The sequence below is a fragment of the Canis lupus genome, chromosome 24, assembly GCF_011100685.1.
Source record: "Canis lupus familiaris isolate Mischka breed German Shepherd chromosome 24, alternate assembly UU_Cfam_GSD_1.0, whole genome shotgun sequence".
In the NCBI taxonomy this organism is placed as follows: Eukaryota; Metazoa; Chordata; class Mammalia; order Carnivora; family Canidae; genus Canis; species Canis lupus.
This window is the reverse complement of record NC_049245.1, coordinates 24,923,516-24,981,651: the sequence shown is the minus strand read 5'-3', so window position 1 is coordinate 24,981,651 and position 58,136 is coordinate 24,923,516. Positions and strand designations below refer to the sequence as shown.

General features: G+C 48.1%; 1 protein-coding gene and 1 pseudogene across 12 annotated transcripts; one reads left to right on the top strand and one right to left on the bottom strand.

Annotated features, from left to right (window-relative positions):
* Positions 1-6,227: 6,227 nt before the first annotated feature.
* On the bottom strand, positions 6,228-56,258 carry CEP250 (centrosomal protein 250). Of its 12 annotated transcripts, none has more exons than XM_038572112.1 (33): positions 56,139-56,258; positions 45,970-46,259; positions 45,475-45,531; positions 44,458-44,540; positions 44,064-44,229; positions 43,049-43,155; positions 42,553-42,804; positions 40,041-40,137; positions 38,136-38,243; positions 37,257-37,418; positions 36,518-36,696; positions 36,024-36,206; positions 33,996-34,140; positions 33,007-33,153; positions 32,080-32,310; positions 30,576-30,784; positions 30,226-30,353; positions 29,768-29,937; positions 25,282-25,449; positions 24,752-24,886; positions 23,144-23,287; positions 22,410-22,543; positions 20,878-21,016; positions 19,636-19,975; positions 18,812-18,933; positions 17,786-17,906; positions 16,663-16,784; positions 13,601-16,207; positions 10,574-10,666; positions 10,215-10,370; positions 9,644-9,745; positions 8,574-8,636; positions 6,228-6,770 (listed from the first exon to the last, which is right to left on the bottom strand). In XM_038572112.1, the coding sequence occupies exons 2-33, from the start codon at positions 46,153-46,155 to the stop codon at positions 6,507-6,509; spliced, it is 7,320 nt and encodes a 2,439-aa protein (XP_038428040.1). In that variant the 5' UTR covers positions 46,156-46,259; positions 56,139-56,258; the 3' UTR covers positions 6,228-6,506. The 12 variants fall into 12 exon arrangements, with proteins under 12 accessions (XP_038428040.1, XP_038428038.1, XP_038428042.1 ...); XM_038572110.1 differs by lacking the exon at positions 56,139-56,258 and adding an exon at positions 55,894-55,993; XM_038572114.1 differs by lacking the exon at positions 56,139-56,258 and adding an exon at positions 55,894-55,993 and having other exon boundaries at positions 30,576-30,769.
* LOC102156233 lies at positions 51,946-52,287 on the top strand (annotated as a pseudogene).
* Positions 56,259-58,136: the final 1,878 nt, after the last annotated feature.

Below are 58,136 nucleotides of genomic sequence, written 5' to 3'. Positions count from 1 at the left end.
TCAGTACACTCTGTATCCTTTGCAGGATATATTCTGTAGGCAAAAAGAACTACAAAGAAATTTTAAACTTCACTCAGTAGATTTATTATAATATCGGTATTATTTTTGAACCTAGACAATCATTATCATGGAATAAAGTAAAATAAGTAATTATATTAACATTATTAGGAACCAAATACAAAGTCAGACATGCATAGTCAAAACTCTGTGACATTTGGACGCCTGGTGGCTCAATGATTGAGCATCTGCCTTCGGCTCAGGGTGTGATCTTGGGATCCAGAATCGAGTCCCACATCGGGCTCCCTGCATGGAGCCTGCTTCTCCCTCTGCCTGTGTCTCTGCCTCTCTCTCACTCTCTCTGTCTCTCATTAATAAATAAATTAAAAATCTTAAAAAAAAAACTCTGTGACATTAAGTTCAAACTGGAAATATCATTATAAACTCCATTTTTATTTTTTTGTTGTCCCAAAATATACATCACATTTACCATTTTAACCACTTTAAGTGTGCAGTTCAGTGGCATTAAGTACACACACTGTTGTGCAAGCAACACCACCGTGAACTCACAATTTTCCAAATACATTTTCTGCTCTGTCATCTGAACAATCTAAAAAACCCCTAACATACTGGTAGCAATGATCAGTCCTGGAACTCAGATTTGGTTTTCAATACCTCTTTCCCATGAAAAGATTCCAGGTCTGACAGGAAAAGTACACAGGAAATCTAGGCCTCAAAGTTGGGAAGATTTGAACATCAAAAAAAGCAATTGTCATGATGGAATCACAGGGAATATATAAAAAGTCCTGAGTCCATCATGATATTCAGAAATAAAAACAATTCATTGGAGAAGACTATTACATCAACTGGGGAGGGGGAGGCTTTTTTTTTTTTTTATAAACAATTTCAAGGTATCCAAATAGCCTCAGTTAATGAGGGTGCTTGGTTGCTGGGTGCACAAAACAAATATCCACTACATTCTACCTCCCTGGCTGCCCAAAAAGTACACACAAACTAACAAAATGCAAATATCCCTCATATGGCCAAGAGCACATGTACCTGACTCCCCAAGAGCAATGGGGTCTACAGAGTGTCTAGCTTGGAGCCAGAGTCCAAAAACCCCAAAGGTGTGAACAGTACAGCTGCCTACCGTCATGTTTTCCAAATCCTGAACCCACTAGGACATCCTATCAACATATTATTTAGAGAAATAAAAGTTACCTGCTACAAAAATAGAGTCTTAAAAAATTGGTTGCTCCTGGAGAGAGGTTAGAAAAGAACTGGAGGGCAAACTGCTCCTTCTTTTTTACTTAATTTTGTAATCATGTGCAGGCACTACTTTCATTTTATATAAATGAAACAAAAATCTACAAAACAAAACAAAAAGTTTGGTTGGGTAGAAATTTACTTTTAACCACATCCCAAAGTTTTCCTGTAGACTCTTTTCTCAAGAGGGGCCAGAAGGCTCTTTCTTTCCCCTTTCTGCCTCATGCCTACCAACCCTGTGCTGGCAATAGATGGCTCCCATCTCAGAGAGATGCTCCACACCAGCCTTGGCACATATTCTTCCCATTTTATTCCTATCCCCATTATACTTGATTTCCAAGCCCTTCCTTGTCTGTTGGACCCTGGGCTGAATGCCAAGGCGAAGGCAGTTATCCACAAAGCCTCCATGCAGGAACTCACAATGTGACTTGTGGTGGGGTCCCTGATTCTGGGCTGGCATGAAGAAACCCACTGGGTATCAACCCCTTCTCCTCCAGGGAGGCCACAGGATACACCAAGTATTGCCTCTCCCCTCCCTCCTCTCAGCTTCCAGCGGTGCACCCTGTAGAGCTTAGCAGGCGACTATGGAGTCGTGAAGGAGGCTGCCAGGCTGGCGTGGTGCTGGTGAAGTCTGTGACCACAACTTCCTACTTTTCCCAGTGTTTGGTGTCTGAGTCAGCCTGCCATTTGCCCTCTGCATGGGACAGTGAAGCCTTATGGTGGATTTTAGGCTTGTGGGCCGCCTTGATGCTCACCTGTGGCTGATGCTTGTTCTCTTGTCAGGAAGGTCTAACTTGAACGGGCTAGCTCCAAGGACCTGCAATTGTTCTTGGGACCACAGGCACACCCCCTGGAGCCTAGAAATCTGTGCATACACCCAATCAGCTTGAAAACACTTTGAAAGGGCTCTCCAGCCCTCTCTTCTACCAAGATGTTCTGTGACACTTTCTCATCCAGTGGCCAGTGAGCCTCTTCTGGACATTGCAAGTGTTTGTCTATGTCCAGGCTCTATCTTCCCTGGAGAAGAGGTCTTCTTTTCAGTGTTCGTTGTAAAGCTTCATGACACACAGGTTTAGTATTTGCCAAGTGAATGAAAAGCTGGATTAGGGGCAGGGACAGCAATCAACTCATTTTCTCCACAAGGTTACTATATTTGGAGTTGGGCAGACAAGAGGTGGGCCCCATATAGGGAAAGGAGTTACATCCACCCCAGCACGATTTGTTGAGCCACAACGCTATGGCAGAAGGCAAGGTAATCATATAGCTAGAATGTGGGACTAATTTTGGACAGCAACAAGCCTTAGACTTTTGGATCTGCCAGGTGGGGCTGGAATACTCAGATCTAGGAGAGATTATGACAGGATACCAAGATATGAGGTACAAGAGTGATGTATGGATTATCAGGCACTGGATAAAAGCCTTCCCCGATTCCATCACCTCAACAACTGGCAATAATTAAGGAAGAATCAAAATCGAATATGAATTCTCATCCCCTCCCTGCCTCCACACAGAAGCCCCTGTGCTGAGAACAGAGCAGCCACTCTGTTGGGGACACAATGCACAGCCTCTAGTGGAGAACTGTAACTCTCCTCTGACCCCTGACCCATTCCTCTTTTTACCTGCAAGCCCTCCCACCAGTGTCATGCTTCAGGCCTCAAGAAGGCATATAAAGAGCCAGTGGGATTGGTTAACAAAGGACCAAGAAAGAGGTCACAATGTCCACACTGTGACAGGCTACTGATATAAACCAATTAGTTGGGACCCATGGCACCAGGGAGCACAGCCCTACCTTGTCTGGAAGAGTCTCCCTTCTCAGCCTCACCTCCACTGGGGTCTAGGCAAACCCTGGTCCCAGCAGGTGTAGGCGGAAGAAATTCCAGGGCCCCAAGTTGAGACCCCATGTTCTTCTTGCTCCCTTGGCTACTTCCTAAGTGTAGCAAGCAGAGCTGAGCTTGTACTCCTTCCCCATGGTGCTGGAGGATCACACAGGGGATGTTACTGCTTGTAGCATGCTGATAGACCCTCCTTCTTCATGCTCCCTGACTTTGCCTCCTGCCCCTGCTTCTTCCTGTCCCCCACCTCTGCACCCTGACTCCACTTTTCAGGATCTAGTGTTAGCACAGGGCTCAGCTGCTCCCTTCCCCTGCCCTGAGGAGCGAACAGGTGGTTAGCAGGTCAGGAGATAGGAGGTGAGGTATTGCGGGGTGGGGGTGGGGGTACATAACACAGGAATGTGTCATGTGTCCTAAGACCAAACAATTAAACAACCAGCTGGCTGAAAAGGGACCTGTTTTATGTGCTGAGAGGAGGCCTGCATGCAGTCTTTGGCTGGGGGTTGCCTTGTTGCTTTTGTGGGTGACGTATCCCCACTTCCACAGGAACATCTGGAAGTTCTGCTGCTGGCCCAGAGCCCCAGAGGCTCTGAGGTTGCTCACCATGGTGCCACATCTGCATAGCCTGCTTTCACCAGCAGGCTGTCTGCCTGATTTGACCAGTGCTTCCAGATGGGCCCCGAAGCTCCTTATGAAGTTGGAGACCATCTCCAGAGTTCCTGGGCTCTGAGCTACACCACCTCCCTGACTCCTTTCTCTGCTCCAATAGCCTCCTTTGTGTTAGAACATGGGGGTCAAGCAGTAAGTGGTCTGTGCTCTTCTCTGTAGGCCCTGATGCTAGGAGACCAAATCCAGTGCCAGCCAGCCAAGGAGGAACTATTTCAGCTGACCCCAGGCCACAGCAAAACCCTGAGACCATGCCGGTCCTGTGCTATATACAGTGAGGAACTTAGGTAATGTGAAATCGTGTTGTGGCATGGGACATCCACTGAGGAGCACCACACCGTGCTCTGGTGGGGGCAGGAGGGTGAGGGTGGTGAGCAGTGCCAGCCTATGAGCCCCAGTGCCTTCCTGACTTCCTTTCCTATCTCTGCAGAATAAATCAGGTCTCATTTTCAGGGAACAAGGGCAACAAACAGAACTTACTTGTACATAGTGCACCTGAGAATACCCATGACCTGGTAAGAATATCCACGTGCTGCTGGCGTTGCTGAAGCCTCCATATGCAGTATGGACTGTGGTGGTCTTGAGCCAAGGTGGAAAAGGGCATCTTTTATCAGGTGGTGTGGCTGGTGGAGGCCCCAGGCCTGGAGCAGACAGCCCTTAGCTTTTTGGTGTTGTTACCTTGCCGTCACTCTGCTGCGATTGCACGCTCCCCAAACCCCTCACTAATGTACAACCAGTTTTTCCTTCTCGACCTCATGCTAGGCAGCTTTTCTGCCTTCAAGCTGCTGCTAATTCCAAGCAGGGAAGCAGATGAATCAAGGTGATTCGGTTGTGCTCTGATGATTGTTGCTCTAACACACAAAGTAGGGAGACTGGTTGAGAGAATGGGGTGCCGCACCCACCAGACCCAGGCACTCCCTAGGAACAAGAACATTGCCCAGACCCTGGCTAAGCTCTACTACTCTCACGACTTTCTGGCCTGCACCAGCCTCTAGCAAACAGACAAGGAGAAGGTTGAAGAGAAGGGAAAGATTTTGTGAAAGGAACCCTCTGCGCTCAGCTCTAACCTTTCCCCTCAGGGTTCTGGTGATTAACTTTACTGTCCTCAAGTACATCCACGAGACCTAGCTGGTCAGGGACATTTCCTAACCACTGATTTGCTGTGGCATGAGATGAGGAAAAGGAAAGGAAACTCTGGCCTGATGCTCTTAGGCAAGGCTCAGTCCTGCCTGGAAGATCCACACTCTCCTCTAAGCTAGAGAATCAGAGGATGGGACAGAATATAATGAGCCAAGTCCTGTTTGTCTTTGAGAACTCCCAGCACAGAAAAGGCCAGGTGAGGCTTCTGAGTCACAGGGAACCTCACTAGGGTCTAGCATCTCTCGGGCCCCAGGCCTAGTTCTGGGGGCTTCTAAACTGTGATGTTTTACTAAGCATCTGTTGCTGAGTCCCAAGCCATGAGTTTTTGGAATAAAGCTTCCGCAGTGGTGAACAGCCCCCTGTCTGCTCTGTGTGATGTGATGAAATACAAGGGGCCTGGGCCCTGAGTAAGTAGGTTTGCGGGAGTCGGGTGCTATTCTTAAACCCCTACATTCTTAACTAGGCCTTAGCTCCATCCTCAGGCTTAGGAAAAGGAATTCCAGGTTACACCTGAAGGGCCAGAGGAAGGCCAAGCCCAGCTTCTTTAAAGAAAATTGTTCTTCTAGGCTTCGAGAAAGTTGCCAACAATAAGTTTTAAGGTGGCGAATGGGGTTCAGTCCAGGGTGCCTCCACCAGGGTCAGTCCCTAAGTGACAAATTCTGCCATTGGCCATCCTCTCTACTGGCTTGACACACAGTTGGACTACAGGGGACCAGAGCTGGTCGCAGCTGGTATGCCCAGGAAGGGACGCCAAGGGCATTCACCCAGAGCAGAAGGGGACTGAGGCCAGATGGAGTGTTTGAACTCCAGAAACTGACTAGCCTAAGGTCAACTCAATGTTTTCGAAGCCCCAGAAGTTATTTTAAGTCAAGAACATATGATGGTTCCTCATTATCCATGAGTTCAAATCTATATTCCAGGGCCCTCTATAAATTTCCCTCCCTACGCATCCAACCTGAGCCCCAGCATGCTTTGCCACAGGCTGACTGATCTTCCCAGCATGCTTAGCAACCCCGCCCAACTCCTCCATCCTTCAAGGGCCAGCTCATGCCTTCCTTCCTCAGTCTCCAGAATTTCTACACACTTCTAGTCAGCACACAGAGCTGTCTGTGTGACTCATTGATAAGTGTTCTTGTCAACTGGACTCCAGCTCCCCGTGGATAGCGGCTTTGTCTTGTTGCATCGGTCATAAGCCTTCTCTGTCAGAATGCAGGCAGATGACAAATTCATGCTACCTGACAGGAATCTTTAGCAAATTCTTCCTTCACAGATGCCCTGATGTGCTACTGTTGCCCAGTGACACGAGTGAAGCCAGCAGCAGAGAACAAATGTGGAGACATGGGGTTTATTGTTGGAGGGGAGGAGAAAGATTAGGTGAGGTGCTGGGGTAATACATTCTAGACAAGAGGCAGTAGATGCCCCTGGGCCAGAGCAAAACTCCTGCCAGTGACTCTCGGTAACAGGTGGGTGTGGCTTGCCTCATTCCTACGTGAGTCAGGGCCTTCCCCAGCCTTGTGGGTTTCCTTTCCTCTCTCTGGGCCATGACAGCCATTCATCTGTTCATGTATCCCCAGGTTGGCCCGGATCCTGCCCTGGCTGTGGCTGCTACCTGGAGATGGCCTGGATAGTGCTGGGGCTGGGGCACAGCAAAGCTGGCCCTGGGGATGTCAGACTTTGAGTCAGGGACTCGTCCAGCTTGCGGGTCTCGGCCTCCAGGACAGTGGCTTCAGGGGCCTGGGCCACGGCCAGCAGTGAGTGGGAGAGGCTGTGGTGCAGGCCCGCTAGCTCACGGCTAGTCTGCACCGAGCGAGCAATGTAGTCCTGCCTCTGCTTCCGCTCCAAGGCCAGCTGGCCCCGCAGCATGGCCACCTGGGGGGCAGAAAACCAAGAGGGAAAGGGTAAGTGCCCCAAAGCTGCCCCATGCCCTCCTGCTCTGCTCCCCGGGCTCTTGTGAGGGAGTACCTGAATCAACTACCACACACAAATCTCATGATCAGCACTATGGTATTTGGGGCAAGGGTCCTTGGGAATCATGGGAATTCCAGTGATTCTCAACCTTGGCTGCATAGGAGACTCGAATAGGGACCTTAAGAACAAGAGCAACGGGATCTCTGGGTGGCGCAGCGGTTTGGCGCCTGCCTTTGGCCCAGGGCGCGATCCTGGAGACCTGGGATCGAGTCCCACATCGGGCTCCCGGTGCATGGAGCCTGCTTCTCCCTCTGCCTGTGTCTCTGCCTGTCTCTCTCTCTCTCTCTCTCTCTCTCTGTGACTATCATAAATAAATAAATTTAAAAAATTTTTTTTAAAAAAAGAACAAGAGCAACAACAAAATACTCATGTACATCATTGATGGATCATTTATGTAATAAAATGCGAGGATTTTAACTGTATATTTTGGTGAGTTTGATAATGTTCATACCCATGTATAACCACTATCCCAATCAAGATACAGAATATTTTAAGCCCTGCAGAAAGCTCTACAGTGCCCCTTTGGAAGCTTTTGATAAATACTCTGACTTAATTAGATTGTGGTGAGGCCTGGGCATCAGTATTTTTTCAAAGCTCCTCAGGTGATTCTAATGTGTAGCCGAGGTTGAGAATCACTGATTAATTCTTGTTTCTCTGGGCAGCCTGGGTGGGTCAACAGCTTGGTGCCGCCTACGGCCCAGGGCGTGGTACCGGAGACCTGGGATCAAGTCCCGTGTCAGGCTCCCTGCGTGGAGCCTGCTTCTCCTGCCTGTGTCTCTGCCTCTCCTTCTCTGTGTCTCTCATGAATAAATAAATAAAATCTTTAAAAATAATAACAATCCTTCTCTGATGAGTACATGGAGACTACCAGGAGGTGGTTACTGGGAGCTCAGGGGAGATCTAGGACTAGGGTGAGGCAAGAGACTCCTGGAGTGTACAATTTAGGGAGGGACTCCAGGTCGATAATGAGCATCCCCTTAAATTCTCCACCCTACATGCTTCCCTTGCCTCCCCCTAGTCTGGGCCCCAACTTGGGACTGCTTCCTATGAATTCAAATTAATGGCTAAGTGTAGCTGTACAGTCAGGCTCTGCCAGTAGTGCTATTAATTTCTGAAACAGACTCAGAAATAAAAATTCCATAGTTCTTATTACTCCTGGGCTTTGGAAGACAGGGCAAACCTTATAATAAAATGCCAGGATTTTAAGTGAGGCCTAAGGGGCAAGAAGGCACTTGATCCTAGCTTCCTTGTATGCGGTGGCTTCAACTGAGCTATGAGGTATGGATCTTGGTGCTGGTGCCAGGCTACTGTGCCTGGTATGCTGGTGACAGCCCTGCTTGCATGGGTGTATTTGAGGGCGGAGGAGACCAGGATGCTCATGTTTGCTTTTGTTTGTCCTCCTAGAATCTTCTGTCTGCCCCCCAGCCCTCTTCCTTCTCCTTTCCCTTCCTAAGTAGGAAGCTGGTGGTCTGGGGTCTGGAGCACGCTTTCTTCCCCACTCCTACCCTAAACAGCTGGGATGCTGAGTTGGGACTGGGTTCTTCTTGCCTCCCATACAGACTGAAGTTCTCTGAGGAACTATCTCCCATCTCTCTGCTGGAAGGGCCACAAGGGGTCAAGCACACAGCAATTAACCAAAGCCTTGTCCCCGGATTTCAAGGGAGGGGAAAGGGGGCTTAGAAAGCTGATCCTTCCAGAACATACCTCTTTCTGCAGTTCAGCCATCTGCTTGTCATCTGAGGAGCCCTTCTGTCCTCCCCTTCCATCCTATGGAGGACAAATGTCATTCCCTATCGGAATAGGCCCTCCCGCCCTGGGGGTTCTGTAGGCATTTTCAGGCAGCTCATCCCAATCTCGGGGGCCAAGGCAGGTGCTGTGGGCCAGATGTGCCTGGATCCACACTGGACTCCATGGGGCACCATGGCCCTTGGGCAAGGAAGTCCACAAGGGGCCAAGCCAGTCTAATGGATGATGCCCATGGAGACATGATGCTGAATATCCAACAGGCTCAGATGGCATTGGCTTGAGTCACCTTTTCATTTACAGAAGTATACCTCGCCTCTGCTTTGTGCCAGCCCTGGGTTGTGAGCTAGGGATGCAGAAATGAAGTAAGGCGAGGTGCCTGCCCTTGGGAAGCTTTCATAAAGGAATGGGAACAAACAGCTGGGAGATGCTCAGCCACCAGAAGAAGTCTCTCCCAATCAGGCTGCAGCACTGTTTATTGATGGGCATAACTCTGCTAAAAGAGTGCTGGTCTGGGGAGTCTTCCCCCAATTCCTTACCCCAAAAAGCGAGTCTAGTCCCAGGAAATACCATGGACTCTAATCATAAATTCAGTACTACCAGGGAGGAGAGCCAAGAGGCCCACAAAGCTGCTATCAAGCTCCTGGGCACATCAGGGTCTGGCAAGCACCACTTGAAACCCATATACAGGGATTCTGACCAGAAGCCCGAGGAGCCCCACTCCTGGGTGAGCCTGAGGCCCTGGTCTGGCAGCAGGTAGGTTACACGCCAGGGAAGCCTTCCTGAGTTCCTGAGAAGGTAGGGCTGCAAGCTGTGACTCCATCCCTACTGAGGATAGACTGCTTTCCTGGGTCAGGAACAGACTGAGCTGCCTTGGGTGGGTAGAAGTCAGCCAGGAGGGGCTCTCCAGGTCAGCTAGCATCATGGCTGTCTCCCCCCAGAGGGTAGCCTGGGCTATGTACTGCAGGGGACTGTTTCTGGGGGCCAGGTTTGGGCTTTCTGGAGGCCGCAGTCAATAAGAAGAGGCACACCTGCTGTGTGGGGGACGAAGCCGCAGCTTCCTTAACCTCCAGGCCGCCTGTCCGTGACACGCGCATGGACTCCCTCTTCAGCTTCCTGCGCTCTCGTTCCACCTGCAAGATTCAGCTGAGAAGTCAGGGCTTGGCTTGGCTCTGGGGCTGGAGCAGGACTGCCTGTTTGAGAGGAGGCTGGTGTGGCTGTGGGTGTAGGTGTGAGCAGGCGACAGCAATCATGAGAAGCTAAACTCCCAGCATGAGGAGAACATGGGCCAGGGCAGCCTGAGAGCAGAAATGTGCTGCTGGGCCAGAAGAGGTAGGGCCAGCCACTCAGGCCTTCAGAGCAGGCTTAGTGAAGGCTTTCTGTAGTATTCTAGACTCTGCAGGCCATTAAATCTCTGTCACAACTATTCAATTCCTCTATTGTAGTGTTCCCATGAAAATTTCTTTTCAGTAACAGGCAGCAGGGCTGAATGTGGCCCTGGGGCTACAGCTTACAGCTCTGCTCTGCGGGCTACACAGGAGGTAGAGACGCCTGCCCACTGGACTCCAGTTGAGGGAGCTAAGGACAAGAGAAATGGATTACCTGCTCCAAGGTGGCCCGCAGCTGGACATTGTGGTGCTGCAGCCTGCTCCGGTCAATCTCCAGCTGTGCCACTGCTTGCTGGAGGTACTCCAGCCTTTGTCCCCAGAGCTGCCTCTCCTCCAGCCCAAGACTAGGCTCAGCTTCGACTTCTGACACCTGCAGGACAGACCTGTTACTCTCACCTGGGCAGCCCCTTAGGCAGATGGGGATCAGATAGAGGGCAAAGGGATCAATCTGGCAGAGCTGAGCTTCAGGGACCCAATTCCCAAAGGAGGGGAAGAAGCCCCTGGAAAGGAGCTTCCCCCTGGCCATCTGTTCCCACCAGGCCCCCAGCTCACCTCTTCCAGCTGTCCACCTACCTCTTCTCTGGGCCTCTGTTCTGCTCTGCTGGTTGAACTAGAGCTCAGGAGCTGCTCCTTCTCCAGAGCCTGTCTGGTGAGCTCCAACTCATCCTGGGACATCAAGGTGTGGAGCAAATCACCCCCTGACAACGTCATATCGAGACCTTCTCTGCCTTCCATCCTCATAAAAACCGATTACTTTTCTCATAGATTATAGTCTTATTGTTCCTGGAGCCTCTTCTGAACTATTCTAGTGAAGAATCTTTATTTTACAGGTGGATAAAGCAAAGAAGCAGAGAGGGGTCTATTCAAAGATGCACAGTTGGCTAGGGCTAAAACCTGGCTCGTCTGAGATCTCCCATAAGCTAAGCAATAGCTTGGAGCACTGAGACATGGACTCTGGGATCACACACAGTTGGGCATTATGGCACCACTTATGGGCTCTGTGACTTGGTATGAGTGCTCTCCAAAACCCAACTTGCTCATTTGTGTGAAAAAAAAAGAAAGAAAAGAAAAAGAAAAAGAAAAAGAAAAAGAAAAAGAAAAGCTCTATGAAGCGTAGATCAAGACCCTGAGGTTAAATCCCTATTGATAAGTGGGGACCCCAGCACTAGATATTTTCTAGGTGCCGTATGTCTCCTAAGTATTAATGGTCAAGAAGACAGATAGGAAGTGCGTGTGCACAGGTGGAAGTTGTCTGAGAGACGGGAAGATCTCAGCAATAAACGGGCTGCATTCTAGAGTCAGACTCCCTAGATCTAATTCTGTCATCAACTGGCCATATGACCTTGGACAAGTTACCTGGCCTCTCTGAACTACAAACTGAAGATAATAATTCCTACTTCTCAGGGCTGTTGTGGAAGGAAGCAAGAATAAAAACGCATGGCATGGAAAATGCTTAAGATAAAAAATGACAGCATTGCGATGGAGGGCTGCATCTGAAAGATGTTCTTGAGTGTTTGAGGGGTGAGGAGTGCAGGGGGACTCTGACCCGGCCTACAGTACTGCTCAGTAATCCTCCTGCCCAGTGATATACCTTACTTTCTCTGTGCCTTTAAGAATGAGCCTAGAAATAGGAAAGGAATTTACTTATTGAATGCTTCCTTCCTATGCATTTTATATGTATTATCTCATTTTATACTCAAGATGACCCTTGGGGCTAGTACTGTCATTCCCTATTTTATTGAAGAGAAAAACAAGAGTCAGAGAAGTAAAGGCACTTATCTAGGGTCACACAGCCCATAAGCTGTAGGACTGTGTTACAAACTCAGGAACTTGACTCCAAAGTTCACAATGGATCCCCTTCTCTGCATATCGCTCCCAGAAGGTAAGTCCCTGCATGACTGTGTCTGAGATGACGAAGGGGGGACACCTGGGTTGAGCGTTTGCCTGAGGCTCAGGGCATGATCCCGGAGTCCCAGGATCGAGTCCCACATCGGGCTTCCTGCATGGAGCCTGCTTCTCCCTCTGCCTCTCTGTGGCTTCATGAATAAATAAAATCTTAAAAAAAAAAAAAAATGAGATAACAAAGGGGGTTCTCTGGGGCTCAGCCCTGGTCAAGGCCCCACAATGTAGAGTCAATTTCCTGGGAAAACTGGACTGGGTTCCTCTTGGCAAAAGAGACAATGGCTCTCTATGACCAATAGCCAACTTCACTTTCCTGACTGCCTACTCCGTGCAGGCCTTATGCTCAGTGCTGGGGTGCCCAGGGGACTAAGACATGGCCCCTGACCTTGAGGTTGAATGCTACACCTTAAGGCCCACTTCCCTTCTCACTCAATATTCCACCTAGAGGAGTACACTTATCCCTAACTGGTGTGGACCCCAAGTCTCTATCCCTAGCATCATCCTTCAACTTCAGGTCACTTTACAGTCCTGCCCACTGGACGTCATCCCCTGTACATCCCACAGGCACCTCACCTTGCTGCCTTCCATAGCATTTCTGAAACCTGCCTTTGAGCAGAAACCTGAGGGTTTGGTTTTCTTCTGCCCTTTTTTTACTTCCCCATCTCTTAGCCAGTCAACTGCCAGAAGTCCTGTGAGCTTCTATACCCACCCTGTGTCACCATCCACCCCTACTGTCTTAGGTGACCATCTGTCCCGGGACTTCAATGACTGCCTCCTTGTTGTTCTCCAGATCTACTGTTGCTTCACACAGTAGCCTGAGTGACTTTCTGGACTAAACATTGGATTGTGTCACCCTCCTCCACTGTCCCAAATGCTTCATCCAGGTCCCACTGGTCAGCCAGGTCCTTGACACAACTTAGAAGCCCTCAACGAGGGATCCCTGGGTGGCGCAGCGGTTTGGCGCCTGCCTTTGGCCCAGGGAGCGATCCTGGAGATCCGGGATCGAATCCCACATCGGGCTCCTGGTGCATGGAGCCTGCTTCTCCCTCTGCCTGTGTCTCTGCCTCTCTCTCTCTCTCTCTCTCTCTCTCTCTCTGTGACTATCATAAATAAATAAAAATTAAAAAAAAAATTTAAAAAAAAAAAAAAAAAAAAAAAAAAAGAAGCCCTCAACGATGATGGCACCCTGCTGCCTTGTCTTCTGTTGCTAACTGCCCCTCTGTGTCCCAGGCAGCCCGAAGTCCCTATGCAGACATTACACATTCTCCTTCCTTTTTCCTCTTCCCCAGTAAGCTCCTCCCACACCTGTGCTTGGCTAATTCCTTACTGTTCCCTTCTCATCTAATTTTAAAGCCTGCTTTTATTGGGAAGCCTTTCAGGATTTTCCACTAGGAACGGCTGGCTGAGTGCCCTCTGCATGCTCAAGAGCACACTGATCTTCCCTAATGAGGATCTAATTAGAACCTGACAGTGCATTCTAATTGTTTATCTGCTTGATTAGAAGCTCTACGAGGGCAGGAACCGTGGCTGTCTTACTTTCTCCATATCCCCCCAGACTAGCACACTACCCTGGATTCCACTTATCTCCGCTCTCTCACACCCTGAGGTGCCATAAGCCCAGGGTGGTGGGCAGCGCCTGAGCTCAGCCAAACTGGGCTCTGCACCCTCCCTGCTGTTATGATTCATGGGGTGACTCACCTGCAGCCTCTGCTGTTCCAAGTCCCGCTCCAGAACAGAGGCCTGTAGGAACATGGCTGCCTCCTGCAAACTGCTGACGCTAGCCTTGCTCTGGGCCAGGGACAGTGCCAAGTCCTGGGCCTTCTCCCTCCACTCAATCTCCCTGGCCTCAGTTAGCCTCAGTGCTGTCTGCAGTCGCTCCAGCTCCTGCTGCAGCCTGGGCCCTAAGGTGGCAAAGTCTGTAGAGGGCTCTGGGGGCGCTGTGTGGCTGTGCAGTGAGTCCTCCAGATTCTTCCTTTGCTGGGCCTCCCTCAGCCCCAGGATCTCCTCTTCCTTTTGGGCTAGAGTCAGCTGCAACTCCCTTAGGCTTTCTCGAAGGCCTCTCATCTCTTCCTCTTTCTCCTGCTCCGGACCTGGCTTCCCTTGGATGGCATCTTCTCGGGCCCTCCGGGCCAGAGACTGCTCTAGCAGCTGCCCCTGTCTCTTCTGATGGCTCAATTCTTCATCTCTCTGGGCAAGTGCCCGCTGGAGCTGCTGCACGGCCTCCTGGTGCCGGAGGTCCCGGTCCTGGATCTCGTCCTCTCGCCTCCTCAGAGCCTCCTCCAGCTGCCGGGCTTGTGCCTGGCAAGAGTCCAGGGCAGCCTGCAAAGTGGCGGTGCTGGTCTCCAGGCTGCGGCTCAACTCTGCTTGACCCAGCAGCCGCTGCTCTTTCTCCTGCACAGCAGCCTGGGCCTTGCTCAGGGCCTCCTGCAGAGCTTGGGCCCAGTCCCGGGCTGTCTCCTCCCGAAGCTGGGAGGCCCGGCCATCGGCTCGCAGGGCCTCCAGCGCCAGGTCCCGTTCCTTGAGTGCAGTCTCTGCCTGCAGGAGGCTGGCCCGCAGGCCCCCGACCTCCGCCTCATGCTCCTGTGCCCGCTCGGCACCCTGTTGCTGGAGGGCCAGCAAAGCCTCCTCCTGCTCCCGAGACTCAGCCCTTAGGTCACCCACCACCTCCTCCAGGGCCTGCACACGCCGTCCCTCCACGGCCAGCTCCTCCTGGAGCCTTCGCACATGCTCCTTGTGGTCCTCAAGCTCTCCCTGGCGCTCTTTCAGCGCCGTGTGGGCCTGCTCCAGAGCCCTCTGCAGGGTGCTTGCCTCTTCCTTCCTAGTCTCCTCCTGCCCCAGGGCCTGCTGCTGTTGGTGCTGCAGGGCCTCGAGCTCCTGGTCCCTCTGGGCCAGGGCTCTCTGGGCCTCTTCCAGGTGACCCTGAAGTGACCGCTCTTTCAGCTCCCCCTGTTCTGCGGCTTCCTGCAGATGCCGCTGCAGGACCACTATCTCCTGCTCTCGCTGAGTCAGGAGGAGGCCAGTCTCCCCTGCCTTCCTGTGTAGGCCCTGGAGCTGCTGCTCCAGCTGATCCTTATACTCCTTCAGTTCCTGGATGCGTTCCTGCTGGCATTCTACCTCCCTCTCCTTGTCACGCAGGATCAGCTTCAGGTGCTCCAGGCTCCCGCGCTGGGCTTTACTCTGGCCCTTCCCTTCCTCTGCCCGCTCCTGCATCGGTGGCCTCTGGGAAGCCAGCTCCCGGCCTCGCTCTCTCAAGGACAGCTTGATCTGTCCCAGGTCCTCCTGCAGGATCTTGGTCTGCAGCGTCCTCTGGTCTTCTAGGACCCGAATCCTTTCCCTCTGGAGCACCACGTCCTGGTCCCTCCTCTCTAGGTCCTGAGCCAGACGCTCCTTCTGCCTCTGCAGCTCCTCGATCTGTTCTTGCTGGGACTTCAGCTCCTGGTCCTTGTCCTGGAGCTCTTTCGCCAGAAGGGTGCTATGGCTCTCCAGCTTGTCGATCTGACTGCTCTGGGCCTGCAGCTCCTGGCTCTTTTCTTCCAGGTCCAGTGTGAGGTGGGTCAGAGCTACTCTCTGCATTTCCCTCTGGCCCTCCAGCTCCTCGATTGCCTTCTGTTGGCACTCCATCTTGTGATGGTTTTCCTCTCGTTCCAGAGCCAGGCATTCCAGAGTAACCAGCTGCTTCTTCAGGTCCTGAATCTCTCCTTTCTGGGACTCTATCATTTGGGCCTTCTTCTCAAGTTCGAGAAGCTGATGCTCCAAGATGTTCCTCTGGGTCTCTCGATCCTTCTCGAGCTCTTGGATTTGCTCCCTCTGTGCAACCAGCCTCTGCTCTTGTTCCTGCATGGCCAGAGGCAGATCTTCTAAAAGGGACCTGCACTTCTCCAGCTCCTGGATCTGTTCTTGTTGCACATCTACCTCTTCACTCTTCTTCTTCAGGTCCAGAGACAGAGCTTCCAAAGTAGCCTTTTGCATCTCCCGTTGTTTCTCCAGTTCCTGAATACTTCCCCGCAAAGCCTCCACCTCCCCTTCTCTTTCGGATAGAGTCTGAGCCAGGATAGCTAAATTCTCCTGCAGAGCCTTCCCTTGGGCCACCTTCAGCTCGCCCTGCTCCTGCAGAGCCTGGGCCCGCTCACGCTCGGTCTCTGCTTCCTCACTCTTGAGTTTCAGGGCTGAGCGAGCAGTTCTCAAGTCCTCCTCCAGAGCCCTGGTGGCACCAGCCTGAGCCCTGGCTTCTGCCACAGATACCTGCAAACGTTCCACCTGGGCTGTCAGGCTCTCCTTGGCTGCCTGCAGTAGCTTTCGCTCATTCTGGGAAACAAGATGCAAAAATCGCCTTAGGCTACGCTTCCTTGATACTGTCACCCCAGCTCAGGCCCTCCGTTTCCTTACTCTGTGGCACAGCCCCGTCAAGGAGTAACAAAAAGAACTGGTGCATTCCAGGTAAGCTGATACCATAAGAAATCATCCCCACAACATTCCAGGGCTCTGTTAGGCCCAGAGAAGAAAGCCTGATACAAACGAGCCATCCCAGATTCTGGTCTTTCGGGACAAGGGACAAAAATTTCTACCTCAGTTCAGAAAAACTCACCGGGGCCTTCCTAACGGGCCTCAGGGACAGGGAGACAGCCAGGGAAATAGACCTTTGCTGAAGGACGTTGGACATGACATATGGATGGGTTATGACCATAAGCCGAGGTGGTCTGGAGCCTGGCCCGAGGGTTCCTCCTGAAGAAATCCCCTCCCCCAGATCAGGGCCACCTCACCTGGGCCTCTAGTCCCTGCAGCTCTGCTTGCTGTAGACGACTCTGTAATGATGCCACAGTTCCATGCAGTTCAGTCAGCTCAGATTCCAGGGAGATCTGTTTTCCTTCCCACTTGGATTTCTCTTTGGGAAGAGAGAAGGTGGAAGAGCAGGGCCCAGAGTTAAGAGTAGAGGAAAAGAGGGATATAGAGGCAGAAGGATGGTGAGGAACAGAATCAAAGGGGAAGAAGGCTAAGAAGGAGAGAATTACATCATTTCGCAGACCTGTCACCCATCTGCCAGCTGTTCCTAGTTGTCTAGGCTCCTTGCAGCATCCGCGCTCGCATCTGTGTCTGCTGCCCAGTGCCAGCACTTGCCTGACTATCCTCCCAACACTGCCTCACCCTGATCACGTAGAGATCGCCAACCCTGAGTTCCAGGCAGGGGTGAACTAGAGGACATTGGAGGTCCTTTCTAGTTTCCAGTTCTATGATTTGCAGAGGTTCCTAGGGACTGGTGTTACTCTATTGGCTGCCCCCTCATTTCTGAAAAATGCACCAGAACCCAGCTCTCAGGGAGCCCTCTGGGATATTTTCAAGGCCCAGACTCCCTCCCCAAGCTGTCCTCTTCTCTTCTACAATGGAGCCTTGGCCCCCAAGACCCTCCCTCTCTTTTTTTTTCCAAGTAGTCACCACCCATACACTTGGCTGCGGTAGGGGGACATTCTCCTTAGATCCTCACACTTTGCTATCTCCCAAACAAGCCCATAATCCTTGGGCTGTCAAAGGTTAATAATTTTGACGACATAGTTGGAAATGACAAAAGTTACCGTGGATAAATGACAAAAGACAGAATTTTATAACCTTCTCACATTCCTGGCCCTAGGTAGCTAGTTTTTAAATCTGTGGACAGAGAAAGTAGGAGCCTAGCCAGGAACTTCCCTCACTTCAGCTACTCTGTCCTCCTCTGTCTCCCTCCTTCCAGAATGGCCCTCGAAACAGAAAAATAGTCATCACCCCTTTGGAAAGGTCTCTAAGTAGCTTCTCACAGTTGTGAGCGAGCAGTAAAGAGCAGCTGCCCCTTCTGGACTTCGGCATCTCCTCTGTCTTCCCTCCAAACCTCCCTGCCTGCCTTGAGCTTCTCACCTTCCTGGTTCTGGGAGAGTTGTCTCTGCAAATCCTGCAATTCTGTGCAGACCTGACTCTTCTCGGCCTCTGTATCAGTGAGACGCTGTTCCAGCTTCAGGGCCTGTTCCCGCAGATCATCCTGGGAAAGGTAGGGTGAGGTTAAGCTCCTCATCTTCCACAAAACTACCCCAGCTCCGGACCCAAGCACCCCGCTCCTCCCCTTCAGCTTCTGTGGGGTCTGCCCTGTGGATCTATTCCTAGGTGGCTCTCTGGAGTGATGACAGGCTCTGCTCCAACTGACTGGAGCCTAGAATCCCTGTCTGACCCTGCTGAGCTCAGGGTCAGTTCTCCCCCCAAATTCCAACTTCAAAGCTCAGCTCAAAGGTCACTTCTTCCTTCCCTGTGACCCTCCCCAAGTAAGAATGAATTGTCCCTTCCTCCTATTATCACTATTTACATCTGTTATTGATCCGATTAATTCTATCAGTTCTGCTTATTTTAGAATTCAGTTTCCTTCCTCAGCCTTCTCGAGGGTGGAAACCTGGTCTTTCTCCTTCCCATACCATCAGCTCATAAGGCTGGCATATAGGTGGCATTCAATTTTTATTGAATGATTGGTTCACTGAGAGGTGGAATTTACGGGACATTTAGTTCAATCTATAAATGGCAACCTCAAATCTTAGTGGTCCCCAGTTTTGTCGGGTTTTTCTTGGAGGTACTGGCACCAAGCATAAATAAATCAGAGCTAAAGGGAAAATGATACATAACAATATCCCTCATTTCTCCAGGCTTTTCTAGTTCAGAGCCCACTCAGATCCCTCCCTCCCTACCCTCCTCACAACCCCAAGGCAGGCATGGTTTGCCTCAGTTGGCTAGTGAAACCCAGGCCCAGGAAACCAAATGCCATGCTCATCCTTGCCCAGGTAGAGAGTGTTGGGGTGGAACTCATCCCAACTTCATTTTGGGAATAAAACAGCTCAAACTGCTTCATGAGTCCTCTGCCAGGGAGTGAAGAGTTCAAGGAAGGAGAGCATAGCATCATACCCGGGCCTGCTGAGTCTTCCATAGGTCTTGGTGAAGTTTCTGGAGGGCAGATGCCACTGCCTCAGCTGACAGAGCTGTCAGGAGGGGCCCTCTCTTAAGGAGGATCCCAGTTCCATTCTGGTCTGAAAAAAATGAGAAAACACATCCTCACTTGGCTTCACTATGAAAGAAACAGCCAAACCTCCCCAGATCTGGCCATGGCCTTCCTACGGATCCCTCCTGTCCCCAAAGAACGCCTTCGAGCAGTTCATTCGTCGTGAACTTTCTGTGTTCCTATGTGCCAGGAGCTATGGTGGGCACTAGATAATGCTAGTTATCATTTGTTAGGCATTTAGTAAATGCCAGGAACTGTGTGACCTATTTTACTTATGTAATCGTATTAACCCCTTAGAAAAATCCTGAGATGGGGGTGCCTGGGTGGTGTAGTTGGTTAAGCTCAGGTCATGGTCTCAGGGTTGTGAGATCGAGCCCCATGTCAGGCTCTGAGCTCTGTGGGGAGTCTGTTTAAGACTCTCTCTCCCTCTTCCTCTGCCCCTCCCCTGCTTGCACACGAGTGAGCTCACATTTGTGTGCACAAGCTCTCTTTCTCTCTCTCTCAAAAAAAAAAAAAAAAAAAAATCAAGCTTAGAGAGGATAGGTGACTTGCCCAAGTACACATCTAGCAAATGGCAGAGCAGGGGTTTAGACTCTGATTGAATTCCAGAGTCTGTGGCCTTAGCCTTGATGCAATACTGCCTAAGGAACCAGAGGCCCCTTCTTTCTCCCCCCAAGGGAAACAGGCCTGGCTTTGGCCAAAGGACTGAGTCCTTGGGTTGCCGGCTTACCTGGCTCGGGGCCCCAGAGGGAAGCAGAGTCTCCCCCGCCACGCAGCTCAGGCCTGCTCTCACAAGCAAACCCCAAGGCCTGCTGCAGGACAGAACAGAGGCTGGCCAGCTGGGCCTGGGCCTGGTGCCCCGGCTGCTGCTCTGCCACCAGAGCTGCCAACTGGTTCTCTGTGCTGCGCAGTCGCAGCTGGACTTGGGCTGCCTTGGCTTCCAGGGCCCGCAAAGAAGCTCGCAGCCGCTGCTCTGTTACTTGAGATGTCTCCAGCTCCTCCAGCAGTTGTGCTTCCTGAGCCAGAAAGTCAGCCTCCTTTTCCTTCACCTCCTGCTTCAGTAATTCCACCTGCCAGGAAGGAAGTGTCATCACTCTAAGCAGGAGTGGACACCTTCTCATCAGACCCTCCCCAGCCTATGCTCACCTTGATCAGGGCCTTGATCAGCTCTCCAGCAGAAAGGAAGGCTCTGGAATGAGTGTTACTCTCAATCTGACCTGTTTGTCCACCAACTGACTCCTGACACATGGGCCTAGGTGATGCAAATGGGCTGTGGCCCTAGTTCCCCTGGTAGCAATGCCAACTCCCTGCTACAATCAGAACTCTGCCTGAAACCCTGACACTCAGCCCAAAGAAGACTAGTCACAATAATGATGACTACTATTTATAAAATGCCTACTGTGTTCTGACACCACACATTTCTATAGTGGCTAAGAGTTATTCTTGTCTGATGGATGAAGAAACGAATGTCCATGTAACCTAGAAGCAGGATTGCTGGGAGCAAATCCAGCACTGTCTAATGACTGGACCTGGTCTTTCATTGCTCTGGTCTACTTTCTATCTCTGACCGGCTTAGTTTTTCCCTCTGTGTCCAAGGTCTGGGGTTATGAGCAGACTGAATCCTGAAATTTTCTTGCTGCTGCCTCCCAGATCTGTTTAATGACCTGTTCCACTGCTGTGTCTTGCCAAGCTGACCAAGCACACTTAGATGTACCCATGCTTGGACTAGGCCTATGTGAGCTCCACCCCTTTGGGCACCAGGTTCTGTTCTCAACTCTGGGTCAGGTTCTCAAGCCCCCAGCCTGCCCAGTTCTGACTTGCACCTCCTGCCAGGGCTGCTGAGGTCCCAGCACACCTTGTACAATGGAACAAGAGAACCGTCCTCTTATGAGATGATCCTGAACAACAGCCTTCCGCACTCTAGGAGGAGGCCTCCACCAAGGAATGGCGCCCCGGGCAGCATGGGAAGTACCTGGGTGCTGAGCTCTTTCTGCCCTTCCTGGGACTCCTGCATGTCCTGGCGCAGGGAGCTCAGCTCCTGTTGTCGAACAGAGTCAGCTTCTTGTAAAACAAGGAGTCTCTGTTCCTTTTCCATCAGCGACTGAATCAGGCTACAGAGAGGCCAGAGGGTTAAGGTCATTTTCTTAGGGAATGAATAACTCCTTTCACATCTGACTATGCTAAATGCAGCATTAATACTTAAAAGAGTAATCGTGAGAGAACAATTACAGCATAACAATAAAAGCTTGAATCTGTTGAGCACTGAGTGCTCCTAGGTACTTCATGGACCTGATATCACCTTTTAGCTTCAGTTTCTTCTTCTCTGGCAAATTCCAGAAATACCTGTGTAATACCACAAATTCAACATATCCATTTCTTCCCATCCCCTCTGCACCCCCCTCTCCCCAGCCACCCTCTACCCTGCTCCCTAGCTCAGCGAATGGCACCTTTATCCACCTAATGCTCTAATTTGGTGGCCCTGACCACATCAGAGAGTTCTCCCTTCATCCCACTTATGTCCAATCGGTGATGACATATAATGAACTCCAACACCCTCAATGTCCCTTGAGCTCCTTCCCTCCTCCCCTTCCCCACTACCCCTACCCTTGTGCATCCTTAGTATTTCTCCAGCAAACAACAGCATCCACCTCCTAACCCTGTCTAGCTCCCTGTGATTGTTTCAACAAGAGGATCTGTCCCTCTTCAAACTTCTACGTCACTGAGGAGACACGCCGCACTTCACCTGGATGGCCGTATCTCACTCCTGAGGTTTCCTGCCATCACTCTCTTCTGATACATCATAAACGGGACCATGTCAATTTCTCTGCTTAAAACCCTCCTTTGGTTTCCTACTAAACCCAAAATAAATGACACACTCCTGGTCGTGGCCCACAAATCCCAAACGATGCAGACTTGCCCAGGTCATGTATCCTGTCCTCGTTCACCAGGCTCTGGTCATATAGTGCTTCTGGTATCCCCAAAGATCTTCAGTATAGATCTGCCTCCAGGCCGCTGAGATTTCTAACCTACCACAGAACTTTCCCTCACCCCTTTGCATGGCTGTTTTCAGCTTATCTTCAGTGATCGGTTTAAAGGCAACCTCCCCTCCCCTTTAAGGGGAGGAAGGCTTTCCCTAAAACCTTAATCTAAAGTACATCCTCACCTTTACCTCTACTTCAGCATCCTGTTTCTTCCCTTCACACCATGTAAGTAACCAGCAATGACTTATCTGGGTGATTACTTAATCACGTCTTCCCCACAAAACCATATATTCTATTGAGGCAGGAGCCATGCTGTCTTGTTTATCACTAATGTGTCTTCTCAAAGTATACTACCTGAAGTAAAAGCTTTGAAGACAGGGACCATATCCTCTCTACATGGCTACCTGTACAGTCCAGGGCTAGAGACATGAGATGCCAGGTTGCCTGAGCAAAGGCCTGTCCATCTCACAGTGACCATAGTGGCTGGACAGGCAAAAGCTACTCCGTGGACTATCAAGCCTACCTGGCTTTCTCTCTCTCCAGCTCCTTCTGAATTCGGCTATACTCCTGGGCCTCCCTCAGCTTCTCCTGAACCTCCTGCTCCACCAGCCTCCGGGAGTCATCTCTGGAAACCAGCTGAGACTTCAACTCTTCTACCTGGAAAGATAATGGCATGAGGATCAAGGGCACGGGGCCAGCAAGAAGACGCTTCTCACATAGGGCTCCAGGGTCCTTCGAGGCCACAGTCACTGGCCCATTTCCAATGCTCGGGGGGCTTCTGCCAATGCTTACATACTATTCTGACCACCCCTCCCCCAGTACCATTCAGCCTCACCGCTGTCTCCCAGCCTCACATCTGCTGTGTAAAGGCAGGCACAAATCAAAATCTTGGCTGAATAGAATCACCCAAAGGCCAAGTGATAAGTGGTAGGCAAGTGTGTAGTGATTATATTTTTTTAAAATAAACAATGAGAACACCAACTGATAAACGATTCTGAAAAGGAAAAGCAATCAGAGTAGGAAAAGCAACATGATATTTTAAAATATCTGATCTCTGGGGGAGGGTGGGAAGAACAACCGCCTGAGAAAATCTAAGTTCTGTGGTTGCCACAGGGAGAGAGGACTATCTCAGGGCTCCAAGGGCACAGGTTCAGTTGTAAGCACCCTTCTGTTTTCCATTCCTTCCCAAGCAGAAGGAGGGGAAGAGCCAGGCTATGCTGGGGAAGGGCTACAGGACCGGGAGAGAGAAGGAGGCACCCGCTTCTGCAGGTCCATCTTCGCCTGCAGCAGGGCCCCGCACTCTTCTTGGACAGCAACAAGGTCATCTCTGTTCTGCTGGGCTGCCTGCTCCAGCTCCCCCCGAGCCTCCCGGAGCTGGGTCTGCAGGATCTGAGTGGTCTCCTGCAAAAGGAGAAGACCACAATGAACAGAAGAAAGCTCCCACTGGGGCCCATGTCTTACAATCTATGTCATATAGATACTGGTTTTTCAATTGGGTTGGCAAAAGCGGAGGCAGGACCCAGCAATCCACGCTCTTTTTACCATGCCACCTCAACCCTTACCTCCTGCTCCCTTTCCTCCCTCACAAAGCGTGCTGGCTCACCCTGGCTTTCTCTGTCAGCACCCCTGAGTTGGTAGCAGTCCCTCACCCGGACCGCTGCTGCAGGCTCCTATTGCGTATCCCTACAACCACTTCATGTCACCACCACTTGTGCACATGCATGTGCACGAGCGCGCGCACACACACACATACCCCTCCACAAAGCAGCTAAAGTATTTTTTAAAGTACCATCCAACAGTTTCCCACTGCCCTTAGAACAAATTCCAAGCTCCTAGCATGGCTGACCAAGAGCTCCTGGGCTCCTGTCTATCTCTCCACTTGCCCCTGACCCTATCATGCTGGAGTCACATGGCTTCCTTTCTGTCCTGGCACTCCTCAAGCCCCTGTCTCTCACTGCCTTTATGATGGCTATTTCCCTTGCTGAAACTATTCTTCAAATAGCTGGCTTTTTTTTTAAAAGGCTTTACCGAGGGGTGCCTGGACAGCTCAGGTCATGATCTCAGGGTCCTGGGATCTAGCAGGGTCCCAGCTGAGCAGGGAGCCTGCTTCTCCCTCTCTCTCTGCACCCCCTGCTCGAGCTCTCTCCCTAAAATACATAAATTCTTAAAAAAATAAATAAATAAAACGGCTTTATTGAGATATAGTTCACATATATAATTCACCCATTTAGGCATATAATGGTTGAACCATATCGATGGTTTTTAGAATATTCAGAGTTGGACAAAGGGCACCACATTTTAGAATACTGTTATCACCCAAGAAAACAAGCCTGTACCCTCCCTATTCCCATCTTCTCTCCCAACTACTCATCTGCTGCCTCTGTAGATTTGCCTATTTGGGACATTTCCTACATATGGAACCATGTGCTATGTGGCCTCTTGTGACTGGCTTCTTACACTCAGCATAATGCTTTCAGGGTCTGTCCCTACTGTTGCCTAGGGCTGGCCTCTTTTCAACCTTCATGCTTCAGCTCAAATGCCACTTTCTCGGTGAGCCCTACCCCTTTTGAACCACCTTTTTCAAAGTGGCTTCTGGTGAATCCCTCTCAATTACTTCACCCTAACCATTTCCCTTACAGCATTTATTAGGACCCACGATTATCTCATTTATCTCTATCTGCTCATTTTCCTCTGCTCTGCCACTAGAACTCGAGCTCTTTGAGGACAGGGACTATGTATGTCATGCCACCTGCTGTGACAGCACCATGCCCAGGACCTGGTACAAAGAAGCACCACAGAACTGGTCCATGCCAAAGGAGCATGTCGATGCCACCTTTCTTCCCCACCCAGATCCACTCTCCATACCTGCTCCTTTAACTTCTGGACCTTCATGTCCTGCCTCAGCCGCTCTAGTTGTTGGCTGGCATCTGCCAGCTCCTTCTGGGTCTGCAGCAGGGTCTCCAGGAGGGACACTCTCTCCTTCTCTGTTTCGAGCTGCATCTGCAGAGGGGCAGGAGGCCAAGGGCTTGCTACATCAGGGGTCACCATGCTCATCTGCTGGGCCAGAAACACATCCCGGCTGCTCTGGGTCTCATCCAGCAAATGGGGTGGGGGCTGAGGGCCAAAGAAGGTCTGGACCTGCTTGTCAGGAACCAGGAAGTACAAAGATTGTCACTGGTTTGCAAGCTGACAGGATGTGGTGAACATCGGCCCTCCCTCAGGAAGTGTGATACACTGTTGGTCCTGCAGCTAACAGCACTGGTCACCCTGCTCACGAGCAGCAAAGTGAACAGGTACTTCTCGTCTGGAAACCCCCTGCGGCAGCACTCTTGGGAGTGGAAAAGGAAGTAGTCAGAAGGAGGGGGATCACAGCTCCAATCTCCCCAGCTTCCCACCTGGCAGAGGGCACTCTCTGCCTCCGCCCGTTCTTCCTCCCTCTGTGTCCGGATGGCCTCGGCTTCTGCCTGCTGTTCCCTCAGCCTCGTTTCCAGCTCCATTTTCTCCTTCTCTAGGCTCTCCAGGGCCTTATCCAGTTCCTGCTGGTGCCAAGAGCGCTCCTTCTCCTGGTCATGTGAGGGAAGCAGGGTTAGAACCCAGTGGGTGAGGAGAAGAGGCAGGGGGAGGGCTGGAGTGGAGGTCCGCCCTCCCCAGCTGAGCGTCTTTGGTATCTCTCCCTCTGCTGGTTTCCCCCTCGATAAAGTGAGGTTGCTAACTCCTGCCTTATCTATCTTATTAAATTTTAGGAGAATCAAATGAGATTTAAAAAACCCAAGTGATACAATACATGAAAACGTGTTTTCTAAAGTGCAACTGTCCCTAATATAACTTATAAATATCTATTATTTTAAACCAACCACACCATAGTTGATGGTTATAACCATGAACTGAGGAGACAGATTAGTTCTCTGTTGCCCACTCTCCCCTGTTCAGGGTGGTGGATAAGCCTCCTGAAAAGTCAGGTTGAGCCTTGTTAGGATGTCTCCTGCTATACAAGAGCTTTAGAACAGGGCATCCTGGTCCTTCCAGAGGTCCACCAGTGACCAAAGTCTTACCTGATCCCCTAGACTAACCCAGGATCCTCTCCTAGTTCCCAAGATAGTAGTGAAGGGCTCTCGAACCCAGCTGCCTGGGTTATGGTTTACGTATTTTAAGATTTTATGTATTTATTTGATAGACAGAGAACACAAGTAGGCAGAGAGATAGGAAGAGGGAGAGGGAGAAGCAGACTCCCCAGTGAGCAGGAAGCCTTAATGTGGGGCTTGATCCCAGGACTCAGGGATCATGACTTGAGCCTAGGGTAGATGCTCAACTGTGTGAGACCTCCAGGTGCCTCCGGATTATGGTCACTACTGTTGAGTGACTTTAGTTAATGTCAATCACATTTCTGTGCTTCAGTTTCCTCATCTATAAATACAGGGAGAGCAATTCAGGTTGCTCTGAGGATTGAGATAAGTCAGTAGAGCACCTTAAGTACATGGAAAGCACTCCATATTTAACACCTGTTGACATGATTCATCACGTTAGCAGTTCCTGGAACCTTTCCTTTAAAATGTGTCCAAGCTCAAGTTATACATTCATTTCATGGGAATGCTCCTTGGGTTTCACCCCTTCCCAACATCATCTCGTGCAGTACCCCCCCCCCCCCCCCCCCCCCCCCCGGCCACACTGGCCTCCTTTCAGGACCTCGGGCACACTACACACCCTCATACCTTAAGGCCTTTGCTCCTGCTCTCCATCTCCCTGGAATGCCCTTGCCTGCCCCCGACACCACTGTTTATCACAGCCTAAATAATGTTTGCTCAGAGAGGCCTTCCCAGACCACACACTCGCAACAGGTCTCCTTGTTGTTCCTCTTGTAACACCCAGTTCTTTGTCTACTTAGATCTTACATCATCACTTACTTATTTGCATATTAACTTGTTTAATACTTGTCTTCCCTTTGAGGCCTTAAGCTCCATAAGGAGAACCACATCTACTTTGCTTCCACTGTATCCTCAGGTCCCACCACTGTGCCAGCACATAACGAATACTCCACAATGCATGAATGAATCACGTTTCAGCTACTGCACTGTTAAGATGCCTAAGAACAGCAATTTACAATGCCACAATTATAGAACAACTATGAATATCAAATCTTACCCTCTGATTCAAAAAGCCAGCTGTAAAAATATGGGAAAGATGGATTTTAATAGTAGTAAGTGTTAAAAAAAACAAACACAAAACTGACCTATTTGCTCAATTTGAGTTAGAAGTGTGTATGGCTACTGGAAGAGCCAATTCTGTGATGTCCAGGAAGTAATAGTCTAGGGTTGCCAGCTAGGCTGTGGATCAGAATATTCTGCACACTGGGTCATGAGTAATGGGTAACATGTCTAGAGGAGAGCAACCGTGTTGGTAAGGGATTTCAAGCAAACCTAACACTGATTTGTTTCACATGAATAGATTTTGGCTCAACATAAGGAATAATTTTCCAATAACTAGATCTATAAAAATAAATGAGCAGCCACTGGCAGAATACAACTGAAGCTAAGCAACCATTGACCACAACACGAATGGTTAAAAGATGCTTAATCCCTGCTCTACTGTTTATTAGCAATGTGACCCTGAGTGACTTCTTGAAGTTTCAATTTCCTTACCAGTCATAGGTAGGCTATTTGAAATAATATAAGTAGCATTTAGCATGGCACTTGGCATGGGCAAGTGGTTAATAAGTGCCCACTATCACTAGAATTAAAGTGGGTCCAGCACCAGGTGGAAGAATGTGAAGACTATAGCCTCTAAAAGTTTTTCCAACTGCTAGGATTCCAGGAGAAGCAAGTCACAGTTAAAATTAACAGATTCCTGGGGTGGCCTGGCTGGCTCAGTCAATATAGCGTTTGACTCTTGACTTCAGGGTCGTGAGTTCAAGCTCGACATTGGGCATAGAGCTTACTTAAAAAACAATAAATAAATAAAACAAATAGACTCTCAAAAGTCAAGAGAGTAGTCAACCTTTTTTAATTAGTAGGGAGATCATAAGTCAGACAATCAGAATTCAGGGGGATTATCTGAATGAGGAAAAGAAAAGATGGAAGAGGCCCTCCCGTGACTCAGGTATGGCCATGAGATAGTCAATCCTTTCAGAGAAGCCTAGGTTTTGTCAAGTGGTAACTCATCATTCAGAAATTTTATTGCATCTTTCACTTGTAGGGTTTTCCTTAGGGGGTACACCTGATTCTTGCTGGGCAAAGTGCCTTCTGGACACAATTCGACAAATAATTCAGTTACCTACTTTAGGCACATAATTCCCAAAACCAGCAAACGTCTGTCATCTTGCCAGCAAGTCTGCCTTGTAATAAGAGTCAAATCACAAATACACACAAAGCACAAGTCAACTTCCATTTCCAGAAACCTGACAAATACGATCTCTAACCCCCTCCACCCACGATATGGCAAAACATCTTGGATAAAATATTAAATCTATGGGTTTTTTTTTCCTAGATTTTATTTATTTATTCATGAGAGACACAGAGAGGGAGAGAGGCAGAGGGAGAAGCAGGCTCCATGCAGGGAGCCCAATGTGGGACTCAATCCCAAGATCATGGGATCACAACCCCAGCCAAAGGCAGATGCTCAACCGCTGAGCCACCCAGGCATCCCTTAAATCTAATGTTTTAATGTGTAAGTGAGCCAGCTGTAATTTCATAGGAGTCAAAAATCAAAGCAAGACTTGGGATCCAAAGAGGTAAATGAGCACAGAACTGGCTTTCCACTGGAGGCATTTGCTATACCTAATAACCTTGAAATTCATTTTAATGTTATGCGGAGAAAAGAAAACAGAAGACAAGGGTAGGGAGTCAATAGAAGATTCCCATATAAAGCTGGACCTCCAAAGTGCTAACCGGGAGTCAACAAAATATGGCATGTGGGCCAAATCTGTCCATCCTCCTGCTGCTATATGGCCTGTGACCTAATAATGGTTTTTACATTTTTATTATTTATTTATTTATTTATTTATAAAGATTTTATTTATTTATTCATGAGAGACACACAGAGAGAGAGGCAGAGACATAGGCAGAGGGAGAAGCAGGCCCTATGCAGGGAACCTGATGCAGGCCTCGATCCCAGGACCCCAGGATCATGCCCTGGGCCGAAGGCAGGTGCTAAACCACTGAGCTACCCAGGCATCCTGGTTTTTACATTTTTAATGGTTGAAAAGAAATTAAAAAAAAAATTTGTAACATGTGAAAATTAGATGAAGTTCAAATTTCAGTGCTACACTTATGAACACAGAATGTTCATTTGTTTACATATTATCTATGGCCGCTTTTGTACTACAACAACAGAGGTGAGTAATTATGACAGAAACCATAAGGTCCACAAAGCTTAGTATGTGGTGGCCCTTTACCAAAAGCCCTGGGCTAGAGTGCCCTCAATAGAAAGATAAACCTGGGGCGGGGGGAGAAAAGAGGAGAGAAATGGGGAAGAAAAAAGGAGAGAAAGGAAGAGAGAAAACAAAACAAAAAAATCCCACAGAAGGAAACAGCAAGAATATCTAGCCAAGAAGGGGTCCAAGGCATTCCTCTGCTCCCTTTACAGCCTGGGGCCAGTTTAACAACCCTATGTCCCAGAACCCATGCTTAATTCTCTGTACATACCAAAACAACACTAACAGCTAACACAAATAGAGTTTACTATATGTCCGGAATTGTTCTCGGTGTTCTCCATATATTACTCACTTAACAGCTAGAAACTGGATTTTGCACCTTGGTGGCCAGGTTAGTTCTGTTCAGATTTCACCTTTATAAGCAGCAATATTTGGCCCAAGAGCCAGCAGGTGGAAAACTCACTGAAGGGAGGCCATGTGTGCCTCTCCTGTCCCCAGCCACATCCATGACGTACCCATTTCTCTTGGAGCCGGTTCACCTCCTCCTCGTGGGCTGACTTCTGCTGCTGCAGGGCAGTCTGCCCCTCTTGCTCGGCCTGGGCCAGCCGTCTGGCTGCTGTCTCCCGCTCTTGTTCTGCCCGGTTCCGCTCACTGTCCAGTTCCAGCTTCAGGCACCTCACTTCCCCTAAGGTGCCAGTGACAGGTGATCTCTCACCAAGCATCTGCCCTCTTTCTTTCACCCCTCTCCCCAGACCTCATGAGCAACTTCCATCACGGAGGCCCTGGGCCTGGCTGGAGAAGGACGTCTGATAACTTCCCACTGCCTTCCTAGTTTTCAAAATCTCCAAGGAATGAAGTGACCCCCACCCCAGTTGGGGGTCTCACCTTGAAATGCTTCCTTGGCTCGAATGACAGTTTGAATCTGGACCATCCCCAAAGAATGAAGTGCCCCCCACCCCAGTTGGGGTCTCACCTTGAATTACTTCCTTGGCTCGAATGACAGTTTGAATCTGGACCTCTAGCTGTCCCTTCGTGACCTCTACCAGAGAATTTTGTTGTTGGGCCTCAAACAGAGTGCTCTCCAGTTGCTCCTTGGCTGAGCTGTCAGGTTCAGGAATCAGGAAGAGTTCTTATCCATCAAGTCCCTTAACCTTCCTTAAGAGGACTTGGGTTTGACATACTGACTACCCGAAGAAATTAGGGGGCAATTATAAATTCCTAATTCATTTGGGACCCATATACTTTGGGCAGGGAACTTAGTTTGGCTACCCCTTGCTTTGCAAAGCTCTCTCTGCCCTTGGCTGAACTGGGTCTGAGCCCTACCTGAGGCCCAGTAGTTGTTCAGCGAGGTCCTGCCGGTCTCGCTCCACGGCCTGCAGCCGCACCTCTAGGGCTGCTCTCTCCCGTACTAGGGTCTCCTTCTCCTGGACTTCTCGAGCAAGCACTTCTTCCTGTCGCTTTGTCTCCTGACGCAGCTGATCCAGCTGAGCTAAGGCTGTCTCCTGCTGATGACGTGCCTGAGAGGAAGAAATCTATAACAGACAGAGGCTGCTATCGCCAGGTTGGGGCCACAGGCCCTTCAGAGATTCTGGGCCCAGCTCTGTGAGTCCTGAGCGTTGCCCACTCATACAAATACTACTTCCTGCATCAACCCATAGAACTCCCAACCCAGGAAGGATGGCTCTCCTTTGTGCAAGACCCTGTGTTAGGGCTGCAAGAAACTATCTCTAAGGAGCTTTTAGTTTTAAGCAGTAAGATAGACATAACATCAGGAAGAAAGCGATCAGCCTCTGAGAAAGGGACTCTGGGAAGGAAGATTATGTATCATTTTTAGGGCAGTGGGAAGTTTGGTAGAGGAGAAAGAGGCCCGTTGAGCTGAGTCTTTGGTTCAGAAAAATTTACTAAGTCGCTCTATGTGTTAAACATTGTACTAACAGATAAAGGAATAGGGGGCCCAGGGGGCGCACAGTTGGTTAAGCATCTGACTCTTGGTTTCGCCTCAGGTCCTGATCTCAGGGTTGTAAGATCAAGCCTTACGTTGGCTCCATATTCAGCGTGGAGTCTGTTTAAGTGTCTCTCTCCCTCTCCCTATCCCCCTTCTCAACGCGCTTGTGTGTTCTCTCTCTCTCTCAAATAAATACATAAATCTAAAAAAAAAAGAAAGAAAGAAAGAAAGAAAGAAAGAAAGAAAGAAAGAAAGAAAGAAAGAAAGAAAGAATAAAAACAAGTAAGACACAGCCCTGCCTTCAAGACCTTTTGGTCTAGTGGTGGAGACTATAAATGGATAATCACAATACAGTGTGAGTTGTGTGTGGTGTGGCAGTTGGAATATGCAGGAGGTGCTGTCAGAGCAACCAGAAGAGGCATCTAATTCAAAGTGGAGGGTGTGAAGTAGTAGGGAACCTGAAGGATTCTTACAGAAATTCTCTTGAAAAACTGGAAGATGTACCCCAAACTAGTAACACTGGTCATTTTTAGGAAGTTAAGACCTCTTCACCTTCTGAATCATTTCTGTAGAATTTTCATTTTTTTTTTTTTTTTTTTAATTTTTATTTATTTATGATAGTCACAGAGAGAGAGAGAGAGAGAGAGAGGCAGAGACACAGGCAGAGGGAGAAGCAGGCTCCATGCACCAGGAGCCCGATGTGGGATTCGATCCCGGATCTCCAGGATCGCGCCCTGGGCCAAAGGCAGGCGCCAAACCGCTGCGCCACCCAGGGATCCCTTTTTTTTTTTTTTTAATTTTTATTTATTTATGAGAATTTTCATTTTTTATGATGAATACACATGATACCTTAATGTGATGGTATTAGTTTTATCTTCTTACCTCGCTTAGTTTCTCTTGAATTTCTTCCTTCTCATCTTGGATGGCCCTGAGATCTGCCTGCAGCTCAGCCCCCCTCTCCTCTGCCTTCTGCAGCTGTGCCTCCAGGTGAGTGTTCTTTTCCTGTAGGGCTTCCCTGCTCCTCTCGGCCTCTGCCAGGCCCAACTGCAAAGCGTTTCTTGCCTGCTCTGTTGCTTCCATTCTGTGGCACACAGATTGGTTCTCTTGTTCTAACTACTGGACAAAATGGGAAAGGCATCAAAGGCAAATGGTTACAGTTTTTAGATCAAGTGCTAAGACAGAAATCCCAGTGAGATGTGAATCTATTCTCCAATGAGGAACACAGGAGGGCTTTTATGAGAGGGGGCTACACATTCATTTGCTCTGGTGCTGTATTTCAGGTACTAGATGGGTTGATGCTGGGGATGGCAATTAAAAAGGCAAAACTCTACTCTCACAGAATTCAGAATAAAGGAAATCCAGGACATTTCTAGGGCTTAAGGTAATGGGTGGTGAAGAAACATGTTAAATTTGCAACCTATAGAGAAGATTCTTTGAGATGTAGGCTCTTTGGCAGATTCTTTTCTGGTGATTACTGCTATCCCATGCAATGGAATTAAACACCTAGTCTTCCTTCCAGAGGACATGGGTCTCCTTCCTGGCCCTGGTGATTTTACCCTACAGCCCAAAGGTGGTTCTGCTATAGGAGTGAAAGGGGACTATTTTCAATGGCTAAACCCAGGCCTTATAGTCTTAGCTGTCCTCTGCACCACCAATGTTCCTTTGGCTCATTTCAGGACAGGAGCTGATCCGTCTTGCACTGATCCATTACAAACTCTCCCCTGTCAAGGGCATCAGCTTTATCAGTCACTGGCTTGCCTTCTATCAGGGCCCAGAACTACCCTGTGGGTCAGAGAAATCTTTGCTCACCTGGAGAAGCTGCTGGTTCAGTCCAACCTTATCCAAGGCCAAAGCCTCATTTAAGGTGCTGAGCTTGATGGTTGCAGCCCGAAGATCAGCAACCTCGGCCTTCAGGCTGTTTTCAGAACTTGACAGCTCTGCAACTGACTGTTCTGCCTAAAAACAAAGAGAGTTAAAGGGCTTCCTTGTACCAGCTTTCCTGCCACAGTGAGAAGCTCACATCCCTGCCACCTGCTGCTGTCCTGGTACAGAGATCAGGTAACGCTCCGTTCCTTCCCTTATATTCTAAACAAGTTTTCCCTTCATTCATTCATTCAATCAATCATTCAAACATCAAGAAGAAAGGAGCTCACAGTATAGAGGGCCAGACAGACACCGAGATGTACAAACAACCATAATTACGATAGCTTCATAAACAATGTAGGCACAAAGTGCTCTGGAAACTCATTCAGTTTTGGGGAGTCAGAAGTGCTTGGGAGAAGAACTGGTAATGAAGGTAGGTATTGAGAGGTGAAGAATAGTACGTGGTTAGAGGGAGAGGAAAGAAGCAATCTAGGCAAAGGGAAGAGTACACGAAAAGCAGTGGAGTCATGAAAAAGCAGGTGAAGATGAGGCTATAATTAGTGCTGTGTGGCAGGAGTCAAGGTGGATAGGGAGTTAGGACAGGATATGGAGACAGGAGGAGCTAGAAATAGTTTGGGGCACATGCAGAGGGGCTTTGAATGTGTCACCAAGCAGTTGCAAAGTAACTGAATGGGTTACAGGAGGGAGACCAACGTAACTGGATTTATACCTTTGAAAACCATTCTAAGGTCAACATAGAGAATACATTGGAAGGGACAGAACCCAAAAGCAGAGGCTAGTAAGGGACGCAGGGAATATGGAAGGTCATGGCTTAAAGGATGAAGAACGAGGCAGGCTGCATGTCCTTTGCCTACAAACACAACTTTCTAAGCCATACACCCCACTTAGCAAACAAGGAATGGAGGCCCACGCACCCTGGCCAGCGCCGCAGTCACTTCTGTTTGCTCTTGCCTCAGCAGCTCCCCTTCCAGGTGACAAGACTCCAGGGCTTCCCGAAGAATGATCAATTCACTGAGTGATTCTGACTGTTTGGCTTCCAGACTTGCTAGTGTCTCCTGACTAAGATGGAAAGGAGAGGAGGCTGGGGTCAATCTCAGGGAGTGGCCACACCCCAAAAGGTAATAGGAGTCAAATTACCTTTGCTATGCAAAAGAAGGAAGAAGGTCTCTAAATTGTTAAGACCTCCATGACATGTAAAGCGAAAAAAGCAAAATATTTGGGAGAAATAAGAATATGCATAGGGGTGCCTGGCCAGCTCAGGCAGTAGAGCATGCAACTCTTAATCTCAGGGTCATGAGTTCAAACCCAATGTTGGGTGTGGAGCGTACTTAAAAAAATAAAATAAAACTTAGTTAAAAAAAGATTACATGTATATATTTGCATAAAGCAGCTGGAAAGATAAACAAGAAAGCAATTTAAGTGGTTGGCTACAGAAGGAAGGGAAATAAGGTGGATGAAGCAGAGAGGAGGATCTCTGTTTGTCTATTTTTTTTTTTAAGAGAAAAAGGGAGAAGAAGGGCAGAGGGGGAGGAAGAGAGAGTCTTAAGCAGGCTCCACGCCCAGCAAGGAGCTTAACACAGGGGTCGATCTCACGACCTTGAGATCATGACCTGAGCCAAAATCAAGAATCAGGAGCTTTAACCAAATGAGCCACCCAGGTGCCCCTGTGTTTGTCTTTTTAAATAGTTTTGACTTTCAGATCATAATAAATATTGATAAATGTATTACTGAATCACACTAATTAAATTTAAAAACATAACTATCGGGATGCCTGGGTGGCTCAGTGGTTGAACGCCTGCCTTTGGTCCAGGGTGTGATCCTGGAGTCCTGGGATCGAGTCCCACTTCGGGCTCCCTGCATGGAGCCTGCTTCTCCCTCTGTCTAAGTCTCTGTCTCTCTCTCTGCCTCTCTGTGCCTCTCATGAATAAATAAATAAAATCTTTACAAAAAAAAAAAACACAACGTTACAATCTTTGTGGATTGTTTATTCTTCTAAAGGTATAGGAGAGACCATTCTTTGTAGGAGTCATGATTCTTATAGCAGTCCTTCAAGATTCTATTATTTGTGCCTACTGGCTGCAAGGAACTAGAGCACAGGAGAGGAGGGGGATATATGGAGGTGAAGAATACAGTCCCTGATACCAGTTACTGAAGACCCACCATCTGCCAGGCTCTGTGCACAAAATGGTGCTCTATTCTTCCCAGTGATCCTTCAAGGTAAATACTATCATCCCTATTTTACAAATAAAGTAATCTGCTCAAATGGTGGAGCCATAATTTTAACCAAACTTTTGCCAGCTTGAAAGTCCTTGCTTTTTCTATGATATTACATAGAAGAATTTACAAATTTGCTACGTCTCTTGATTCTAGAATTCCCTTTCTTAGCCAGTTCATTTCCCATTATTACCTGGGGTAAATCCTACCCTTCAGCCAGCCTGGCCTACTCCGAACATGCCATGAACCTGCATCCTTTTCTTTGCTAATCTGTCCCTTTTGCCCCTCTCCCACTCTCTACCAATCAAAATATGTCAAGGCCCAGCTCAAAGGCCTCTCCTCTGTGAGGCTTTCAATTATTAACTGTCACTCCCAGGCTTCCAAAGGACCCAGCCTGAAGCTCTGTTTCATTCATACTTCATTTGGCCTCATGCCACAGTTCATTGTTTATTTGAACATTAGACTGCAAACTGCTGGCGATCAGGGCCTGTGTCTTATTTGTTTCTGTGCCCCTACAGTGTCTCAGCCCCTAGGGGTACTCAGAAAAGCCTGGGTGAACTTTCTGTATTTATCCTTCTGCAAAAGAAGGAGCAGTAAGCTAATGTGAACCCACCACAGGCCAAGCTTCAATTTTGACTCTACTTTCTAAGAGATGGGAGTGGATGAAAGAGGGTGTAGAAATGATGGGAAAATCAAGCCCCAGGCAGGAGGGGACCAGTCACACTTACAGGCGCTCCCTTTCACGGACAGCCAGGTGCAGCTCCTCCTGCTGCTCCTCCTTCTCACCCTGAACAGAATCCCCCTGCAACTGAAGCTCCATGTTTGTCCTTCGCAGCCGCCATGCCTCCTGCTCCAGCACCTCCAACTGCTGCTGCAGCTCCTCCCTGGTCTTCTGCAGGAGCTCTCGCTCCCTGAAACGAGACGAGAAATGAGCAAAAACCTTGGAACCTCAAATCCTTCCTGGTAGCAGATATAGGATCAAAGGAAAGAGATGTCCGTTTCTTTTTAAAGATCTCATCTCCCCTTTTGAGCGGGAACCTGTTTGTTTGTTTTATCATCACAAAGATCCAAAACTGAGTAAGCAGGAATAAGCAGAACACAAGACGGCCCTGAACAGCCCTGGGTGGCAGGGAGGGCAGGGTTAGGCAACCAGAAATGTCCAGGAGTGAGTAAATGGCTGGATGAGGACTGAGCCGGGAGGGATGAACAGCCCCCTGCTCACTTGCTGAGAGACTCCACCTCTCCCTGTAGGTCCGAGGTCTGCCCTGCCAGAGTGTCGCGTTCCCCGGTGAGCTTCTGCAGACGCTGTCTTAAGGCCTCACCCTCCTCCTCCCACTGATTATGCTGCTGCCGCAAAGAGCTCATAGCTTCCTGACAGGCCGAAAGCTGCTGCCTTAGGTCCTGGGGAGGGAGGGTGACAAAAGGGAGATGGTGAGCAAGAGGGCAGAGCAAAGGCAGGGTGGCAGAAGCCTGAGAGTGAGGTTAGGCCAGGGGCCGAGGCCTGGTACAAGGGTAAGCTGAGAATAGAGATGCGGCCAGTCGAGGAGACAGAGGATCAGAGATTACTGGGCTTCTGTGGTTCCTAGAGTCTCAGAGTCCATCATCTTTAGACGTGCATTGGGGGGCCGTCACGGAAATGGCTAAGTCTGGCTGGGACCCTTAGAGTCAGGCAACGCTTACTCACGGTCTCCCAGGGCTCCAGTTGCCTATCTTTGCATAGTGCTATATGAAGATAGCATGCAAAGTGAGGTGTACTATTGGGCACAGAGAATGTACCCATTAGCCACAAGTATGACTTGGCAGACACCGAGAGATTCTAATGGGCACCTTGGGAGTACTGACCAAACACCTCATGACTGGTTGACATAGTGGAAGGGACAGTCCAGGCAAGGAGGTTACCTGGGGCACACATCAGTTCAGACACCCACACCTGTGTCTGAGGAGGAATGGTGGTTTCTCACCTGCACAGCCTGGCGTCTTTGAGTCACCACTGAACGCACCAGAGTAAGGGCCTTGTCTGGGTCCTGGGAATCAAACTGGGATGAGAGGCCACTAGGGTCCAATTCTAAGGAGCTGTCTCGACCACAGCCTTGGGTCATACTGTCCCCTTCTTCCACCATGACCTGAAACCCAACACAGCAGAGTCACCACCCTATTGACGAAGGCCTAGAATCCACATAGAAGACTGACACTACATCCTGGACAAACCTGACGTCTTCTTTCTCAGGTCCTCTCCCTTGCACATAAGAGGAGGGTATCTAAGAGCAAAAAGGATTGGTTCCTGGGGCACCAGGGTGGCTCAATGGTTGAGTGTCTGCCTTCGGCTCAGATCATGATCCTAGAGTCCTGGGATGGAGTCCTGCATCAGTCTCCCCATGGGGGAGCCTGCTTCTCCCCCTGCCTATGTCTCTGCCTCTCTCTGTGTGTCTCTCATGAGTAAATAAAATCTTAAAAAAAAAAAAAAAGTATTGGTTCCTCCAACTCCTCACCTTCTGTCACCCAAACCTAGGACTAGCAACAAGGCTAGAGCATTCTGAGGTAATAATAAACGAAGAAATGAAGAAAGAAGAAGATATTGATGTAACAAAGACCAGAGCCCCTGTCCTGAGAAGTACAGCTGGCGATAAGAAGGAGGGCCTGCCTGTTCCAGCAGGCAGTGCTAGCATGTGAATGCTTAGCTACCCCTTAAGGTACCAGTCTTCAGATACACTCAGAGAACTCATTCCTCAAAGACCCTAAGCCCAAACATCTCAGAGAGTGGAAATCTAGGCATGACTAAGAAACACGGAGGCCTAGGGAGGAGTGAGCCATAACCCGGTTCCCACAAACAGAAGGCTTACCAGTACCTGGGTTATATCCCTGATCACCTGCTGTAAAGACAGCTTCTCCTCTTGGGCATTCTTACTGAGAGATGCCTCATGTTCCATTAATTCTGCATGATTTGTCTCCTGAACAGGGAACAAGACAGAGCTGTGAGCAAAACTCTCAGAAGTATCTACCATTTAAGCCCCCAAATCAACCAGAACCTCATTCTGGCTCTGTGGTCAACCCTACTTTTTTCCTTGACCACATATGACTGCTACTGTTGTCCCAGGACTCTGAGAACAGTGTGATGTGGTGATTAAGAGTTCAGAATAAGTGAATCAGAGCTCTAAATTAGACTGCCTCAATTAGAGTTCTCACTCAATCACTTCCTAGTTTGGTAGCCATAGGCAACTGTTTCTTTGAGCTTCTTTTCTCTTTAAAATAGGAATAATTGGGATCCCTGGGTGGTGCAGCGGTTTAGTGCCTGTCTTTGGCCCAGGGCACGATCCTGGAGACCCGGGATCGAGTCCCACGTTGGGCTCCCCGTGCATGGAGCCTGCTTCTCCCTCTGCCTGTGTCTCTGCCTCTCTCTCTCTCTCTATCATAAATTTAAAAACAAAACAAAACAAAACAAAACACTGTTTAAAAAAATAAATAAATAAAATAAAATAGGAATAATTAACAGCAACTACTTCACAGGTTTGTGTTGAGGCTTAAGTGAAAAGGATGCATGTAAATCACTCAACATAGTGCCTGGCACAAAGAAAATGCTCAATACATGTCAGCTATCACAAAAGAAAGAATGGGAGCTGTCTCTGAACAGCAAATTAATGCTTGAGACCTAAGGCTAGTCCAGAGAAACCCCTAGCCCCAGAGCTAGCAATGAATCTGAAGAAGACTCAAGATTTCCTCAGTTCCTTCTGATCCTATTGTTAGTGAAGGCCTGAAGACACAGACCTGCAACTATGTTTTCTTGGGCCTCTACAAAACTTGAGCCAACATTTATAAATTAATTGAGAGATTCTGAGAGGTTTTATGAATTGAGAAATTCTGACCTTCTGGCTTTTCTCAAAAAGTTAACAGATGGGCCATATCAGGCCCCATTGCTACATGGCAGTAATATCCTGAAGCTGAACACCTCCTCCATGTGAGACACATACTCTTCACCCTCCTGCAGTCCCTACTATACCTCATCGTTTCCTTAATATTGAGATCAAGTGTCCCCTTCTGTCCTCAAAACTAACTATGATAATGCTGGACAACCAGAATCCTTACAACTGAACCCACTTCACTCTTTGGCATTATCTGGGCACTGTGGACATCTGAATTTGCACATTTCTGACCAAAAGGAACCAAAAAAGGCATAAATGACTCTGAATCCCTGCCGATCCCAGCTCAGATAAGACTAGAGGTTTGTACACAGATCATCATTCAGGATCTGCCTAAAAACAGAGATTCTTAGCAATGAAAAGAAATGTAGAATCAAGCCAGAGGTTCTATCTAGTATAACCTTAGAGAGTCCCTTTGATAGTATCTCTGGCAGATGAGAAGCCGAGAAGCCCGTGACACAAACCTCAATCTTCCATAGAACAGACTGGTCAACTACTGAGCAGCTCTTGGTTTTTAATCTCTCACATGTCCCCATCTTTTGCCACTGTGCCTTGTAGTGTATGTTCCACTCTCTCTGATGAGGACCCACTGCATGCATACATCATTGTAATTTCCCCAGGAATATAGTAGGCATGGTACACAGTACTACCAATGAGTGAATAAATTGAATGAGTTAATTACTTTTTCAGATTCAGCCAAAATTTATTTATTTTTTGTTTGTTTGTTATTATTAAGGAATATTTAACTGGTCTCCTGCATCATCTGTCTATAGAGGACAAGGAACATATAGGCCCACTCCTAAGTCCTTTCCAGAACAAAAGGTCATGTACCAGGATCTCCACTGTCTCTCTCAGGGCCCCTAACATCTTCTCATACTCTTCATTTTGCTTCCGAGCCTGGATCAGCAGAGCAGAGAGCTCCGTCACCCTGAAGAGAAGAGCACAGCACTGTTACCCAGGAGACTCACCATGGTGGACAGAGCTAATACGCAGCATACCCCAGCCCCAATGGACACTCCCTCTAAAGCCCCCCGAAGCCACCTGGGCACCCCCAGCCCCTGCATTCCCTGGATGCCACACGATGCTATAGCCTTGAACGGGGGGAGAGGGAGGGGAGAGTCAAAAACCACTCAGACACATGCAGGGATTTACCACATCTCAAGACTGGAACACGTGTTTGGGGGCGCGAGAGCTGAGGGAAAGCCCTGGCCCAGGCCCTTCCAGGCCTCGCTTGATCTTGAAGTCAAGCACCCTGAAGCCAATAAGAACATCAGAATTGCCACATGGGACAGTCCCAAGGTCCCTCCAGCCCAAGGGTCTTTCATAAGGAAATCGGAGGGGCAGTTTGGGGGAGATTTTAGTCAACCTCTGTGATACTAACCTCAAGGTTGAGGGAAATCATACAACTCTGTCACTTAATGCTATATCTTGGAGTTTATTACCTGGGATTATATGTGTAGTTAAACAAATATTTCTTTTTCTAAGATTTTCTTTTTTTAGGTAATCTCTACCCCTGGCACGGGGCTCAAACACATGGACCCCGAGATCCAGAGCTGCATGCTCTACCAACTGAGCCAGCCAAGTGCCCCTAAATAAATATTTCTTAAGGGATCCCTGGGTGGCGCAGCGGTTTAGCGCCTGCCTTTGGCCCAGGGCGCGATCCTGGAGACCCGGGATCGAATCCCACGAAGGGCTCCCGGTGCATGGAGCCTGCTTCTCCCTCTGCCTGTGTCTCTGCCTCTCTCTCTCTCTCTCTGTGACTATCATAAATAAATAAAAATTTAAAAAAAATATTTCTTAAATGAATGTTATCCAGGAGTAAATATTCTTTTTTTTTCAAAGTCTTTTTTTTTTTATTTTTTCTTAATTTTTATTTATTTATGATAGTCACACACAGAGAGAGAGAGAGAGAGAGGCAGAGACACAGGCAGAGGGAGAAGCAGGCTCCATGCACCGGGAGCCCGATGTGGGATTCGATCCCGGGTCTCCAGGATCGCGCCCTGGGCCAAAGACAGGCGCTAAACCGCTGCGCCACCCAGGGATCCCTTTTTTTTCAAAGTCTTAATAATTTTATTCTGTACCACCTCTAGGAGCCTTCATTAATTGGATGGCCATTCACTTAATGATTGTGTCTTTTGGGATCCCTGGGTGGCGCAGCGGTTTAGCGCCTGTCTTTGGCCCAGGGCACGATCCTGGAGACCCGGGATCGAATCCCACGTTGGGCTCCCGGTGCATGGAGCCTGCTTCTTCCTCTGCCTGTGTCTCCGCCTCTCTCTCTCTCTCTCTCTCTGTGACTATCATAAATAAATAAAAATTTAAAAAAAATGATTGTGTCTTTCAACAAACATTCACTGAATGTTACTCTACTGCAAATGAAGTACAAAGCACTGGAGACATAGACTCACTAAGACATAGTCTCTGTCCTTGCCTTTCCAGGACCCAGGCAACCAAAACCAAAACAAACTGCTATTTACATACACCGTCAATAGGTGGTGACACAAACCTAGCCATGGGGTATAAGCCCAAACCTGTCCAGAAATTCAATGGGGCTCTTAGCTTCTGTCCCTGCCCTTTTTACTATTATTTTTTTAAAAATTAATTTAAAAAATAAATAAATAAATAAATTTTAGGGACGCCTGGGTGGTTCAGCGGTTTGGCGCCTGCCTTTGGCCCAGGGCGTGATCCTGGAGTCCCAGGATCCAGTCCCATGTCGGGTTCCCTGAGTGGGGCCTGTTTCTCCCTCTGCCTGTGTCTCTGCTTCTCTCTCTCTCTCTGTCTCTCAAGAATAAATAAATAAAATATTTAAAAAATAAAAATAAAAAATAAATTTTATCATAATCTAAAAAAATAGGAGAACCTAACAACAACAACAAAAGCTAAATAATCAGAAACAGTGAGAGCAATGCTGTAACAAGCAGGTCAAAAGACTACACCTGGGCATAGAAATTTAACAGGCTATTGAGGTCAGAGAAGGCTTCTCAGAACCATGCCTTAATGGATAAGGTGGAGGCAGAAGGGAGGCAAGCATTCCAGGCTAAGGTCAGTATGTACCAAGGCAGAGAGGCATAGAATAGCTTGGCTGTTCTGGGAATGGGAGTAGTTTGGTGTTGAGAGACAACAGTCACAGCTAGCTCTATAAATCAACAGGAGAGAAACTGAACTGCAGAGGGCGGTGACACAGCCCCCCCTGTGGCACTGGGTTCCAGACTGGACTCCCTCTGGCACCTCTCCTTCCTCTCTGGTGGGAGAACGCTCTTCATGCCCCCTACCCCCTGCCAGCTCTATTTCCCTAAGGGAGTCAACACCCTCAGCAACCCCTTCCCAGGACCCCAACCCATCTCACTGATCCTGCAGCTCAGCCTTCTCCAGATCGCCCCGACTCTTCAGCTGTATTAGCTCCTGGCTCCTTTCATGCGCTTCCTTCTCCAGCTCCTGGGTCTTGGTCAGTAGTAGCAGCAGCTGGGTTGGCTCACTCCCATCCCGTCTCCCAGATCCATCCGACTCTCGAGACTGGGTGCCCACAGTCAAGCGCAGACAACATGTCAACAGGGACCCTGAAAGCTTCACATGTTCAGCCTTGAGCTCCGTCAGATCTCTGAGTACAAGCAAGGAAAGAGCAGACTCCAGTAGGGATGGGTGAAGGGAGCTTGGAGATCAGGCCCAGTGAACTCTGAGGAGCAGGTCTGGGGAAAATCCTTTGAATCCAATAATATCATCGCTCCCCACTCACTCTTCCATCCTCTCTACTCCCCACCCCCATTCCCAGCTTCTACAGCAGCCCATGGTCATTAAATCTAGAATCGGTAGGGGCAAACCTCCCTTCCTATCCCCACACTTACCTGTCAGTAGCTGACTTCATCTCCAGGAAGTGGCGTCGGAAGGTCACCACCTCCCGCCACAGACCAAGAAGGCGACCGTGCTCCCCTTTCAGGTAGCCCTTGAAGAACTGTGTATTCAGAAACCCTGGTCATATCAAAGGGCAGAGGACCACCTTTTGCCAGCATAGGAGTCTTGGATTCCTCCTGACAACCCGGGGGAGGGAAGAAGGGGCTTATGATGGCATATGACCTTCCTCTGAGCTGATCAGAAAAAGATAAACAGTAGCTGCCACTGCCATTATCACCAAAGACTCACAATGAGGACTAAGTGACATACCATGTAAATCACCAAGCATGGCACCTGGCACACAGCAAAGGCTCAGGAAATATTAGTTTCCTTTATTTTTTTTTTTTAATTTTTATTTATTTATGATAGTCACAGAGAGAGAGAGAGAGAGAGAGAGAGGCAGAGACACAGGCCGAGGGAGAAGCAGGCTCCATGCACCGGGAGCCCGATGTGGGATTCGATCCCGGGTCTCCAGGATCGCGCCCTGGGCCAAAGGCAGGCGCCAAACCGCTGCGCCACCCAGGGATCCCGAAATATTAGTTTCCTTTAGCTGGGATCTGAAAATCCACCCAGGTCTGTGTCTGGTCTTTCTTCCCCATTTGGTTTCAACAGCTATCTCCTTAGCATCTAGACATGCAGACCTCCAGAAGAGGGAAGTCAGCGTGCTTTCAGATCCTCCTAAAACCGAAGCTAGCCACACATGCAGGGACAGAGCTGCTCTGAGTGTCATACCACTTGCCAGCAAAACCTCAACTAGGCAGGTAAGGACAGAAGTCAGGCGAGAGCTGAAGCAGGGCAAAGCTGCCCAAAGCTGCCTGCCTGCGTGGGGAGGAGGGTCAGGGACTTTAGCAACAGCTCAGCCTCTGTGCAGGTCCTGAAGTTAACCCTTCCCAGCACCGACGAGGGCGGTGCCCAGCATGCAAGCCTCCTGTCCAGGAGTAAATATTCTTTTTTTACTGTTCCTCCCACCTCCTGCTCCATCTGCCACTGGCTCTCCTTCCTCCTGAGCTCATCCCGGGCTCGGCTCCAGTCCACTGTCAGGTTTTCCACATCTTCCCGAAGTGCTTTATTCACCATGTCAGCTTTTTCCATGTGCAGCCGAAGCTGGGTGTTCACCTCTGCTAGACTCTCACACCTGCACTGGGGAGGGGCGGGAGCAAGTGCAAAATAAAGGCTTGATCCAACCTTGGACCTCGTGGAGTAAGATGACACACACTGGAATTTTCCATCACCAGGAACTGGAGGGCTAAGGCTGAGGTCTGTGGTTTTAGCCACGTTAGCACTCAGGGCAGGGGTTTGCCCTCAGCCTTCTCAACCCACAGGCCACCACCATCACCCTGGCAGATAACTTGGGGTTCATCACCTCTGTTGTTCCTCCTCCAAACGGACCAGCAACTGTTCCAGGTCTGGCTCCTCCATGCTTTCCCATCTCTGAGGAGTCGGTCCCTTAGTCAGACAGAAACAGGCTTATTGACCTCCAAAGGGAACACCATTCAGACCAATTCCCTGATGCCCCCTTCTGCAGCCACCTGCTTTCTTTTCACGCCTCCTCTCTTGTGTCAGCAAATATGCTCTTTTCTCAATCACTACAGCCTGAAGGTAAATCCATGGCATCCCCTCCTCCCAGAGTGAACCTGTGACATCTGCTCAAACATGGCATTTGGTAGTGAAAAGAGCTTTCAGCCCAAGAAGCATGAGATACAGCTTTCACTAATGGCCTTGACTTCTACTACACTACATTTTTTACCTCAGGAAGTTTTTCAGCTTCTCTGAGCCACAAAGTCTTCACTACAAAATGAAGGAAACACCATTCCTCTAGAAAAGTTGCCTTGTGGATTGAGTGACATCATTATCTGACAATGTCTAATGGTGCCTGGCCTACATAGAATGGTGCTCACTAAGTTTTGGTTCTTTCCTTCCTGAGAGAACTTTTCTGAGGGTAATGTGAGAAGGTGGCGAGAGGGAGCTGGAACAAAGGCAATGGTTTTTTCAAAGTCAGCTCTACCCAGCCAGTGGCACAAGTAAATCCCTCTGCCACAAACAAGTTTAGGCCTGCAAAGGTCGGCATCTAAGACAGATAAACACTGACACCTTCTGGAGGAAAAATGCATTTCTTCCCTCTGATACCATATCCTTTCCAGTCTGATTAAATCTCCTGAAGCTGCATTTTGTCTTTAGAGAGCCAAGGGTTGGCGTCTGACAGGCCTGGAATAGCCAGTCCAACGAAAGTATCTGTGTGATAAAGCTCTCAGGGGCTGAAGACAGACTTCCACCGAACACCGCCTTATCAGACCACAACCTCCCTCAGTCAGCAAACAGGGCTGTCCTTACAGGTATATTCAATGAGGGCACAGAGGGAACACAGAACAGCCTCACTCACCCCAGTGGCTTCCAGCTGCTTCTCCAGCTCTTGGCACCAGGTCCGGTACTGCAACACCTGAGGCAAACAGAGCAGGATGTGGTGATGGTCATGGCTGGTATAAAAAGCCCAAACAAAAGGTCATGGAGGATTTGGGGCAAATCTGCTGTGAACAGGGTCTAGGTGGTAATAGTGGGGTAAGTCCATACATCTTATAATTTCTACTTAGTCAGTTAAACATACTCTCTGTGCCTATTGGCTTTGGAACCAGAAAACACAGGGCCAGGTCCTAGCTCTAGCCTAGGAGAACACAGACAACTAATTTAGCCCTTGTGACCATCATCTTTAAAAACGACAGGATATACATCTCATGGAGTAGTTGTGAGCATCACAGGAGAGGCTGTTTAGGGACATTCCCACCACATGGTTCTGTCTCCTAGAACCCTTATCCCACATTACACTCAGCATTCATTTGGCAGTGTTCTCTTTGCCTTCCTGCAAGGGTAGCTGCCTCACCTTGGCCTGCAGCTTCCTCACGAGGGTTGCTTGCCTCTGCTGGGCCTCCTGGGAGTTCTTCAGCTTCCGCCAGGAGGCTGCTTGGTTCTCTGCCATCTGCTGCTGTAGTGCTAGTACTTGCTCCTCCAGCACCAACTGCAGTGACTGGGGCTTCATATTGTTCAACCCAGGGCCTCGCGTCTCCATGGGAGCACCAAACAGGTAAGCTCACAATCCCTTATCTGGCCAGAGGCTGTTCACTCCTAGTAAAGTCTCTAATCATTGCTGTGCCACGTGGAGTGCCTCTTGAGCTGGGGACGAAAGCACACAGAGGAGTTGAAAAGAATGTCTAGGTGATTCAAATTTACTCACCAAATATGGGATCCCTGGGTGGCGCAGCGGTTTGGCGCCTGCCTTTGGCCCAGGGCGCGATCCTGGAGACCCGGGATCGAATCCCACATCGGGCTCCCGGTGCATGGAGCCTGCTTCTCCCTCTGCCTGTGTCTCTGCCTCTCTCTCTTTCTCTCTGTGTGACTATCATAAATAAATAAAAATTAAAAACAAAAAAAAAAACAAATTTACTCACCAAATAGTAGGTCTGGCAAAGCTGGGTTGGACAAAGTAAGTGGGTTCCTTTATTACAGGACCCATCAGAGCCTTTAAAATACTAACATGGGGGCAGCCCTGGTGGCTCAGCGGTTTAGTGCCGCCTTCAGCCCAGGGTGTGATCCTGGAGACCCGGGATCGAGTCCCGCGTCGGGCTCCCTGCATGGGGCCTGCTTCTCCCTCTGCCTGTGTCTCTGCCTCTCTCTCTCCTCTCCGTGCTTCTCATGAATGAATAAATAAAATATTTTTAAATACATAAATAAATAAATAAATAAATAAATAAATAAATAAATAAAATACTAACATGGACCCTAACCTCTAAGTGGCGTGAGAGCTAAGTATCACTTCCAAATCTATTGGGAACCATTAGACAAGCTCACAGGACCAATGTTTCCTTCTGGGACTCTGCACTAGATCAAGAGCTCCTGGTTTACCACTGCATCCCTAGTGCCTGGCAGAGAGCCTAATAAACATCTATGGGATAAATCCCTGAAGGTATTTCTAGTCTAGCAGAGGAGAAGGACACAATCACAACACAATGTGGCATATGTAATCGTAACAGAAGCAGTATAGAACAGTAAGAGAAAATAGTGGAAGGGCATTAAACCTAACCTGCTGGTCTGTGAACTGTGCAAATCATCATCATCATAATTAATCCTTGTCATAATTAATCCTGTCATAATTAATCCTTGACCTGTCTACATGTCAGTCACAGTTAACTGCTTTACCTGTACTATGTTATTTTGTCATCACAAGAATCTTGAAACCTTCCAATGCCTTTCTATCACATTTCAGTGTAGGTAATACTACAACTGTTTGTACGTGGATGAAGAAGCGGAGGCTTACAAAGGTTACACCTCAGTTAAGAAATTAGAAAGGTTAAACAAAAGTTGTCCAAATTCATACAATTGGCATTTGGTTGATTAGGGATTTGAATACAAGCAAGTTTGACTCTCTGAAAAAGAAATGGAGTAGCAGGCATTTCAGGCAGGAGATCCATTAAGAGAGAGGGGGTGGGGGATGAGCAATCAGCTTCAGCAGGATAGTAAACCTCCTCACCCAGCAGAAGCTGGGCCAAATCAGGGCAACCTGTCACCCACAGGGGCGGAGGGGAGATGGGGAGAGCAGGGACGCCAGCTTAACCAGAGACCTTGAGAGATCCCCAGGAGAGGGGAAAGCACAGTGGTCAGGAAGTTTGGAATGCCAGTTCAAGCTCTGCCTCTAATGGGTTCTGTGATCTCAGACATACCACTTCTCTTTCAGCCCCTTATCTAAATATGAGGGCTACCAGCCATGTGACCTCTGAGTTTCTGAGGCCTCTAAAACACACAATAACCTGGGAGGAGGTGGGTAGGTTAGAGTTCTCATTTAATTAACCCTGAGGCATAACCCCAAAAGGGTTAAGGAATATTTGTTTTTCCAATTACCTATCAAGAAAATAGAATATTAGATTATTATTAGATATTATTAGATTATTAGAATATTAGAGATGCCCGCTTGGTCCAGCCAGCAGCCCATCTGAAGAAAGCGGTATATAGAGCAAATGCAAATCTAACATTTCCATATACAGTGGGAGTTTCAAGGCCCCAAATCCCTTTAATGCACTAAACTGTTGATTTCCTACATCCTGGCTCAAATGCCACCCCCTATCATGTCATCCCAGATATACCCAGGAAGAGTTAATCACTTTTCTAGCTATGTATATGACATTATTACACATAAGAAATTTATATATATTTAACTGTATATATAATATATAGAGTCTAAATTACATTTGACTAAATTACATTTTATCATTATTATTTATCTATCTTCTCTACTAATCTGTAAATTCCTCAAAAGCAAAAGCTATCTAATTCATTTTGGTCATTAGTAGGTTGAAGAAATCCATGTAGGCCTCTACTCCAGGCAAGTCTAAATCCTTGGCAGAGGTTACAAGTGTGGCCTGCTGGTTCTTTTCAACCATTATGTGGCCTATATCAAGCTTTTAAGAATTCAAAGTAGGTACAAACATTTACCAGTGGGAGAATGCATGTAAAAATAAAATCTTATTTCTGAGGGTGCCTGGGTTGATGGAGCGTTCATCTGACTCAGGTTTCAGCAGAGGTCATGATCTAGGAGTCATGGGATTGAGCCCTGTGTCTGTCTCTGCACTCAGCAAGGACTCTGCTTCAGATTCTCTCCTTCTACCCTCCCACTCATGCTCAAGTGCTCTCTCTCTCTCAAATAAATAAATATATAAATCTTTAAAAAACAATTCTTATTTCTGGCTCTTTTGGAGAATCCGAGTATCTAGCAAACTGTGACCTGTATTCCTACAAGGCAACAACCAGCTGCAGTTACATGTGTCTTCCCCCTTAGACAGGACATATTCTCGTTAGTTTACCAGTCTCTACCCCCAACACACCATCCCCCAGCCCCAGCCTATTCTCTCCCTCACGCTGATAGCAGATTTTAGTTGTCATTGATCGTTGAACTTGTGCTATTGCTTTTCTTATAGGAGTTACAGAAGAAAACTCAGTTTACTAATTTACATTACCTCCTGGACAACAGAAGACAGCTGAGTTTGTAGAGCTTGAAGTAGACCATAAGGAAAATGCATCAAGTAAGAAGAGTAGAATGGCACCAACACCGCAGGCTGCCTCTTCCTAGCCTCTAACCTGAATGAGCAGTCTTCCCTCACACTCCAAAGATCTTCTTTTTCTGCTCTTCCTTTCCACCAGGGCTGTGTCAACCAGCTCACTGTGTCTCTGTTAAATGATGGCTCAGTCTCTCTCTGCTAGTAGGAGGCACAAACTTGCTGGGAAACCACTCTTGCTGCCAACACTGCCAGCAACAAGAGCAGCTCTGAGTTGCTTCAAGGTTCAAGGGACTTGATGGGCCTTTTCTCTAATCCTATTAGGGCTGCTCTGGGCTGGGCTGGGCTTTTGCATGTGCTGGGAGTCTGAGAGGCCTCTCCTCCTCCTTTGAATTCCTCCTCCCTCCTCCCCTCACCCCCTTGATATTTGGTTGAACCATAGAAAGTTGTCAATATTTGCCCATTTTTTAACCTACAAAAATGATAATGTCATATAGTTCAGCCTATATCTCTACAGGTAGCTCTGCCACAGTCCCCAGAATTCTCTTACTAAACCATCTCTTAGGATGAGGCTAAGGCTGCTCTTAACACATAGGGGTACTTCGGTGGCTCAATCAGTTAACTGTCCGACTCTTGGTTTTAGCTCAGGTCATGATCTCATGGGTCGTGAGATCAAACCCCAAGTCCTACTCCAGACTCCAAGGGGAGTCTGCTTCCTTTCTCTCTCTCACTCTCCCTCTCCCCCTACTCACATGTGCTTTCTCTCTAAAATAAATAAATCTTTTTTTAAAAAAAGAAGGCTGCTGTTAACATGTATACATTATTTGGGAAGGTGATAGTAATACTTCAGTAAATAAGTGGAATTATATCAGAATTACATAATTATTTTACTTCAACTGATAACTCAAAAATTTTAGAGCTATTTAAAAATTTAGTTGAGGGATGCCTGGGTGGCTCAGCGGTTGAGCATCTGCCTTCGGTTCAGGGCATGATCCTGGGGTCCCAGGATCGAGTTCTGCATCGGGCTCCCCGTATGGAGTCTGCTTCTCCCTCTGCATATGTCTCTGCCTATCTCTCTCTGTGTGTCTTTCATGAATAAATAAAAAATTTTAAATGTACTTTAAAAAATAATAATAAATCAAAGTTTAAAAAAATAAAAATTTAGTCCAATCCTTCCATTTTACAGATAAGGAAACTGAGGACTCCAGAAATGCAGTAACTTTATTTTTTTTATGTTTTGTTTATATGCCCCATTTACCTCAAAAAATGATTTGGAACTGTAGCAAATGTACCATATGAACATAAGATGTTACTAATAGGGGAAATGGGGTACAGGGCATATGGGAACTCTTTGTATTACGCAATTTTTCTATAAACCTAAAATTGTTCTAAAAAAATTTATCTTAAAAATGATTTGAGGGGCACCTGGGTGGCTCACCAGTTGAGCATCTGCCTTCAGTTCAGGGTGTGATCCTGTGGTCCTGGGATGGAGTCCCACATCAGGTTCCCCACAGGGAGCCTACTTCTTGCTCTGCCTAGGTCTCTGTCTCTCTCTGTGTCTCTCAAGAATAAATAAATAAAATATATTTTTTAATGATTTGGGGGATCCCTGGGTGGCTCAGCAGTTTAGCGCCTGCCTTTGGCCCAGGGTGTCATCCTGGAGTCCCGGGATCGAATCCCACGTCGGGCTCCTGGCATGGAGCCTGCTTCTCCCTCTGCCTGTGTCTCTGTTTCTCTCTCTCTCTGTATCTCTCATGAATAAATAAATAAAATCTTTTTTAAAAAAATTTGAAGTGTTTTAGGATTAAAACAAAAAAAATCCCCATAAAACTTAAATTCATTAGGGAGTGGAGGCACCTGGGTGGCTCAGCAGTTGAGCGTCTGCCTTTGGCTCAGATGGTGATCTCAGGATCCTGGGATCAAGTCCCATATCAGGCTCCTCTCAAGGAGCTTGCTTCTCCTGCCTATGTCTCTGCCTCTCTGTGTCTGTTATAAATAAATAAATAAATAAATAAATAAATAAATAAATAAATAAATAAATAAAATTTTTTTTTTCTAGAGAGGGAATGAACAGAGAAAAATTACATCAGGGATCTTTCTGAAATTGAGATTTAGTTCTGAGCTTTCTCAAGATGCAGTTCAGCACTGTTTTATTAACACTGTCAGATCTACCAGAGAACAAACTAGCAGAGTACCAAAAGACAGGCAGGTTTCAGTATCCCCCCAGACAAAGAAAAGGTCAGTAGTTGGCAAATGGTAACAGACTGGATCTCATTCACGTGAGATAATGGATGTCAGTGTGCTTTGCAAACTGCAAAGCACTGAATAGACAGGAAAAGGAAAAAGAGTCACTTCTTTTATGCATTCATCTTTTATGAATTAAATTATCCCATAAACACTCATGAATTGGAACTCCGTTCCTGGCAGTCGGTCACAGACAGGAACAAGACTGACCTCCTTTTGCTAGGAACCAGACCAGAAGGGTAGTAACCTCTGAACTGAGGGAAAGTAACAGAGAGTGATATACATTATGTTTAGTCCCCCTCACCCCAAATTCCAAAAGGGGTATTTAAATAAAGTTTAATATAGAAATGACACCACCTAGACTCGGAGGTATATATACTGCAAGGACTAGGATGGGGACTAGTATCATTAAATAGAATTTGTCACTTAAAGCAAAAAAGAAAAAATGCTTGAAAGGCACAACATTTTACTTCCTGAGCAAAGAAACTACATATATTTGTCTGCAGAAACAATTTCTGTTTCTTATTCCACACACAAAAATGTTGCATGTTTTCTGCCTCCAGTATGCCATGGCACCCGTGAAAAACCTTGTGGCAAGGGGGTGGTTAAGAAAAAAGAGGTGAGTTCTGAGGTTTACCCTTTACTTGCACCCACCCTGTAAAAGATGGAATCATGCAGGCTCCAATTTTGAGCACTTTCTTCAAGAGAGAATCAAAGTGAATGGAAAAGCTGGGAATCTCAGTGGAGGTGTGGTAACCAAGAGCAAGATTACTGTAATTTCTAAGGGGACTTTTTCCAAAAGGTATTTGAAATATCCCACCAAAAAATATTTGAAGGAGAATAATCTACATGATTGGTTGCGTTACTTCCAGATTAACCAGGAGGAGGGAGAGGAGGAAGATGAGGATTAAAACTCATTTATCTGGAATATTTTGTATGAGTTCCTGAATAAAACTTGGGAACAACAACAAAAAAATTAGTATGCAGCCCCTTCCGTAAATTTGCCAAGCGAGGTCTTTCTCTTTTCTCCTCCCACCTCTCCAGCCTCTCCTTTTAGTCTCCTTTTCTGGTTTTTCATCTTCTCCATAAGGTTGGAGGCCCTAGGGCTCAGGCTTCAGACCTCGCCTCCATCTACATTCATTTCCTGGGCAACCTCATCCAGTTTCATGACTTACAATGGCACCATGACTCCCCATGGTGCCTCCCCAGCCCACACTTCCCTCTGGAAAGTCACACTCCTAGAGTAAACCAGACACCTATTTATCTTATCCACATGGGTGTCTAACAGGCACCTCAAAGTTAACCTGTCCAAAAGTGAACTTCTGCTCCTCCAATCTTCCTCATTTCAGTAAATGGCAATTCCATCCTTCTGGCTGCTCAAGCCCAAAGCCTGGGGTCTTATGTACTCCATTCTCTCACATGCTGTAACCAATCTACTGGCAAATCCTGTTGGCTCTTCCAGATTGTATCACTTTTCAATCCCTCACCACCACCATCCTGAGGCAAGCCACTCTCTCTTGCCTGGAGTGGTGGCTTTAAGGTATACCCACGAATTCTTTGTTATTCCTTCAAGAGGCGGAGCCTAATTCTCTCTCCCGGAGTAGGAACTGGAATAAAGTTAATGAAGCTGAATAAAGTAGAAATGACTTCCAAGAAAAGGTCATAAAAGACACCACAGCCTCTCTCTCTCTTTTCACTCCCTCTACCACGTCCTAAGGACATTCAGGCAGCCCTGTGAAAAGGCCTAGCAGTAAGGAAACATCTTGGGAGCAAAGCAGCCATCAACTTGACTGCCATCTCCTGAGAGATCCTAAGCCAGAAACACTTGGCTAAGTTCCTCCTGGCCTTCTTTTTTTAAGGTTGACTTATTTATGTTGAAAAACAAAGAGTGAGCATAAGCGGGAAGGGAAGAGGGGGTAGGAGAGAGAATCCCAAACGTGGAGCCCGACATGGGACTAGATCCCACAACCTTGAGGTCACAACCTGAGCTGAAATCAAGAATCAGATGTTTAACCTGACTGTGCCTCACTCCTAGATTTTTTTTTTTTAAGATTTTATTTTTTATTTATTCAGAGAGGGAAAGACAGAGACACAGACAGAGGGAGACGCAGGCTCCATGCAGGGAGCCGGATGTGGGACTCCATCCTGGGTATCCAGGATCACACCCCAGGCTGCAGGTGGCGCTAAACCGCGCGCCACCGGGGCTGCCCTAGATTTTTTTTTTTTTTTTTTTGAAGATTTTATTTTTGAAGATTTATTTGAGAGAGAGAGCACAAGCAGCAGGGACAGGCAGAAGGAGAGGGAGAAGCAGACTCCCCACTGAGCAGTGAGCCTGATGCAGGACTCCATCCCAGGACCCTGGGATTGTGACCTGAGGCGAAAGCAGACGCTTAAGGGACTGAGCCACCCAGGTGCCACTCACCCTGCTCCTAGATTTCTAATCCACAACTGTATGAGATAATAATTGCTATTTCAAGCTGCTAAATTTGGGGATGATTTTTTTCCCCAGCAATAGAGAATACATTTAGATTACTGCAAAAGCTCCCTAGACAGCTGAGATGCTTCCACCCTTGCTTCTAAAATTTGTTCCTTCTCAACAGAGTAATCAGAGTGATCCTTTTAAAACAGTGACAGATTATGCAACTCAGAACCCTCCAATGGCTACTCAGAGTAAAAACCAAAATCATCCTCATGGCCTACAGGCTCCTAATTATTTGATCCTAGCCTCCAATCATTTTAATTCCATTTCCTACTCCTCTCCAGTCACACAGCCTTCCTTGCTGCTTGTGCTTGGGAACGCACCAAACTACCCACTCTTTTCTGGGCCTCTTCTTCCAGTTAGTTATCTTGATTCGCTTGCTCCCTTACCACCTTCAGGTCTCTGTTCAACCATCACCTTCTCAGTTAAAGTTGCTCCCTAACCACTCAATATAAAGTACCATGACCCCTCCCACACACTGGTGTTATCTGTCCCTATCTGATTATTATGTGTAATATACTTCTAAGAATACTTGCAAGAATAGTTTTATTGACTGCTATATCCCCAGCTCCTAAAACAGTGCCTGGCATATAGCAGCTACTCATTAAATATTTGAATGAATGAAAGAATATAAGGCATTAGGTAATATGATCCACATCACCAATGGTCTTACAAAATGCTGAAAGCTCTATAACCTCCTAAAAGGTAAAAAACAGATCATGTAGCTTATATAGCACTTTACTCCCAAAACAATTATTTGCAATCTTCACAAAAAAACCTTTGAGATCATTGTCTTAATTTTGCAGACAAGAAAACAGACTCAAAAAATGGAAGAGACATAAATGATTTATAGCTGAGCAAACATGTAACCCTAATCTGCTTCCAAACTCTAGGGTTAATCTATTACATTAAAGTGCCTCTTAAATCATGAAGTACAAAAAAATCACATCTCTGTGAGAGGTACTTCCTAAAGGCTGTGAAGTGATGAGGTCTAGGTCTGCAGCTCTGGCAGCAAAGGAGCAAAGAAAGGTAGAGTGTGCCTGAACAAACAGGGCTGGCAGTAGGTTCTAGCGCCGGTTTTGTCAGGAACTCTATATGTAATTTGGGAACAACAATTCTCCTTTCCAAGCCTTCTCAATCAAATGCACATCATAAGCATGTGGTTAAAGTAAAAAACAATCCAATAGACATTTATCAAACCCAAAGGCAGTTTGTGAAATTATCACATGCTCTGGGAACAGACATCCTAGAATTCACTGCCCAGCTCCACTCATTAGTTGTGGAACTCTAGGCAAAATGATCTTGTAATGCCTGTTTCTTCATGCATAAAATGTGAAGACGTAACAACCCGCTTCATGAAATTACTGTGAGGATTAAGCGGGCCTTCCCATGTAATGCATTTAGTAGCACTTGACGCTTCGTGACTGTTTAGGATATATTATTATTTATCATCATGTGCCGGACCCCGGAATAATATAGAGACGAAAAAGGCATCACGGCCCAACTGCACGGCTGTACAAGAGCCACAGGAAAAATCACTCGGTGCAACGGGTTAAAGAACCGAGCAGTGGGAGGAACGGCGCTTGCAGAAAGCGGTCGGGAAAGATTTCCAAGGAAGCGACATTTGAAGAACCAGAGTTCCCGAGCTCCCGAGCGGGGCGGCGGGTGGGACTGCGCTTTAGGACAGATCACGTGCCAAGCCCCAAGGGCAGAGGGAGCCGCAAAATTCTGGGAGCGAGACGCGCAGCAGAGCACAGCGCCTTTTCCTGATACTCCCGGACTCGGCAGCCCTGGGGTACGAGGGTCGGGAGGCTCCCTTTCTCCGCGGATTGGAGCCCAGCGTGGTGGCCGCGGCTGGACGCGGGGGCAAGCGGCGGGAATCCGAGGATGGGTCCCAGACCGCCTCTGGGCCTCGGGTTCCTCCCGGGAAACGGGAGGCCGCTGCTCCAACGGGATTCCCTAAGGCGCCCTGGGCGGGCGGGCCTCTGGGCCTTGGACCGTTAACCCGGGCACCTCCCGCCTGCCCCTGAGGCCCCACCTCACCACGCTCGACTCCCGCGATTTCCAGCGTGATCCTCGGCGCGGGAGTGGGAGACGCAGCCACTAAGGCCCGGCCGGGGGCGGGGGGCGGGGGGCGGGGGCCCAGCGCCCGCCCGCGGCCCAGGCCCCGCCCCCAGGCTCCCGCCCCGGCGGCGGCCCCGCCCCCCGAGCAGGGAGCCCTGCGGCGGATAGCGCCGCTTGAGGGGGGCCTGCCGCCATGTTGAGTACTGGCAGCCGACTTACTGGAGTGGCCCGGAAGGAACAGTGGGATTACACTAAGACACGTAAGATTCCCTGGCCAGAAACGAGGACAGCCAGGGTTGCTGGATTCGAGCAAGGGAAGTCTTGGTAACAGAAAGATCTTGCCCTCAACCATCATCCTCTGGGCTTCGAGACTACACTGCGCATGTGTGTGGGGCCTTGTTCTTCGTGCGCCTGCTCGCTGCTCCACCCACAAATCCGAATACAATTAGCAACTGCGTGAGCGGTGGGGGAACCTGCTTCTGGGTCTGGAGGAAATCTACCCGTCGACCAGTTCTAGGGTTTTCCAGCGTTCAGACCTCCAACCTCCGAGCAGCCTCAGGCCACACAACACTCCTAGCATACTTAGTGTCGTTTGGACACACGGCACTGTTTCTCACTTACGTCTTGCACCGAGTGGTCCCTGCCCGAGTGTCTTACATCCTTCCAGAGAACTGCAGTTTGTCTAATTTTCTATGTAAGCCTGACTTCCAGACGACTCTGGGACACCTGGGTGGCTCAGCGGTTTAGTGCCCGCCTTCGGCCCAGGGCGTGATCCTGGAGTCCCAGGATCGAGTCCCGCAGCTCCCTGCACGGAGCCTGCTTCTCCCTCTGCCTGTGTCTGCCTCTCTGTATATCTCATGAATAAATAAATAAAATCTTAAAAAAAAAAAAAAAAAGGACTCTCTCTTACCTCTATGACCCAGGTGTTATTTCATAGCCTTTTGATAATCTTAAACTATCAATCAAAACATTTTCTTGGAGTTGTAAATTTCATTTATCTGTCTCTTTACCACTCAGTGGTTCTAAATTTTTAGTTGGGATTAAAAAAAAAAAAAAAAAAAACCCTGGGAATTTCTTAGAAGTGTAAAGTCTTGGATTCTACTCCTAGAGAGTGGGTAAAACCAAGGGTGGAGTCCTGGAATTGGCATTTTAGCAAGTACCTTACGTGCATTGGAACATACTTGAAAAGCTTTGCATAAGACTGTGTATGTCTACGACCTAGAACAATGCCTGGTACAAGATAGGTGCTCAGTAAGTACTGAGTGAATAGAGGAGTGGTTGGATGGACAGTAGGAGTGAAACAATCTGCAGCCAAAGAACATGAGAAGCAAATACTTTGATAAGAGCTATACTGTATCTTTTCTCCTATAAGAACAAAAAAGTTCTTTTTTAAAAAAAAAAATTATTCACTTATTCACGAGACACACACAACACAGAGAGAGGCAGAGACATGTGCAGAGGGAGAAGCAGGCTCCATGCAGGAAGCCCGACATGGGACCCGAACCGGGGTCTCCAGGATCGCATCCTGGGCTGAAGGTGGCGCTAAACTGCTGAGCCAGCAGGGCTGCCCAAACAAAAAAGTTCTTAACAGTTACTTTGAGAAAAAGAGAAAGTTGGGACCCCTGGGTGGCGCAGTGGTTTGGCGCCTGCCTTTGGCCCAGGGCATGATCCTGGAGACCCGGGATCGAATCCCACATCGGGCTCCCGGTGCATGGAGCCTGCTTCTCCCTCTGCCTGTGTCTCTGCCTCTCTCTCTCTGTGACTATCATAAATAAAAATTAAAAAAAAAAAAAAAAAAAAAAAAAAAAAAAAAAGAGAAAGTGGGGGGAACGGGAGAAGGGAGAAGTCCCCAATTCAGAAAAGCAAACTAGGGAGAGAAAAAGAAACATCACAGACATGGAACAGAGAAAAAGATGCAAACCTGGAATCCAACCCAGAGAAATACTCCTGCAACAGGTACTGTCACCGTGCAAGAATGTTCACTACAACAGGATTTGGAATGGAGAGAAAAGAAAGAAACAACCTCTTTGCCTCCGGGCCTTTGCATATACTATGCCTTCCATCTAGACTGGTTTTCCCCCCATCTCTAAGCTTAACTGATATCTTCCCCTCCTTCAGGCCTCAGCTTAAATGATACTTCCTCAGCTAGGTCTTCCCTGACTATGCTATTTAAAATAATACCCTATTATTTTCTATCACAATACTCTTGTTTCTTTC

Bases quoted from the DNA above. Each gene is read 5' to 3' on its own strand.
- CEP250 (XM_038572112.1), bottom strand. From the start codon at position 46,155: ATGGAGACGCGAGGCCCTGGGTTGAACAATATGAAGCCCCAGTCACTG. The intron at 42,805-43,048 runs GTAAGTGTGGGG...GCTTGTACTCAG, and splicing joins ATGAAGTCAGCTACTGACAG to AGATCTGACGGAGCTCAAGG. The intron at 36,697-37,256 runs GTGAGAAACCAC...CTCCCTCCCCAG, and splicing joins AAAGACGCCAGGCTGTGCAG to GACCTAAGGCAGCAGCTTTC.